The 72089-nt window shown below is 45.3% G+C and overlaps 1 long non-coding RNA gene across 1 annotated transcript; it reads right to left on the bottom strand.

Moving 5' to 3' along the window:
- Positions 1 to 23956: 23956 nt before the first annotated feature.
- LOC121141461 lies at positions 23957 to 64150 on the bottom strand. The gene is made up of 4 exons (XR_005878386.1): positions 64071 to 64150; positions 53673 to 53787; positions 29625 to 29738; positions 23957 to 27755 (listed from the first exon to the last, which is right to left on the bottom strand). It is a non-coding gene; the product is annotated as an uncharacterized LOC121141461 (long non-coding RNA).
- Positions 64151 to 72089: the final 7939 nt, after the last annotated feature.

Here is a 72089-nt window from a genome sequence, read left to right as displayed (position 1 = left end):
ATAAGAGAGTTTACCCATGACACTCACAGTACTAGCTGAGATTGACTCTCAAAAGGGCAAGTTAGAGCCCGGCTGTGAGCCAGCTCACCAGCATGCTGACCAGAGTCCCCACACTGGCTTCTCCATGTGCTTTGAGTTTTCTCACAGTGTGATGGCTTCAGGACAGCTGGACACACTTGGCAGCTCATGGCTCTGAGAGAAAGTGTCTCCAGAGGCTCAGATGGTGACTGCAAGGCATCCTCTGACAGTCGTGAAAGTCTTGTGACACCATTTCCAGCTTAGTCTACTGGTTAAGCAAGTCTCTCAGGCCAGCCCAGATGCAAGGGGAAGGACACCAACCACTGCCACCTCTCCCTGGACGAGCAGGGACAAAGTGTGGTTGTGGTAAGCCACTTTCATTAAGCACTGCCCTAGGCAAGAGCTGTTGAGCTTCCCCAGACCCAAACACAAAAAGAATCGTTTCTAATTGAAGTCTGACACCATCTGCCAAGAGGCATGGGAGATGGTGACAGTGGCTGCTGGAAGGCTGGCTATGGGGGACCTTGCTGAGGCCCACGCTTGAAGGGCATCAGAGTCAATGGATGTGGAGCTGGTTGGCCAAAAGGCTGGAGAGCGCTTGATGACTGACAGTTAAAGGACTGATGGAGATGTCTCAGTGGCTGCTGATGTTTCAGCCTGCGGGGGACCAGGCACAAGAGAGGATGTCAGAGGCTTGCACTGTGCCCTCTGCTGCCCTGTCCCACCTTGTGAGCAGTGCACGTCACTGGAAAACACCTGGCAGCGCAAACACCAGGCAGAAGGAGGTGAGTAGGGACAAGGAATGGCAAGGTGAACTGTTCAGCAAGTAGGAAGTATCTTTTGGATTTAAATTTACATAAAACAAGCCGGGCAGTGGTGGCGCACGCCTTTAATCCCAGCACTCGGGAGGCAGAGGCAGGCGGATCTCTGTGAGTTCGTGGCTGGGCTGGACCAACAGCCTCGAAAACGATACAGAGAAACCCTGTCTCATAAAAACCAAAAAAAAAAAAATTACATAAAACAAAGAAAAGCGTAAAGGTGCTGAGAGACAGAGAGACAGTCCTGTGACTGGAAAGAAAAGAGTACTTTTAAAAGGTCCTCATCCCATCCAAGATGTGAGAGAACATGGCGGCCAAGGATACTATGCATACAACCGAAAGAAAGTTGTAAAGTTACTTAACATATTGAGTCTCTCAAGCATGAACTTCACATATGACAACATTGTGTCACAAAACCAGAAGACTAGACAGCCCTTCCAGGGAAGCAGAAGTTGGCTTCAGTCTACATTTTTGATAAAGTAATGATTCTCTGGCATTGGGAACAAACAGTCTCCTTTAAGTAGGACACATGCCCTTTGTCTGGCAACAGAGCCCGCCTCTCCCTATTGGATGTGTCAATCATTTTAGTGCCTACTGAGACTACTGTAAGCATTTGAAGTTGGAATGCTTCTATTGAAGGGAACTGAAAGTCAAAAGTATTTTGATTCTTTTGAAATGGGGGGGGAACCATATGTAGGACTTGGAAAGGGGACCCAGATTTTGAGGAAAATATCATAGAATTACACAGCATTTCCTTGGAGATGTTCTGAAACTTCTCTCTGCCCTTCATCTGATGTAGAAACTAAGGTTCATCAAGGCCAATGGAAGAGACCAACGTCTAGATCCTTTAGATTGGAAGTGGCAGCAGAAGCAATGGTTCCAGGTTTTTTAGGTCTCTTTTTGAAGTCATTATCATTGTATATGCCATCAGCCTTCTTTCATTAATTCCTAAAGTTAAGCTTATGTGCATGTGCCATATGACTGCAGTGCCTGAGGAGGCCAGTAGGAGACATCAGATGCCCTAGAACTGGAGTTACAGGCAATGGTTAGAAGTCTGCTTTAGGTGCCGGGAACCGACCAGTCTGCTGCAAGAACAGCCGTTGCACTCGACCACCAAGCCAGCTCTCCAGTGTTAGAATTTCAAAAGCATAGTTTTAGGAGGAATGAGATAGAAGGACTCCTAAGGACAGGAAACAAGTCTGCCCTAGCTCAGAGTCTGACCCACAGCAGCAAATATGAACAATGGTGATGATGCAAAGCCCCAATTCACAGGAACCAGAGTAGATGCCAGAGCAGTTGGGCAGCAGACAGGGCACTTACTGAACTCTTGTCTAAGTGATTGAAGCAGCTGAACTTGTGTCCTCTGCTCTGGAACATCTAGCTCCTGCTATGCCCTGTAGCCAAGGTACGGAAGCCAAGCCTACATCTGCAGACACTAGCAAACCCGTGCAAGGTGAATTAGGAAGACAGTGGGAATGGACTCCTGCTTGTACCAAAGGCCCATAGTCACTGCCTTTGACCTCTGCTTCCAGCCAAGGCTGCAAAGGACTCCCAACCCAGCGGAGGAAACAAGATTAGTCAGGCAAGGGAAACAGTCTTTCCCATTTTACAAATTTCAAAACCTATGGCAACAGGAAGCCTTAAGAGACTCCCAAGATCCAGCTGCCAATTGAGGGCGGCGGAGGCCGGAGTCCAGTGGTGCACAGGCTCTGAGCTGGCTGCTGGAGAGGCAGGGGGCTCCGAGCTCCCTGAGCTTATAATTCTAGCTGCTCTCTCCTTCCGTAGTCACCCCAGCTCCAATCCATTCTCCACGCTAGAGCCTGAGTGACCTTAAGACACACATGTGGTCTTGTCACTCCCCTGCTTGAAACCTCTCAAAGGCTTCTCACTGCTGCAGGATAAAGGGCAGAATTCTTCCCAGACTGAGCCCTCTCCTCCCTGGGTTCAATCTATACAGGAGGCTCCGTGTCCCACAGCTTCCCGGGCCTTTGCACATGCCATAGCCCTTTTCTGGGATGCCTTCCTCTGCCACCAGTAAATGCCACTTCCCTAATTGCCACTGTCCTTCAGACCTCATTCTTGAGGATGGTGCAGATCAGGTCCCCTCTACTCCATGCTGTCTCAACTGTCTGCTTTTTCTTCATAGGACACACTAGACTCTGTAGTGGGTACTGTCATATATCGTTTAAATGGAACACATCATGAGAACTGCCTTGTTATGTGATTTTTTTCCCTATTGTGTGACCATCATAGAACGTACTTACACAAATTCAGGTTCAGCTGTGTACATAATCTTTTGGCATTGTGACACAAAGTTGCTGTATGCAAAATTTATACTCAAGAGCTATACAGTCAAAAAAAAAAGTTGTCGGGCTGGGAGGCGCCAGAGGTGTATCTCAGTTAGCAGAGTGTTTGCCTGGCATGTGAGAAGTACGGAGTCCCAGAAACCAGGCATAGTGGTACATTCCTGTAATTCCAGCACTTGGGAGGTAGAGGTAGGAGGATCAAAAGTTTAAGGTTGGAAGCAGAAAAGATGGCTCAGAAGTTAAGACTAGGTGTTACCTTTGCAGAGGACCAGGGTTCCATTCCCAGCACCCCCATGGTGACTAACAACAGTCCATAACTAGGGTTCCAGGAGATCCAACACCCTCAAGCAGGCTTCCATAGGCACTGCATGTGCGTGGTGCATAGACACACGTGCAGACAAAACACTCACACACAAAAAATAAAACTAAATAAATCCTTGAAAACATTCAAGGTCATCCTTGGCTACAAACAAAGGCTGAAGCCAGCCTGAGATGCTGGAAGAAGGAGGAGGAGGAGGAGGAGGAAGAAGAAGTAGAGAGGAGGTGGAGGGACATGATTGACTTACAAAATATTCTTATAAGGCTTTAAATAAATTTGTGATTTTGTGTTGAGCTTCACTGACAGCTATCCTGGAACACATGTGGCCCACAGGCTGCGTGTTGGACACACCTGTTAGGTCAGTCACTCCACATAGTCTCTTGATACTGTCGAGGGAAATAATATACATGAGATGGATGAGTCTGTTGCAGTGTGTGTGTGTGTGTGTGTGTGTGTGTGTGTGTGTGTGTGTGTGTGTGTGTTGCAGAGGCCGGCAAGAGCTTCAAATCTCCTCAGAGCTGGAGTCACAGGCAGTGTAAGGGACCTGAGGTGGGTGCTGGGAACTGAACTCAGGTCCTCTGCAAAAGCAGAACAAGCACTCTTAATTGCTCAACCATCTCCGCACTCCCAACTTTTTAAATACTTGTAGTACACTCTAAAATATTGATTGAGGAATTAGCATAGCAAATACATAAACCAGGCATGGAGTTATTTATGCCCATTAGCTAGCATCACATATTGTCTCTGTTTGCATGCTTGGCTAGCAGCATACTATATGTGCTTACATCAGCATCCCTAAAACACATGAGGGATGCTTAGCCTTAGCCATGACTATGATATCACTGGGAGATAGAAACATTTACCCTGCATCATAATCATATAGGACCATTGCCATATATGCGGTCTATTGTGAACTAAAACATTTCCAAGTAGCACGCAGCTGTATTTATAATTTAATTATGTTTTATTCATCTTGATATCCCTGGTCACTAATGAAGTTTGAAGCCCTTAGAGACATTCATTCTATATTCAGAGGACTAAATACACTGAAAAAATGAAGAAATAAATATTATTAGACCCCTTTCCTGGTCTAAGCCAGATTCCAGCTGGGCCTCTGAGCATACCAGGAGCTCAGAGCTCAGCTCCTGTTAAATAGTTATCCAAAGCAAATTGAAGAACATACTGAAATGTGTAACACAGGGCAGGGAGTAGATGACCCTAAGGTGACCCTATCAGTACTGGAGATAACCATGACTCCTGGGTTACTGAATCTGAAAGACCTGTCTGACAGAGTAGGCAGGGAAGAATAGCCACAGCCTGATAACCCTTCCAGAAAATGATGGGCCTCCTGGTCAATGGGAGATCCCTGCCTGGAGCTCACGCCCCATCAGAAGTTCAAAGCACTGAGTGATTTATGGAGAGAATTCAGACACAATTTGCAGGGGTGAGCGGAAGAATTCCTTTTCCCCACATCTGAAATCCTAAAAAAAAAAAAATTGGGAGAGATTACCTTATCTGCCACACAGCTAAAACCTAATCTTTCATGCCCAGGGAATAATAAAATTAAGCAATGACTAACTCATGCCTATTGCTTTACCATTTACAAACTGTGTTCATATCTATTATCTTCTTCAAATCCACATGACAGCTCATGGCCAGAATTCAATAATCATTTTACAGGGGACTGGCACTAGAAAGTCACTTGGTCTGGAAAAGTTGGACCTGGGACCCATGGCTGGCTTTTAGCTGTGGACCTTGGTGAAAGTACACTGGTTCCCCAAAAGTGGTGGGATGTTCCAATGGATTGCATATTTGCAGCCTCTCCCTAACTCCAGGGCTACATTATACCTCTCTTGATCAGGACAGAAGCTGAGTGTCCCACTTCCACAGTTAGTAACCTACTATGTATGTGTAAAGAGAAGCTTTTTCCTTGAGAGAAGCCTTCCCGCCCACCTGGTTCTAGAGCCGCATCAGTCCCAAATAAACACACAAGAGACTATATTAATTATAAAGCTGTTGGCCTTTGTTTGTTTCTTACTGGCTAGCTCTGACTTAAGTAATTGTTAGTCTAAGTATGTCTCTTACCAGAGAAGTTTCCGGGCTTCCTACCCCATGGCGGTTGCATCTCGACTCTCTTTGTGTTTCTCCTACCCAGAGTCCTCCTGGACTCCTAGTCCCTCCTATCTAGATTCCCTATTGGCCAGACAGTGCTTTATTGACGAACGCACAGGACCTCCCCAACATGTATGTATGCATGTATGTATGTATTTATGTATATTCTTTACCCAACATCTACTGTGAGAGGCCACACCCAGTAGATTCTTCCTTTCTTTGGCTGACACAAAGACTTTGGGTTTAATGCCAGTTTTTACCATTGTTTCTTTGTTGGTGGTGATGGTGATTTTAAATTATAATCCGAGGTCAGGAATGTTGCTAAATTGGTCCAAGGCTTGTCTACCATGCACAAAACTCTGAGTTTGATCCCCAGAAATGAATAAAAACCAGGCATAGTGGTACATCTGTAATCCCATCCCTCAGGAGGTAGAGGAAGCCAGAGTGTCTGAACCCTACGGCCATCCTAAACTCCATAGGAAATTAAGGCCAGCCTGTGCTACATGAGACCCTGCCTCAAAAATGTAAAAATTATAAGCTAAAAGGTGATTGAAGGTAGGAAATCAATGACAAGAGACAAAGCTCAGAGAAAGGAAAAGGTTCAGTCAGGATGCAAGGAACTGAAAAACCAAGAATTTTTTTTCACATGAACAAGGAACAAATTCAGTCCAAGCAACCAGTCCTGCTTAGTTTTCATTTTAGAAATTCCCCCCCGTTCTGCTTATTGGCCCTTGACCAGAAATGGTGTTAGTGGGCTCTCCTAGAAGTGACTACCAAGATCTAATTATGACAGACTCACAGCCATGCGTGGACAAGGTCCCCAACAGTCACCATGCAATGTCACCCACAGAGAGCCCTAAATGTCATGCCTACTTACAACCCCTACAAAAAAGAGGGGGAAAATGGGGCCCAGAGAGGGAAAATGACCCAATCTATGTCCAACCACTACGTCTAAGATCTTAAATGACCCCTAAAGGCCATATGCTGAAGGTTTTTCCTGGAAGGAGATGCTCTACCAGACAGAGCCTATTGGGAAGTCTTAAGGTCAAGGGAATCGTGGGACTCTGGCACCCTTCTTTCTCATACCTAGGGTATGAGGTGAGTGGCTTTGCCCCTTGTAGACTCCCCGATATGATGTTCTGCTTCACCATGGACCCAAAGCAATGGAATCCTCCAAAATTGTGAGCCAGAGTAACTAATTTTTCTTTCTAAATTGATGATCTTTAGTATTTGTTACAATAACACAAGCTGTGGAGGTACTTCAGCAGGGACTGGGGGCTGCTGGTAACTGATGTGTGGACCTGCGTGTCTCACACTTTCTAGGTTGGACAACCCCCTGAAATGCCACATTTCATGACTGGCTATCCAAGGGCCTGGTACTCTGTTGTTGTCCTTCTCTAGAAAAGCAAATACTGTAGATGAGCATGTGCTGGATGCTGGAGCCCAGAGGCAGATTTGGGCATGCCCAGTGCTGGTTCCCCTTCTAGCTGGCTGGAGATAGATACTCCTCAAAGTTCTGAGTCCCCCATAGAGGCAACTGTCACCCCGGGATGCCTAATACCCAAATCTCTGCCTCAGGCTGGATATCACTTTTGAGTTTCACACTGCAAAATCAACTGCCTTGAGAACTTCACATCAACTACAAGTCCAAAGTGGAAATCTAGCCACGGTGTGTTTGTTTGTTTATTTGTTTGTTTCTTGAGAAAGGGTCTCACATTGTAGCCTGAACTGACCTTGAACTCCCTACGGACTTAGAGCCTCAAATTCATGGTGATCCTCCTGCTTCAGTCTCCTGAGTGTTGGGTCCAGGCATGCACCTCCACATCTGGTTCTAACTCTCTTCCTAAACCTTCTAATCTGACTAGTTTTAGATTTTTTCTCTTTCTTGGTTAATGGCACTGCCAAGAACACATGCAAACTGTCCAAATATGTATATCTGGTCTACCCCCATTAGCACCATTCCTTCACAAAGTGAGTCTCCCTTCAATTTATTTGTTCACCCCATCCTACTATGTGACTACCACCTTTGTCATCTCTGGCCTTCACCTTTACCATGGCCTGATAGCCTGGTTCTTTACCTCCAACATTGCCAATGGGATTGCTACTTCCCAGCATACCCTACAAACAAACTTACAGGACTCAGCCACACACACACTTTACTATAAAACTATCACTGGTTGTCTTAGCATGGCACCAAAAGTCTCTTGCGATTCACAGCCCTAATCCACCTCCACTACAATTCATCATCATTTTCTACTCTACCTGACCTCATCAACAGCTACCCAAATTGCCAACCCTTTTATAGTTATGAGTTTTACCTACACAATTTGCTTTCCTGTATTGCCCATTGCCCATTGCCCAGTCCTAACCCTAACAACCTAAGCCAAGGAAGATCTTTAAAGGTCAATTTCACACAGTATCTCCTCAGCTGTTGGTCAGGCTGGAATTAAATTGACTTCATTCTTTTGTAACTCAGACTACAAAGTGAGACCCTGTTTCAAACAAACAAACAAATAAAAAAATAGTTAGACATCTGTGCTGATGACTGGTAATGGTGATAACGATAATGATATGTATCAATTGCCTGTCTGTGCTAAATACTGTCCAGTTACTTTATTTGCATCCTACTATTTAAACTTCATCGGGGATCCTGCATGTTATTCCTATCACTGTGGGATAGTTCACAGCAATTGGGTAACATATCCAAGGACTTCTAAGTATTAGCAAGATCAAGGCTCAAAATCAGTATTTGAAACCAATGTTCAGTCAGTCCATTGTTGCATACTGCATCCACCAGTATTTACCAAATTATACCAAAGAAATGTGCATCCTTGTATTAGAGTTCTCTAGAGAAACAGAGGAAATAGAAAACATGTCTGTCACAGTCCTACATGTCAGTCCTCTCTGGAAGCACACACACACACACACACACACACACACACACACACACACACACACACGGAGGTGTTTTACCCATCCAAGGTATCTTTTAACCCAGTCAGGTTGGCATCAACAGGCTGTGTCTCAAAGTCCTTTGAGAGTATCTGCTATGTTTGGTTCCAGTTTCCAACCATATATCCAGACTCATGTTTAACATATAGTAGGCATTCAATAAACACATGATGAAAGAGCAATTGAGTGACTAACTATGAAAGGGAGCTGTGTTTTTTCTCCTTACATCAAACCCAAATACCATTCCTTGGGTTGTTTAATGAACATTGGTTAATCCCAATTTCAACCTAAGGAGACCTTTTGAAGACACAGGTACCATGGAGCTGCTAAATACATAGTCTTTGAAGTCGGGACTAGCTTTGTTCTACCTCACCCCAGCTGTGTGACTGATAATATTAATGACAACCTAAGCTCTAAAGCCCTGAGTAAACACAAATCTGTTATTAATAATGTGTGCTTCTCTGAAGAGCACTCAAGCTGTCCCCACCCAGATGCAGGAAGCGAGAACTGTAACCCAGAGAGCATTGGAGCATCTCTCAGAAGGCCTGTGGTCATCACACAGGGAGGCTCTTCCGGGAGATACCCTTAAGAGGAGCAGGTCCCATGAAAAGCACAACCATCAGAAATTACACATACTTATAAGAAGAAAACTCACAGAGGAGTTGAAAGTCATTAGAGTCATTTGTTCCAGTCACTGATTTCATCGGAGGTGAAGAACCCAAGATCTAGACAAGGGTAGAAACAAACTGACTGGCATGAAAGCTGGAGCCAGGTTCCAGTGGCATTCAGGATTACTTTAATCCCAACAGTAAAATTGCTTATTTTTGTTGTTTTGTCGGAAGGGGTATAATATGACGTAGAGTCTTGCTATGCAGCCCAGGCTAACCTTGAACTCATGAGCCTCCTGCTTTGTCCACCTGTCCAACTTCTGGATGGCAGACATGTGTCACCATGCCTCCCTAAAATCACTTTTAAAAAAGTTTGAGATGGGGAAGAGGAGATAAGTTACTTGGTAAAGTGCTTGCTGTGCAAACACAAAGACCTAAGTTCGGTCCTCAGCAGCCATGTGAAAAGGCAGAGTGTAGTGATGCTTGTTTGTAACATAAGAACTGTAGAAGCAGAGAAAGAAGGGTTCCTGAAACTCACTGACCAGCCAACCTAGCTGAATAATCAAGTTCCAGGTCCTAGTGGGAGACCTTGTCTCCAAATAACAAGGTGGTATCCTGAAGAATAGGATCTGGAGTTGGCATCTGGCCTACACATACGTGTATCCACATGTGTAAGGACACTTGTATCATACACATATGAACACATAATACGTACAGTAAATAAATGGTTTGGTATAATTATCTCTTTTGTCCATTAGTGCAACATTTCTTCAAATAGGGTGCCCATAAAACCTCACTATCCTACGAATGCCAGAGAGATCCTTCTTTGGTGTTAGGCACCCCAAGAGAGACATGAAAGTCATCTATAGTATTGTACAACCCAATCTCCTTCATGCCAACAGGCTCAGCTGCCTCCTTGTCAGGACAGACTGTAAGCTGGCTCTCCAGGGCTTGCTGTCATTGCTTACTTAGACACTTTGAGATGTGGCCTTCCTATGGCTAAGAGATCAGCACCACATCTAAATCAGGTCAACACAGTAGGCACAATGAGCCCAGGTTTTGAATGAGAGAGGCAGTTAATTTGGACAACAGCCATAATCTTCATGAGTCCTTCCATCCTGACAATAGTAGGACTCATGCCATGCTATCTTGTCATCTACCAAGCCCTTAGGCCAAGGCAGGAGGTGCATACTGTCCATACATTTAAAATTCTTGCTTTCCTAGCTATGTTCACAGGCAAACTCAATAAAAGAACTGTCATTAGCTTGGCAGGTACCATGCATGAACCACCAAGCATACTTCAATTCACTCCTCATAAGGCAAGGAAGGGGTGCTACTCTCTGCAAGTGAAGACACTGAGGCACAGACCGAATGGAGCATAGTGAGAAGAGGGCAGATGTCAGATTCTCCTGGGTATTCTAGTTTCACAGTCAGGAACCTCATTGCCCTCTCATCCATGCAATAGGGGTTATGCTGTCTCCTCCACAGGGTTATCACATCAGCAAAGACAGGTAAGAAATGAAAGAGCCTGATGTAATGTCAGGGACATATGGATAGTAAATCAGTAGACTTCCTGTCACCTGGGGATCACTGAGAAAACAAACAATAAATAATGAGACAGGGCCAGGCTTTGGGGCTTATTCTAATCAAGTCCCTTCATGTAGTGGCAGCCATTGAAGACCATGTATGGAAATATTCATCCACCGTTGACAGTGTCCTTCTGATTGTTAAAATGCTAGGTCTTCCCCATTTCCCTAACTCGCATGCATTAGCATACAAATAGACACATACATACACACATACACACAATGTACAAACACTATTGCTTTAACTCCACTTTCTAGCATCTCTGCATTTGATATTTATAGCAACAACTAAAAGATAACATGGTTTCAGTCTCTTCACACACCCCATCTTTATAGTCAAGGTCAACTACCTCATTTAAAAGTATTTAAAAGTTTCCAAGTCACCCAAAATTATCCTTATAATAAAATCAGTTAGTTATCAGGTCACATACTATACCAAGTTACGAGGGACTAAAATTGTTCTAGGGAAGTTGATACAAAAATTGTCATTTGAAATTATATAGCATGCTTCTTCACTCTCTCCCAAATAAGAGCAGAAAATACTAACATTGACATCTAAAATTGGAAAGTATTGAGTGTAAACCACAGAGTTAACAAGAGGATAGAATTAAAACTCCCATCTCAACTCCTAGTAGTCTAATTCAACTTCCAACTACTAAGTATCAACTAAGACCCGTATTGCATCTGTAAGCATGCACATTATGTCTTTGTGAGCTCTTGGTCCATCTCAAGAGCTTTACCAATGGGAAGGAAGAATAACAATTAGTCCAGACTTAGCAAGAAAAAGAGACTAAGTATTGCCTTGTATGGGGAATGACATGGCTACAGATTGAGAGACCTGAAATAGCTTGATATGGACTGATAATGCCATGTGATTCAAGGCTACTGTAACAAAGATCATGAGCCTGGGAATGATAAGAAAATAAAAACTGTAGTATGAGTTAATGGCATACAATGGAGGGTGTTTTGGCCTGAGACCACTGGGAATCATTAGGGTGTTCATGTAGAGGGCCTTGATGTATAAAGCATTGGAAGATAGATGTGAATCCATGGGAAGCTCTGTAAGTCATATGAGGGATATATTGGAATTCATGAAATTCTTCAAGGTATGGTATTAAGATTGGAGGATATGTGTCTGATTGGTTTGAATAAAGCACTGTTGGCCAATAGGGAAGCAAGATAGGTGGGACTAGGAGTCTAGGAGGATTCTGGGAATTGTAGTGAGGGACCATGTGATCTTCCAGGCAACGAGCCCTCAGGAGTGCAGCCTCAAAAAGATAAGTTCTTATAAAATATACATTAGTAATTATGGGTTAATAATCAAATCAGAGTTAGCCGATAAGAAACCAAGCAAACGGTCAACAGCTTCATTGTTAATATAGTGTCTTGTGTGTTATTTGAGGGTTCAGACAGCTTGGCAGGGCCCAGGTGGCTGGCAGGGAAGACAATATGGTACAGGATCCCTCCAATAATGGGAGGATTGGAGACAAGGTAGAAATAAACAAGGGAGCTTCTCAAGAGTTTTCTGATTGTTGTGGGTGGTAAATGGAGGGGAATCTCATCAAGAAAAATCTGTGTTCTCTCTGTTAATAACATTGATTAACTTCAACATATTCCCACCCTGATACAAATCTATGTGCATATTCATCAGCCTGAGGCTTCCTGAAGACCTCATATTTGGGCAGAAATAACATCTATGGACCAATCAAAGGGCTACATCCAGTTTTGCCTCTAATAGGCAAGGTTCTTTCAGTATTGTCATTTAATTTTTGACCTTGGCTCCTCTTTTGAGATTGAGAGTGTCTGGGACTATTCTCCGGTGCCTTCTAGTACTAGCTATTTTTTTCAAATAATTTTTATGGAAGTAAAATTCATTAACTAATTCATTTGTTCATACAGAATTATCCACTGAGCACCTTCCCTGTGTCTAACCCTGGGAACCCAAAAGTGAAAAAGAGCCAACTCCAGCTCTCAAGGAAAAAGGATGGCATGTGAAGATACACATAAATAGCAGGCCACTGCAACATGAGCTGTGGGGTCAGCAGACATTCAAGAGGACTCTTTGTGCAGGTTGGCAATGGAGTGGATCAGTAATTATTTCATTAAGAATGATAAAGGTAGGTAGGTAAATAGATAGACGATAGTAGACAGATAGATAGATAGATAGATAGATAGATAGATAGATAGATAGATAGATGCATGCATACATGGATAGGTTAATTGATGTTGAAGGGTGAATAGTTAGTCTGGCAAAGAAGGGACAAGATATTCCAGGCTATCGTCACATGAGCAAAATTAAGAAAACAAGAGATAGGATGGGGAACTGAAAATTAAGAGCTGCATGTAGTATACAGTTTAAATGAAATTTTCCCATCTGGGATGATAATGCCTCCTACCCCAAAAGCCATAGACTTTCAAAAACAAACGAATGAACAAAAACCCACGAGAAACTCCCTTCCATTTTGGAGAAACTCCCTTTTGAGAAATCCAAGAGACACCACAAATATTATAGGCTGTGACTACTTCCCTTGGCTGCCTCCCGGGGGTGAGGATAAGTCCCTATTGCTGAAGACTCCATGCATTTAGGACATGCAACACAGAGACTCTGAGCTGGATCTGACCTAAAAAGCCTCCTCGCTGAGGACTAGCTTTCGCAGTACCAGAAGACACAATACAAGCTTCCAAGGGAGGGAAGCAAACAATAGTTCTATCCAGCTATGAACCACAACAATCAGCATGACACCAAAACCCTGAGGGTACAACAGAGGCACACATACTATGATGGTTACCACAGATCTTTAATTGGACTTAAGCCCTGCTCAACAAGAAGGAAACCATTCCTAGTATTGAAGCCTAGCCAACCACCCAGGGGCTAGTGAAGTTATGTATCTTGAAGGAGAATCTACAACCATCACTTTACTAAATTTCTAACTACATTCTAAATATGAATCCTTAAACCCCCAGGTAAGTGTACTTCTCACCATCCTCAGAGAAACTCTTTGCAATAGAGACCATTACAGAAAAACCAGAACTGACCAAAAGATAAAGAACAAGAAATCATGTGATGGCCAGTTCCCACTGGTACATCTATAGTTCCCAGTGGCACATCTATAGCACAAGTCTTATGCCTAAAGCTCAGGATCACTGAGGAAAAAGGGGCAGAAAGACTGTAAGGGCCCGAGGAATAGGGAATGTGATGTGAGATTGTGTGTCCTAGAAATATCAGAAAGGCTGCATCCATAAATTATTATCAGCATGGTTGTCTAACCAAGATCTTAGCAACCACACACTAATATGGAAAGTGGAAAGCTTGTGTTGTATTTATGCATTTAGAAATATTGTTTGTTATATATGTATATGTATGCACACACACACATACACATGTGACAACAATTAAAAAAAGAATCCACAAATTTGAGAGAGAGCAAAAGGGTATACATAAAAGGATTTGAAGGAAGGAAGGGGAAGGGAGAAAAATAATGTGATTATATTATCATTTCAAAGATTAAAAGTGACTATATAAAAAGCATGTGGGAGTGTGTTGTAAACATCACAGTAGGTGTTTTTTATTATTGCCATTGTGATCATATGGTGCAACCTGGCAGGGCACATTGTACGTTCTTAATGACCACATTGTTTGACTCTGTTGGGTTCAGCAATTCTATTCTTTGGTCTGTGATGTAGTCACAGAGAACTGTCTTCCCTCCTTATTTTTCTTTTTATTCCCCATGACTTTTCCTTTTGAAAAGAATATCAGAGTGTACAAAATTCAGTTGAATCATTCATACGTAACTCAACCAGTTACGTACAGCAAGAGTAAAAAAAAAAAAAAAAAAAAAAAGCCGGGCGTTGGTGGCGCACGCCTGTAATCCCAGCACTCGGGAGGCAGAGGCAGGCGGATCACTGTGAGTTCGAGACCAGCCTGGTCTACCGAGCGAGTTCCAGGACAGCCTCCAAAGCCATAGGGAAACCCTGTCTCGAAAAACAAAAAACAAAAAACAAAAAAAGGAGACATCATTACCCTCATCTCATTTTCTAGATAAAGATGATGAAGCAAAATGATTGACTAGCAGGGGAAAAAAACAACAATATGTAAGTTCCTTCTCTCTGGGCCCATTTACTCTTTTGCAGGCCCATGTAGACCTGTGACTACAGGTATCATGGGACCATATGCACCCTTCTCATGAACTCTAAGACCACTCTTTCCATGTCAGAAGTGCTTTCCATGGATTATCTTGTAACCCCAAGTCTCATTATTTGACCACCTAAACCACTATTTAAGCCATCTCAACCACTCTGAACAGAAGACAGGATTAGTCTATATTGGCAAGGTGGGTGTCTGTCCCACAGGAAGAAAAATCCTACCCGAAATGAGCTCATTGCCCAGGTTTAATCGAAGAAGTGCATTTTCTGGCCCTGATACTGTGAATGCTTTTTTCTTCCTGCCTCAGCCAATGCTAGCTTAAATTTTAGAAGCCAACTGATTTAAAGGCCTAATCCATTCGGTGGGGGTAAAAGGGAACAGAAGAGTAGAACTGGAGTCTTCCTTGGCTTCACCTTTCAACATCTCAGAGACAAACCTTTCCCATGGGTGTGTCTGGAAGGATTTATACCGTCTTTGAGTTGCAACGATGCTCGTCATCAGCCCTAGAACTGTTTACAAAGTTACATAGTTTCCCTGAGCAATTTCTTATCCAAAAAAAGAATGGAGTTGGAACTCATCTCCCCACCAGCATGGTGCTGCCCAACTGGTATTAGTTAGATAAACACCAGTTCACATAAATACAGCAGATGTTTGCACTTACATTTGACTAATAGTAGACTAATTATTGGATACATGGAGGAGTCTTGGGAACATTCCCTTACCCTTCCCTACTTTCTCATCTGTGTTCTTCATGGAGTGTTCTGCCGTGTTTGCAGAAGTTCTTGTGACATTCACAAGTCTAAGATGACCCAAGGTAAACTTAACACTATCAAAGGAAGCACACTCCCTATTTCTCACTCTCCCAAGTGTCCTACAGGGAGGGTATCTCCATCATTTCCGGTTAGAGATAAGGGAAACCAGAGCTAAAGAGGTTAAGTGTCTTTTGCAGATTCACAAGACAGTCTGGGCTGGAGCAAGGATTAGAAGCTAGGTTGGTATAACTCCAAATTCCATATTCTTTCCACTCTGGTATCTTATCCCATTGAGTCTGGAGATTATAATCCCAACCTCTAGAGCCAAGACACCTGTGTCCCACTCACTTACTGACTCCTGGAGTGTTACTAGGGGAGACTTAAGGATCTTCATGCTCCTTGGTTCCTTTGCTTGTGAGAAGGAAGCATCTATAGTGTTTGTTCATGCTTTATAAGGCTCTTTGCCTCACTCAGTTCTAATTCCTCCAACTCAAAAGTTACAAGAATTAAACCAGGCATGATAGCACATGCTTATAATCTCAGCACCCAAGAGGATCAAGCAAGAGAATTACAGCAAGATGGAGCCAACCTAGGCTACATAGAAGTTATCGGACTAGCCAAAGCTACATAGTAAGACCCTATCTCAAAGGGAAGGAGAGAGAGAGGAGGAGGCATCATTGGTGCCAGGGGTAGAACATAGTTGTGCTTCCAGCTGAGATCTAAGGTCCTTTTTTCTTTAGACTCTTGTCTCACCTCCTCTGGGGAGCTCTCCAAGGTCATTAGTATCAGATATTTTGAGTCTTTGATAGGCATGGGGACAAAGGTAATATTTATTTCTATTGTTGTTGAACCAACAGGGTCTCATGTATCCCAGGCTGGCTTTGAACTCACTGTGTAGTTAATGGTGTTAAACCACTGATCCTCTGGCCTCCACCTCCCCAGTTCTGGGATCACATGGATCTGCCACCCCTGTCCAGTTTCATTTCAACGTGGGCAATCAAATCAGGGTATCATCTATGCTCCGGCAAATACTCTGTCAGCTGAGCTACATTTTCAGCCCCGAATCAATGTATTTAAACCTTTTGCACCTTGGCTGCTACTGTGAGACCCAAAGTTCATCAGAACCCAATAACAACCATCAACCATCATTTCTTGAATACTACCACATGCCTGAAACTAGACACTTAACCCCACAAACAAGATTTATCATTTGTTTATAGAAGAGAAAACCAAGACTCATAGATGGTATTTTGCCAGATATCACACAGCTTTTTGCGTAGAGAATACTTGAAAAGTGTCTAGGGTGGAGCTTTAGAAGGGCAAGTGAGTATAGGAGGGATGAATGAATGAAGTGTGTTCACAAACCTGGCGATGAAATTGAGAGCCAAGCTTTTGGCTCTATGCCCTTCCCCCAAAGCATCTAGAATGAAACCCATTGCACAACAATGTCCAACTCAAACTTGGTGAAAGCTATGGCCAAGGCATCAGATAACGTTCCAGAGGTCTCTGTCCAATGGACACATCCTAAGCAATAATGGAAAGAGCACACCCAGGGCAGTTTTGAATCTTGCTATTTCCAAGTGTTGGGACCAAATGCTAACATTTCAGTGCGTTCCGCGTCTGCCAAGTGGCAGCTTGAAGTTTCATCTCTTTGGAGACATATGATCCTTTGATAATCTCGGGAGCAAGCATAGACATCCTTTTCAAGTTGAAACCTTACCATTAGTTTCTAGCACTCATGAAAACCACCTTCCCAGACACCAATTGCCCTTGACACCCACAATCTTCTTTTCCGTAAGCCATGTTATGGAAATCATTTGAATATCACAAAATGAAATCCTCGACGTTCAAAACCTCTTCTAGCACTCTTCAAACAACGGTTGCCTTTTCTGACTCTTGGCACCCCAAAGTGATGTTGATCAGACAAAGAGAAAGGCAAGGCTGTAAGTCTTAGTTCTTCCAACGGTCCCTCAGTGTTTACGAACAATCCTCCAGGTGAGGTCAGAGCCATTATCCCACTTTCTGGAAGCGGAAAGACAAGGCCCCTCCCCTCAAGGAGCCTATAATTCAACAAAGGTGACAGACACAAAGGCTACAACCGGCAGCCCAGAGAGTGAGTACAAAGTCTCAAGGTGAAGTGGGGAAGCACAATAGTCTCTGGAAGGTTGACCTCCCCTGGGGAAGGTGTCTGCAAAGGCTGGGACTCAGCCCTACAGTGGTTTCTTTTCCCTTTGCTAGGCAAATGCCAATCACTGAGCCCTCCCCAACTCTTTTATATGTTTTATTTTGAGAAAGGGGTCTCACTCAGTTACACAAGCTGGATTGGATCTCACTCTGGATCCCAAGCAAGCACTGAACTTGCAATCCTCCTGTTTCAACTTCCAGAGAAGCTAAGATGTGCCACTGGGCCTGACTTCAACCACAGCTTTGACTGTGGTTCAAATAAGCTGTTTCATGGTAACAGAATCTGTACCCAGATTCCGTAACCATGCATGTGAAGAGGCCCAGGGTCCCAGACTTTGCTCAGATTCTAGACCATTCACTTCATATTTTAAGCATCATTTATCAGCAGAAGAGAAACTCACAGTCCTGGTTCTTATTGGGATTATTGTAATTACTGTTGTCACCATGGCTCTTCTCACAAAGGTACTGTGGGACACTAACAGTGTCACGACCATCCAAAAGTTCTGTCAGCAGCAATAAATATATTGTTTGTCTGTTTTATTAATTTACATTGTGTGTATGTGTGTGCTCATGCGCACACACATATTATAACACACATGTGGAGAACAAAAAGAAATTTCCAGGAGCCAATTCTCTCTTTCCATCATGTGGGTCCCAGGGATTGAACTCAGGTCACCATTAGGCTCAGCACCAAGCACCTTCACCCTCTGAGCCATCTTGCTGGCCATGTACCTGTTTATTTGTGAGGGATGATATTATTGACGCTGTAGCTGCTATTGAAGATGTCTCCTGCATTACCAAAAACTTCCTGCGACTCTTTAACAAACCAAAACCCATCCCTGACATGTACCAGCCCCCAGAGGTTCTCCCAAACCCCCAAGGCAGGTTCCTAGAACTTACTGTGATTGGTGTGCCGGGCCAGATAACTCTCTGTAGGAAAAGAAGCTGGCTTACCTGCACCTTAGGGATGCCAGGCAACCTAGCTGACCTCGAACTCCTGGCTGCCAGTGATCATCCTTCAGCTCTCAGATCACAAAGTCTCTGGACACTGGCTGAAAAACAACAACATGATCTGTGACAATACATTCCTAGGGGTCATGTCACATCACAGAGGAGAAAAATACCTCAGACTCAGAGTAGGAAGGAACATGTCTGAGTTCACAAAAGGTCTGAGAGAAAAGAATCCCAGGGTCATTTTCTAGAATTGCAGGCCTCTCCACTATGGCCAGGTGCAGAGGGAAGGAGTCACAGACACCCAAGAACTGGGCGTGAGCCCCTCCAGGTCTCTACCTCCAATGAGTATGGTCCACTAGAGTACCAGGTGCTCCTCTCCGTCTGTCTTCTGCCCTCCTCCTCAGCCACTCTCTTTGTGTTGGGGTAAGGGTCACCCAGGGGATGCTCAGATAGAAATACGACAATCCTTGTAGGAAGAGTGGCACCATGACAGCCTTAGCCCTGCCCCGAATGTCAAATTTCAGAAAGATGTGTTTACTGCACTGTTGCTAAGAAACAACTGACTGGGGAGTGAGAGTAAGGGGCGGGGAAAGACCAAAGCCTCAATGGAGACTCCAGTGTTGTCCTGTAAGGAAAGGTCTTGCCAAGCTCTGTGCCACCTGGGAGAGACCTGGGGTGGGATGAGCCCGAGGAAGGTATTCTAGGTCACTCGCTGGCCCCTACCCCTCAGCTCTTCCACACCCCCTTGCACCCATCTGGGAAAGGCTCTTCAGATGTACCCAAATAACTCCCTCCCTCCCCCTTCCCCTCTTGGAGTTTTGGTTCCATTCGCCTCACTGTCCCCTGCTGCAGAAGGCCAGCATGCAGCCTGGTGCACAGGTTAGGGGCGTGTAACATTTTGTCTGAATAGGCTCCTATGTTCCCATAATTTATAGTGGTAAGTAATCTTATTTGCAAAGCAAGCCCTTACAGTTATAAAAAACAAGTTAATTGACTTGCATAAAAATCAAACATGTAAAAGTTTTCCATCTTAACACAAACAGGACACTGAGCCCATTTGTACAATAGCTATGATGCAGTGTGGTCCTCGTCTGGCTTACCTGGACCCGGCCTCTTTCATAACCCAAAATGGAATCTTAAACCCTGACAAGGCCACATACCAATGGGAGTTACTGAATTTAGAGTCAGTCACTCAACTAATTATACGACGTTTTATTTTTTTCCTTGTGTCAATAAACAAACTTGGGTCTGACTTCTGACACAGAGTCCTCGAAGCCAATTAAGAGGCGTTCCCAATATATTACAGAGTCTACAAACAAGGATGGCTTTTCTTGGAAGAGTGAACATCATGTTTCTTTTAATGAGTGTGAAAATATATGAGTTTCTTAATCGCTGGCAACTTGGACGGAGCTCTGTCTGGGACAGGGAAATCTCTAACTCCCAATGAGGGAGTGAGCATGGTCCAGGGTCTTGATGAGGATTTTAACAATGGCATCCTCCAGTAAAAATGCTCAGAAGAGAGAGCTGATGTCCAGCATCTGCTCCAGAGAACCTTTGTGGTGGCCGAGTTTTCTGCAGAAAGCAGTGAGACCCCCACCTTAGTGCAGTGAGGGAACATAACAAAGTGTGCCCACATCTGCGCACACGCGCACACACACACACACACACACACACACACACACACACCCCAAAGGGCTGTCAGCAGTAACATCCTATTCCTTTGTTTATTTGTTTACATTGTATGTGTACATATTTCTAAGGGGGGGTTCATAGTGTCAACCCTTTTCCCCATCCCCCACTAACCTGAAAGCCCAATTCACAGGGAAGAAGAGGAAGTGGAGTACTTATTAACCTCCCATTATGTGCTAATTGTCTTTGCTCCCTGTGCTTTATCTCCTCCAGTAAACTGCCTGCAAGATATAATTGTTCCTGGTGAGAATACAGATGGAAAGGGGTGTGATTTGGTCAAAGTCACACAGCAGACTAGCAGCAGAGCCAAGATCAAGGTTCGGTTCACTCAGTCCTGTTACTTACTGTAGGTACACTGGGCAGAGCAGATATGTACAAGCCCAAACTCTTCGAAGCTGAACACCTGGCATGATCTGATGCATCCACCCTTGGGAGAAAATGGCTCCACCTCACTGTCAATATCTTTTGAACCACTACTACGTGCTTTGTAACAAAGAGGGGCTGTGGATCCCAGTAGATGCAGCAGTGTCATAAAACTCAATGGACATGTTCTGGGAGAGGCGCTCACAGTAGATGGGCATTGAACCCAGCAGGACTATAAGGATGGAAGGGTGGAAGCCTGGGGGTTGGGAGGGATATACTTCCAGGAGTGAGCAGTCCTTATCACCCAGGAGGAGAAAGGGCATCCAGGTGATGGACCAGCAGTAGGTGTGAAAGCATCTGGCCCCAGACATACCGGAAGAACCAGCATGGAGGGACCCGCACTGAGCCAAGGCTTGAGACGTGATGGGTGAGGGGAGGTTTGGGGAGAGGAGGGCAGGTGGGACGATGCAGGCAGACACTGTTCTCTGGACCACACTGTTCTTGCTGAGTCAGACAGTTGACAGTAGCCAAGCCTCGGTGATGCAACATTGGTGTCACGGTATGGGGGAAGGGCGAGGCAGTCCAGCCCACTGCCTGGGTCCACCTGCTGAATCCCTGAGACTCCGGGTGAGACTTGGCTTCTCCGTGTTTCAGATTCTCTCCTGCAAAATTGTGTAGTAAAAGGCTGGGGAGAGATCTCAGTGGGTAGAGTGTTCACCTTGTAAAACCAAGGACTTGAGATAGATCCCCAGCTCCCTTGACTAAAAACAAACAAAACTCCGGGCATGATGGAGTACTTGTAATCCCAGTGCTGGGAAGCAGAGATGGGCAGATTATCTTTGGGGCTCATTGGCCAGCCAGACTAACTGAACCATAGAGTCTCTCATTCCTAGAGAGACCCTGAAGAATGACGCCTGAGGTTGTCCCCTGGCCTCCAAATGCACACACACACACACACACACACACACACACACACACACACACACACACACACACACACACACACACACACACACACACACACCATAACTTATTCATATAAAACTCTTAGAACCTGGCATGTGGAAAGAACCTAATAAGAATCCTCACTGGGAGTCCTCTGTCTGACCGGCTCTGTCATTTTGGACAAGTTTCTAAGCCTCTTGATAAGCATCAGTGTCTGGGCAGGTGGCACCCAGTAGGTGCTCACTAGGCAAAAAGATACTGACAGTGCTGTTGTTTCAACATCATTGTCACGGTCCCTGAAACGACAGCCTGCTCTCCTGGTGGAGTGAGAGCTACAGCCACTGGCTCCTGACCATAGCCTGTCCAGTCAAGCTAACATACCACCCAGCAGGACGGGAAGACAAATGGACCTGCCACCTACCCAGAACACGCGTGCACACCAGGGGCACGTAGCCCAACTCGTTAGCACAACAGGGCTCCCTTCTTCTCAGGCTGCTTCCAGGCGCGCCATGTGCTTTGCTCGGAGTGGAGGTCCCCGTTATTTATGTTTGGAAAATGCATTCAGGGCAGTTCCCAGAAGCACTTACAGAGCTCTTATTTAATTGCTACTTTATAAACTCACTGCCCCAAAGAGTGAGGGATTGATGGTCTGGCCTGGCACCTGGAGTGGCCTTGCTGCAAATGCCTTTCCGAGAATGGCTTGGGAGCCGGACTCCCAGGAGCCCTAGGCCCCCTGTACCCTGGCCCGTGTCCAGCTCCAGAGGGCCCTAGAGGACTCATCACCTTAATTCCCAGCTTTTGGATAGCAGCTGAGCAGCTGTTGTGTACACACACACACACACACACACACACACACACACACACACACACACACACGGCCCTTCATCAGCTCAAAGCCAGGGCACTTCCCATAGACCTGCAAAACCCTGGCTCTAAGGATGCCCCAAGCACCGCATATAAGCAAAAGGGATCCTGCTTAGGTCTTGCTGAGCCCACTTGCCTCAATGTCATGTGTCAAGACGAAGCAATCTTGGGTTTATACCTGCAGCCCACTCCCTACCTGGTGTCCACACCATGTATTTCACCTCCCCTGAGCTCTGATTTGTCCACTTAAAACATTTATCTTATGGCTCCCATTTCTCAGCAGCATGGAGAGAGTAAACTTGGTGATTACCACGCTACTCCACTGAGGAAGCAGAGGATCGATGTCATTAAATTCGCTAACCTCAAGGATGGAGGATGAATCGCCTTCAATGAAGTGCTCCTGAGTCAAGGTGAAACTTCCCACCCAGACGAAATTCAGACCTTGTTAATGACCATGTCCATTTACCTGGCAGGACATAGCTCCATACTCCAGAGCCTGTGGTTCCCCAAAGCACATTACAAGCCTTCCCCATCTGATCCTTGAGGGTCTGGCATGCAAGCTTCACTGTGTGGATGCAGAAGCAGAGGCTATCCGGGTAACACAACTAACAGGCTAAGAGTCAGTCTCTGGCTCCAAATCCCACTTGCTTTCCTTCACACCATGCTACACAGCTTGCCTGGCTTGCCCCAAGGCCCGAAACACTGTCCTCCAGGTTCACAGTCTTGTCCTTATGAAGCTATAGCTGAAGTTCTCTCTTTAAGGTGAAATAGAAGCTAGGGCTTAGCACACATTAGGCAAGCTCTGTCACTGAGCTACATACCAAACCCTCTTTTTACTTTTTCTTTTTGAGATAGAGTATCACTAAATTACCCAGGAAGACCTTGAACCTGCCATACCCTTCCAGACTGGGAGTGAGGGGGTTTATAAACTTGTGCTGTCAAGCTGAGCTAGGTTTAAAATTCTTAACATTATTCCATGAGATGTTGTAAAATTAGATGGACAAACATGATTGAGCCCCAGTAATAATTTCTGGAAATTTTATTAGAAAAAAGTTAAGAGTTATGGCTGGAGAAGTAGCTCAGCAGTTAAGAGCGCTTGCTGCTCTTCCAGAGGACCTGAGTTCAATTCCCAGCACCCACATCAAGCAGCTCACAATTGCCAGTACCTCAACTTCCAGTGAATCTGACACTTTTGGCCTCGGCTGGTACCTATGCTCAAGTACACTTACCTCCATTCATATATGCACACATAAAATAAAAAGTAAAAGTTAATTTGAGGGGTAAAGAACAGAAATGTCTCCAGACATAAACATACTAAGTATGTTTAAAATGTTTTATAGAAGCAACTCCTTGTTACAGCATCTCCACACTGTAGAAAAGCAGATAGCCTTGGTACCACATGGCCTTCTGAAGCTTAGCAGGGTACTAAAGGCTCTTCTGAGGAAGAGGGCTGGAAAGCATGAGGACCAGAGCTGTCGGTAATCCCAGGACTCAGGAGGCAGGGTCAGAGGTCCCCAGAGCAATCTGTCGAGCAGATTCCAGATTCGGTGACTCAGTACATATGTAAAGAGTGGTGGAGGGAGACACGTGAAACCAACCCCCGGTCTTGACACACACACACAAGCACATGCATACATCTGTGCACTCACCCACATACATACATGAAAACACTCATATGTATATATGTACACACATGCACCACCCACACATATATATAGCCAAAAAACAAAGTCACTCATTGCCTTCCTCCCCATCTCTAGACAGAGTTAGGTCCTGTCCATGTTCCCGACAGTTGTCTGTGATAACACTGAGTGCACTGCTAGAATTACTCTCTCCTCCCGTGATGCTGGCAACCCCCAAAGTTTTATCCACTTGGTCTCTTGGCTTCTAGTTTAGTGTCTTGGCATTTAATAGATGCACAGCAAAACCTCTGTGAATCAGGAGCTTAGGAGGAGACAGTTTTCATTCAGTGAGCTAGCATAGCTCTGGGTATACAGTAGGCATGCCATAAATGTTGAGACTGATGACGTTTTCACTCCAGGGTAGAGCCTTATTTGTTTAACTGGGACCTGCCACCTCTTCGAGTATTCCCGGCAATTCCCGGGACAGTCTGATTTTCCACTCACTTTAAACTCTCCCTGAACTCTGTGGCCTGCCGATCCCCCATAGTCTCCAGCCCTGCCAGGTCTGCTGGAATCTTTGTGTTTTTCTTTTATAAACTCCACTGATGGGTTTCATAAGGTCACACGGCATTTACCTTTCCTCTCCTCAGTTCATAGACTCGCTGGCATTGTTCACGAATTCATTCTTTCAAACACCCATCAGCTCATTGTTAACATGGGAGTTAGCTCTTGCGGTCCACCATAAGCTGAGTTCAAATCTTGGCAATCTCTGAGACCCTGGGCAGGTGATTTAACTTCTTTGTACCCTCAATTACTACATCTGCAAAGTGTGGGTTTAACAGTGCCCATGATACAAAACTACAGAGCAGATTGAGAGGAACTATTGATAGATTAAAAAAATAAACCAAGGGTTTCATGAATATTGATGCCTTGTCATCCAACAAACATCTCTAGTGCTCTTGAGGACCAGGCACTGTTGATGCTGAGGTGGGTAAGACAAGCTTTCTGCTCCCCACTGTTCTCAAATCAGTAGGGGAGAAGGGGAAAGAGGCATTTAATAGGACCAGAGCTATGCAAACGCCACAATGGAGACCTTTTCCAAGTGGCTACTAGGTACAAAAGGGAAGGAAGTTCCTGTTAATGAAGATATGTGAATATGTCTTGCTACAAATGGAAGATCCCTGGCCCAGAGAGTAGCAAGGACAAAGGGGACTGGTTAGGAGGAGCTAAGTGACATATTCAAGACACTCCAAAGTTTGTAGCAACTGGAGCACTGGGTATTTGAAGCGCATAGGTAAACAAGAGTGGGCAGGTGGCTGCTGACAGCTCCAGACTTGGACAGCATGTTGGCCCCTTCACTGACGGTAAGAGAAGGAGAGGTTTTCCAGAGCCTGTCATTCTTACATGCACATTTCAGAACCAGCTGGCGGCTACTGTACTCATCTGGACAAGATGTGACAAACTAAGATAGGGAAACAAGAGCAAATAAACTTAAAAGACATCTCAAGCAATGCAGAGACAGTCGGTGCACTTGGTCTACTATAGGCCCAGCCAAGAACTATTTCAGCCTGGGAAGCTCACACTCTACCACAGCTACTCTGCAGGTGCAGAGCAACCATGGTCATTTGCAGACAAACAGGCATGGTGATGAAAGGAGGCTGCAGGCAAGTTTGAGCCAGGGGCCAGGGCTGGCCAGCTCCTGATATGTAGGGTGAAGATCAATTGACACCTATCCAGTATTGACAGGGAAATCTCAGGAGGAGGAGCTCAAGAGGTCCCCAAGGCAGCACCCTGCCTGCTTGCCTACTAGACTACCACTGTCCCCCTCAAGTCTCTTCCTTCAAAAGCTTAGAGACTGAAGGCTGGAGTACAGCTCAATGGTAGAGCATTTATCTAGCATGTGCACGGCCCTGGGTTCCATGACCTAAAACCACAAAAGGAAAACAGAAAGAACCAGAACACCGGCAAACTCTATCATACTGGAGAAGCAGCTGTTCCTGTGTCCTGGAACACCCATGACCCAGCTCCGGTCTTTGGAGGGAACACGGAGCAATTATGAGATATTGACCCACGGTATAAGCTTACAGATGGCCTGGATCCAGTGTCCAACACTAGCTCCCTGCAGACCTGTAGAGAAAACCAGTGCAAGCGCCACCCAGCTGCACCACGCAACAAGGAAAGAGCTGACCCAAAGGCAGCCCGCATGCTGCAGCCAGAATGCTTGCACTTGTGCAGCAACAGCTTGCTAGCAGAGCAGCGTGTGCATCTAATTTGGGAAGATCACAAGTACCGAGAAAGCTGGCTATTTAAAGACATCCTGAGGCTCATTCTGGTGTAAAATTATCTACTATTTTATCCCTGTGCATTGCTAGTGGGAAGAAGAATTGGGGCAGAACTTTTGAAGGGTGCTCTGATTACGGCTCGCAAAACCTACCACACTCCTTTACCAGCACTGTCTCTTCTAGTACTCTACCCTTGAGCTGTAATTATGTGTCCTAGATTGTCTCCTTGGGTCCCCTCCCTAGCAACTGTCTAAAAAGGCAGGCTCCGCAGCAAGCACCTGCTGGGAAAGCAGAGGCAGGAAGATTCCCTAGAGTTTACTGGCCAGTCAGTTCCAGGTTCAGAGAGAGGCCTGTCTCAAAAAGTACAGTGGAAAGAGATGACTGGAGATAAAGGAAGGCATCCAATATTGGTCCCTGGCCTCCACATGCACACACATGGCAGGGGAGTGATATTTGAGATGGCTTTGTAGGAGCTGACACAAATGGTTCTGAATCATTGTGTTTTTTGAAAGTCATAGTTATAAGCAACTACATACAAGTTTGAAAGATAATCATATTAGTACACACACACATACCTAGAGCATGGTCAGATCTAGAGTAAGGCAAAGCCAGGTGCCCAGAGAGCACACACTTGAAGGAGATTGTCAATCTCAGGTTCGTGGAGGTGTCGGCTATGAACTACATACCGTAAGGGTAAAGGGTCTTTAAATCTTGCACCCATGATGTTTTGTTTGCCTTACCCTGGTCCCAGTGCTGATGCAGAGAAAAACATAACACACGGGTTACCTCTGAAGACACACACTGAGGAGGAACTAAGGGAAGCAAAGATCTGGCGTTTTCACGATACTGGGTAGCAATACCGTAATCACGTGACAGTTCTGACTTGGTCCAATAGAATTTGCTCTTTCTTCTGTCACCAGACTTCTTCCCAAGCAGATCACAGGTCACTTCCAATGCCCTTCCACTGCCCAGTGAAATAGCTGCTCCTAGGAGGTGGTCTTTTCCACTGAGAGAGTCGCAAGTAGAGTTACAGATACTGTGGGATGGCATTGTGAACGTTTTCAACAAATAATTTCACCTAATCTGTTTTCCAACCCTAGAACAAAAAGCCTGATGTCAGAGGAAGGAGTTGTTTGGGCTCTTGGTTTTGGAGGTACCAGTTTAGGATCAGCTGGCCCCATGCTTCAGGTCCTGTGGCGAGGAAGGCCACTGGGTCACAGAGCTTACAGCTCACAGCCTGGCAATGAAACAAACAAACAAACAAATAAACAAAAAAAGGGAAAAGCTGGTATCCCACAATCCCCATGGAAGGCACACCCCCAATGATCTAAGGGCCTCGAATCAGGCTCCACCTTAAAGGTTCTACAAACTCTTGACACCCTGGAGACTAAACCTTCAACAACACATGGGCCTTTTAGGGACATTCAGCCCCCAAAATACAGCCGGGACCAAAGTTTCTTTGTGCTGTTCTATTTCTAGTATGTGCCTCTTGAGTTCATGGCCACTAGAGTGAGCCTCTGTCTTCTGGCATTTCACCTAAATGGTAAAGAAAAGGAAAGACAGAAGTGTGGATGTCAACTGTTACCACACTTGTAAAAACCCTGTTCTAGAACATTCACCCAGTGACTTCCTAGAGCTGGCTTATGAAACCATGCTTAATTATCAAGAGACTGTAATACCACAAGACTCATTGCCACCTGAACACCATCAGGATTCCATTAGTGAAGGAAAAGATGTGTAAAGATTGCAGGGCAGGTAAGGAACTGGACTGGTCAATGTGCCTGAGTGCTTGCCCAGTTCACGGCCACTCAAGAACTGAAATAAAAGGTCAAATGACTTGTCCAGATTGCACAGCTGTCACGTAGTTAAGACGGCTTGCCATACAGGTGTGTCTGCTTCTGATGCCCTTCCAACAACTGGCAGGGAACTTCAGTCACGTACATGTCCATCTCCTGGTTGACCGTGCTTACATGCACGTGTGTACATGGGTTACAGAGAAAGACCAGCCACAGTGAATCAACCTCCTGTGCCCTCCGGAGGTGACATATCAAGTAATTGTACTACAAGCTTGAACTGAACCAAACTAACCCCCACCCCGACACACACATAACACACACACACACACACACACACACACACACACACACACACGCAAAGATGCACAATAATGAAAGGTCAAGTAAAAGGTCATAAGTGGGCTGGAACATTTTCTGGAGCAGAGATAGAAACTCTGACCTTGAGCTCCAGGCTTGCTCATATCCATTCTCTATGAATAAGCCCAGGATGCAAGCAAGTCATTTACAAAATATGATTGCCTCAAAGGCTTACTGGAAAGACTCGGGGAAACAATGCAAGAGTGATTGCCTAGCACAGACTAACTGTACCAGAAGTGAGTCTTTTCCTTCCTGAACCTTCCTGAGACTCTTATCAAAATGTCTTATACACCACTCCATTTCCCCATCAACGTGCATGGTCATCTCCGAGCAGTTCTGCCTTTACTTCCCATGGCTTACAGGTTGGTAGAAGCACTCGATACTACCGTTCAGCCAGACTAAGACTACAAGCAGAAGATGGCAGAATGGTTCAAGATTTCCTAAGAGATTCCAGATGCCAACTCTCAACAAGCAAGATCAACAAAAATTCTTTGACTTTTCTGATACTTTGACCTCATTACTATTTGAAGAGAGACTTCCACCAAGAGCCTCCTTTGAAAGCATTCTCACTTATGAAGTAAGTCCCACACAAACTTGCACACAGTAGGGCACATTTGAGAACAAGTACTTGGCATAGCTGGCACATGCTTTTGGGGTATGCTTTTCAGACCGATATGTATGCAGTGATGACTGGTCTAGCGACCAGCGAAAGTCCCAGCAAATATGGACTATCAAGGGCCCTTGGTCTCTGAAGGGGAGATTTATGACACATGAACAGAGAAATGCAGTTGTCTGTATTCCTTTACTAAGAAAGGAATGGGGGCAGCATATTGTAGCTAGAATGAGAAGGAAGTGGGGGGGTGGAGCAGGAGAGTAGCCTGGTTGCTCTAGCGATGATAGAGATGTTAGAGCATGTTGGGGTACAGCATGCAGCATCCATCCATCCCACTTACTTTTGCTGGTAGCACCCTGGTTATATGTCCATGCTCTCCTTAGAAACAATTGACAGTTGGTCCTCTCGGTGGCTGCCAAGGAAGGATGCAGCTGAGTGAGGGAGTCACGTGGCCCTGGTAAGAGAGGAAGATGCTATAGCAGCTTACAGGCCTGTGGTTCTCAACCTTCCTATGCTGCGACACTTTAATACCATTCCTCATACTATTATTTTTGTTGTTTCTTCATGACTGTAACTTTGCTACTGTTATGAATCATAATGCAAATACCTGTGTTTTCTGATGGTCTTAGGTGGCCCCTATAAAAGGGTCATTTGACCCCTCAAAGGGGTCAAGACCCACAAATTGAGAAACACTATTATATCCAGAAGGAACCTAATCCTTCCAGCATCTTACAAATGTAATGTTCTATCAGCGCCAGGGACTCATAGAGAAACATCAGTACCGAGCCCCCCAGTCTGTTCACTGAGGGACCCTGCCTCCTCCTAGCCATCCAGGGAGATTATAGTCAAAACAATCAGTCACAGTAATCGAATTCACTCTGTCAAGGGTAACTCTCCCCCTTAGAACTCCATGCAAGAACAGAGTAGCCAAGATTGAAGCTGGTAAGGTGTTCTTCCACTCCGCCTCACCTGAGTGAGGCCACTGAGCAGCCACTCAGTGGCCTCACCTCCCTACACTTTAGCCTGGCGTTATCTTTTCCAAACCCAGGTCACCAGCCTTTTCCCTTACCAGTATACCCTGTTGTGTTTTAACTTCATGTAGAAAATGGATTTATTTAGTTTGTCATTTTAAGGACTGAAAGTTCAAAATTGGGTCAAGTACATTGATTTGGTTTCTGGTTCAGGCCTTGAGGCAGAAGTAAGAAATTAGAGCATAGGGGACAGAGGGAAGGGTCACCTAGTGAGACAGGAAGCCAGAGAGCATAAGCTACCTTGCAGTTCTTTCGAACTTTCATATCTTAAAGGTGACTCATCAGTATCTCATGCTTGCAGCCAAAGGCTGATAACCACTGCCGTGCTGCTGTGTAGGAAGAGGTACTGATCACGTGTGCACGCGTGTGACGGCACATAGATCTCCTTCTGCTGTGTGTAGCATAAGATCCCTGGGATCCCCTTGTACTCTTGAAAGCTGACACTTTTTTTCACCCTGTCCCTCTCTGAGTCTCCCCTATCTCCAGCCATCCCTAAAGTCCACTGGGATCTGAGGCAGCTGTGAGCTCTGGCCCTTCCCTCCAAAGTGTCCTGGTAACTACGGAGAACCGTTGAACACAGGGGAGATAAGCGCCCAGGCTGAGAAGAACAGAGGACAGGAATACATTTCCAAGACCCAGGGACCTGCTGTATGTCAACAGAATTCCCACAAGAGACCTTGGGCTAGTCTGCCCTTACAGGGCGGGAGGAGATTCTTTGTCACTAGGGAGGAAGAAGGTCTTTGCTCTGGGCTGTCATGGTGGGAGGTCAGGAAGGAGTTCCCACCCATCTTTAAAAAGGCCACTCAGCCTCAGAGCAGCCAGGGGTGGCCCAGTCGGGGTGATATAAGGAGATGAGCAATATAGCTGGTATTTACTATTGAAAGCACATAAGGGCAAATATTTGGCCAAGCGTTTATTTGCTAGTGGGACTATTTAAATGGTTGAATGGAGCCCAAGTGTCAGCATGGAGAGCTTGATTAAAAACAAACAGGAGAAGCGTCTCTCTGCTCTTGTGAAGTTGGAAGGTTTTTGTTTCTTTGGCTCTGGAACCTCAGCAGGCTCTGCCTCTCAACTCCAGACAGCCAGGCAGGGAGCCTCCAGCGCAGCAAGCTCTTCCCACCCCCATAGCTGAAGAGGAGGGCTCTGGACACCCCTCTAGTGATAGCAAAGGCTCTGCAGACCCAGAGCATCTGGGCCCTCCCCTTCCCCCTCCATCTTCGCTTTCCTTTCCAAATGAGGACCAGTGCTAGAGAAGTGTTTCCCCTTCAGTTGCCCTGGACAGCTGGCTCAAGGGAGAGTGGGACCCCTCTTTGCCCAGCGGTCTCCAGAGGACACTTTTGTCCCTCAGAGGAAAGCTGTCTGACATCCCCTACTCTGAGCTGGGTTTCATGCCACACCCTCCCTTCCATTCTTCTATGGTCTGCCTTCCACAGGGCAGGGCCCTCGCTCCACTTTACAGGTAGGTAGACTGAGGCGCAAAGGTGCCATGGTTTCCCTGAAGCCATGCAGTTGGAAGATGGCAAAACAAAACTTGAGACTAGTACTCTCAGACTCTGAAAGTCCATACTGCCTTATTCCCTCTTCTTCCTGTATCCTGCGACCTTCTTCGGTGGCCACAAGGAGCCAAGGCTGAGATGACTGGGAAGGTAACTCTGGCTGTGGGGACCGAACCATATTCACAGCTCTTGGTTTTGGGGAATGCGGAGCCCATGGGAATGATTACTTCCCTAGAAATAGCAAACCCTCAAACTCCAGGACCCTAAGCAGCACATTCTGGTATCAGCCACTATTGTCAATGCTTCTCGGATTCCCCTGCTCAGGTAGGAGGACAAGAAGGAAGGAGAAGGCTTAGAACCCCACTCCAGAAATGTGACTTTTTGCCCCAGGACAATTGCATCCTTCTGTACTCCCACCTGTGCCCTGGAGGTCACAGACCTAGACGCGAATGCTGGGGACATGCAGCTGGGACAGCTAGATTTTCTCTTTGAACCTCAGTGGGGGAGAGACACACCTCCAAGCATCATGAGTACTATTAATGCAAAGGACATCTAGAAGATGGTGCTGACACCAAGCGGCAACCCCCCCTAAAAAGTACACACACACACACACACACACACACACACACACACACACACACACACACCCTGAATGGAGTATATGAATGCCCTGGATCCTTAAAAAGGGAAACGTCCACAGCTCCTGCCTCGGGCAGCTCCCTGCCCCCACAGCTCCTGCCTCTGGCAGCTCCCTGCCCCCACAGGACAGATTGAATAGTCAAAGCCAGTCCTTTACCCCTTGCGACTCTGCAAATTGCAAGCAAACAAGACTGCTCATGATAGGCGGCCCTGGAGTGTGGCCAGATTCCTGAGGGTGAGAAAAAATATCACACTAAATCTTCAGGAGACAGTCTCCAGAGAGAAGCAGGTCTTACCCAGGGACCCCTGCCTGGCCCCTGCTGGTCCAACCCAAATGCCCTGGTGGGAAGCCCCTTTGGAAATGGCAGACAGGCTGGGGACTAAACTGTCTCACAGCAGAGGCCTGTGGGTGCTGGGGACCTTCTCAGGCCTGAAAAACCTGGTTTCACACAACAATTTAGGATCAAATTCTCGTTGGGGCAAAGAATCTTTCCCAGTAGGGGGACTTTGGTAAAGCACATAGGTGTGGTCAGACGTTAGAAAACATGAAGTAAGTTTTGTTCCCAGCATTTCACAAGGGGTTAGTACCAGAAAGAAAATTCTAACCCAAGTGGTCTCTAACACTGCATGCCTGTGCCTCTGGCGGGCTATAATTCCCCTGCTCATTTCCTGACCACTTGAGCTTCCCACGGGGGACCTTACCAGACTTCCATCCCAGGCTTTCGGCTGAGACCTGGTCCTCAACGCTCTGGATGTGCTGTATCTCTAGCAGGGCACATTTAGAAGTGCAATTACCCTCATGTTTATATGCAGACTTGGTGGTTGGTGTTTATGATGAAGATAAGTTCTGAGAAATGTCTTGTCACTAGGCAATTCTGTCATGAGCAAACACCATAGAGTATACCCACACAAACTAAGATGGTAGTCATGTCACCAAGAGATATAATTTTTTTTCTTTTGGTTTTTCGAGACAGGGTTTCTCTGTATTGTTTTGGAGGCTGTCCTGGAACTCACTCTGTAGACCAGGCTGGCCTTGAAATCACAGAGATCCGCCTGCCTCTGCCTCCAGAGTGCTGGGATTAAAGGCGTGCGCCACCAATGCCCTGCTGAGATAGAATTTTCTATGGCCATTGTCATATATGCAGTGAATGATTGACTAAACTGTATTATATGGTATATGACTATATGCTTGTGTGTGGATTTATGCAAGTGCACATTTGTATGTGAGCATATTGCGATATGTAATAAGCATACATTATAATATATGCATGTGTACAAGGAATATACAAAAAAGCTATGTAGTTGCCTCACAGAAAAATGCCTAGGTCTCCATATATGTATTCATATACATGTGCATGTGTAAGACTGTTCTTGAATTCCATGAAAAGATAAGAAGCAACAAAGTTGCTGAAAGGAAGGAGAATGGGTGTAAAGGGAGAAGAGAAGAAAAGAGGAATTGAAATGTCAGAGGATCCAGAAGAAGAAAGATGGTTAAAAGTTTAACAAACATGGAGAAAGCAAAAGCAGAAATGCACCTCTCCCCAGTATAAATCATTGCATCGCTTCAAGGCCATTAGCTGGCCAGAAGTTCTACGAATGTTCCATGGGTCCGAGAAATGTAGATTTGGCCCACAGAAGCTCGCCAGAGCCAGTCTAATACAAGGGGAGGTGCGTCAGATCCAGCCCTAAGCAGGCTGGCATTTCCACCCTTTTCCCCAGGATACCCTCCAATCTCACATCTGGGTGTCCATATGTAGTCAGGTCCTCCCTGGAGCCTGGCCTGCAGCTGGTCCTCCCCAAGACCCTTGTGTCCCTAGAGAGGTGGACTGACAGCTTTCCCATTCCTGGTTTCCCATCTGTAGATTTGGCTAGTAAGTAAACTGTCTGCCTTGCTATGACAGGACACCACAGACTTTATATACACCAGAAATTTGTATCTCTCACAGTTCCAAGCCATGATAAGGTGAGGACAGCTTCCTGGTTCACAGAAAGCCACAGTTTTTGCCGTGGCCTCAGATCGTCTTCAGTAAGTGACTAGAATCTCTTCTATAAGGGCACTAATCCCTTTCATAAGCACTCCACCCGAATAACCAAGTCACCTGCCAAAGATGCCATCTCCTAACCTAACAGCAGGTTAGGGTTCTACATGTGATGGTGGGGAATTTATAAACAGTCTATAGCAGCATTTTCCAACCTGTGGGTGGAGACCCCATTCACCTAAGACCATTGGAAACACAAATATTTACATTGTGACTCATAGCCATAGAAAGCTTACAGTTATGAAGTAACAACAAAATGATTTTATGGTTGGGGTCGCCACCGGCATGAGGATGTATTAAAGGGTTGCAGCATTAGGGAGGTTGAGAACCACTGGTCTAGAGCCAAATCACCATCATCAGTATTTGTGAGAATCAAATGGATGTACAGATACCATTGTTCTCAATGTCACGAAGCCAAAACCTCTTCCTCAGGCTCACTTGACCCTGGCTGTTACGAAGCAAAGTTCCTGAAGCACCAATCTAAACATGACTGGAGACTGCTTGTTTCCAAGGGAAACCCAAGGTGAGATGTCCTGATTGGGGATTGGCCATGGGGGAGGAGGAAAGTACTCTCAAGCCGATGACAACACTGCATGCTCTCATGCTCGCATCATGTATTTGGTGGTATCATTGCAAACAGGGGCACAAGAAAATACTCCACTCACCTCCTCAAACTTTTTGCTTCTTTCAAAATAAATAAATACATAAATACACAAATAAGAGCTGTCAGAGCCTCAAAGATGGAGGCTTTTGCTGACCACAGCACTTGGCTTCACACAACATAGATGCTTAACAAATATCTTGAAAGTAATTCAACAGTAAGATTATGTCACGTCCCCTCACACCTGTGGGTCTCCCAGTTGGAGTGGAAAGACCCGGCCCTTCTGCTACCATCAGAAGCTGTAGGCAACATACTATTTGAGTCAAAAGAAACAGAAATATGGAGGCAATCACAGAACCCCACTCCCAAAGTCCCCATGTCACATGGTTCATATCTAAGTTTATTTCCTTGTCTTTCAAAAAAAAATATGACCCCTGCTTCCCTGAGTTGCTAGACGGATGGAAGTCAGATCTTGGCAGTTGGTTCAGGAATGGCTCAATATTTACTTTCTTCAGTGCCCTATTTCTGGTAACAAAACAGAGTCCAACACCTCTGATCCGAAACTTGGTCTTCTCTAGTTTGTAAGAAAAAGAGCTCCCAGGTACCATGGAGAAGGACGCTTCCTTCTACCAGAAAGAGTCCCTCTGTGTGTTTTTTTTTAAGAGTTTGTCTGTGTGTAACCGTCTTGGCTGTCCTGGAACTTGCTTTTCAGACCAGGCTGTCCTTGAACTCACAGAGATCTTCCTGCCTCTGCCTGCCTTTGCCTCCTGAGTGCCAGGATTAAAGGTGTGCACCACCACCACCACCACCACCACCACCACCACCCACCACCACCACCCTTCCCCACCACCCCCTACCTGGGTGGGGGTTTTGTTTTTAATTTTCAATCACTTATTTATTTACCTGCAGTGGAGTGGGCACACCCATGCCACCATTCATGGCAACTTGCAAGAACTGGTTCTCTACTTCCATCAGCTGAGTTCCCAGGATTGGAACTCAAGTTGTCAGGCTTAGTGGTGGACATCTTTGCCAGCCCCGCTCTGGGAATTCTGCAGGCAGGCTTTGGGAGTTGATGTTTTTAAGCCAATGGCATCATCATCAAGTAGACATGGTATTATAAGATTCTCTTCACGTGAGTGTTACCTCATTTGACCCTTGTCCCAGTTCACAGAGTAGGTGCTCACAGCCTCAGTTCACGCCGAGGAGAGCTCTTCAACTTTTCCCAAGGTTGTGCAACTCTTAGAGAGAGAAAGCCTGTTGAGAGCAACCTGCCCCGCCATCTGCCTGGGCCCTGCCACAATTGCAGTCCCCAAATAACATACAAGACGCTACATTACTTATGAAGCTCTTGGCCTTGCTTGTTTCTTACTGGCTAGCTCTGACTTAAGTATTCATTCCATAATTGTTAATCTAAGTATTTCTCTTACCAGAGAAAAGGGTCGGACTTCTTATCCCTATGGCAGCTACATGATGACTCCCTGTGTTTCTCCTTCCCAGAATCCTGCTTGACTCCTAGTCCCACCTGTCTTACTTCCCTATTGGCCAACAGTGCTTTATTCAACAACCAATAAGAGACAGATTTACAGAATGGCATCTCCCATCAGAAGCCAGATGTTCTCTACAACTAACTGTGGGTCTTTCTGACGCTTAAGCGTCTTCTCCTTCCTTTTCTCCCCGTGGCCTCTATCCATACATATCCACAGCTTCATTCCCAGCATCCACTGCGGTGGGAAAACTGAGGAAATAAGAGCAGGGGTGGAGGTGGGAAAAAGGAAAGAGATGAATGGAGACTCCAGTTAGAACTGCTCAACCCCATTTTTCCCTGTCCATCACATCATAAGAGCTTCAAGGCTGCTACAAAACCCTAAAGAGTAAGGGAGATTCAGCTTAAGTTAATATCCATGTTCAAACAGTAACTGAAATGAAGCGATTGCTAAGTTATTTCTACCCTGTGAGAAAGAGAAGGAAAAAATACCAGAGAGGGCCTTGAATCTAGGCCTTGAACTCAGAAGAGGACAAGGCGCTGCCAGATGCCACCCCGGGGAGCCTTAACACAATCAAATCTTTCCCCCTTCCTGCCCAGCTTGTTCCTTTTCTTGCTGAGCTTCCAGCTAGCTGCTTCCCTCCAGCCACAATGAATGGGTACCAAAGTGATCCGGGCTGTTTTGACACTAAGCATCAATGCCACAGTCCGGGGTTTTCATTGACAAATCAATTATTCTAGCTCATTACAAGACTGGAGTGAGTTTTTCCCATCAGAATGGAAACTTTCATTCATTCTGCCTTTCATTCATCCAGGCAGGAGAGACAAAGAGAGGAAGGAGGGAGGGAGCTAGGCTCAAGTTACTAGAGAGCACTGCCATGCTTTCCCCTGGGACAGCCCCAGAGAGGTGAGGTGTCACAGACCTGAGGATGCCTTTCCCAAGAGGAAAGCCTGGGTTTCCTCAGAGCAGCCTGACTGGTCTTCTTCATGGACTTCAGCTCTGAGCCACAGACAGGTGTCCACCCCCACCCCCACAACAGTTTCATACGGCAGGGAGTGTTAAACAGGTCTCCTTTCTGGGAGTTCTGAACAAGCCATGGGCCACAGTTAAGGGATGAAGCTACCACACGGACTGCCTTCTTCAGTGAGCAAGCTACCCCCAGTATGATGTACAGTCCCTCAGAGCTACTATGCATTGGAGGCTCAATGTAAACACACGGTGTCTCTCCCCAAGTACCTTTCACTGAGGACCAAGGCAGGACACACAATCCAATGCTAAAGAGCCACTGGTTCCAGTTACAACCCTGGAGATGAGTCCTGAGAGACAGTAACTGGGACCTGAGTCAAAGAAACTACTCTTTCTACTACTCCTGATGGCTGCATTAAAAAAAATTTTTTTAAAGACAGCATGAATCTCATGAAGGAGACCAACCTAGGAACAAGTCGTAATAAACACCATGCAAGATTCTAAGCTGTGTATGCTTACGCCCTAGCCCTGCTCCTGCGCCATATGTCTCTGACTCTATCTTCCAGGCTTCCTTTAATGCACTACCTCTCTTTTACACAGCAATTTTATCTCCTTATAGGAGAGAGGGGAAGGGAGATTGGAAACCCCAACAAGTCACCTTCAAATGTGCAAATGCTGACTTCATCCTCACAAAAGCTTGTGGACCATGACCATGAGCCTCGTGTTTAAGAGAAGCCGATTCAAGTGCAGAGAACATAAGTGACCAGCCTAAAAGCAAGCAGGACATAGTCAGGGGCTAACACAAATGCCTAAACTCTCTTCCCCCTTTCTTTCTTTGGCCTTTAGCTTTCTAAATTCCTTCTGCCTCAACATTCTGGGTCCTGGGATTATAGGTGTGAGCCACCAAGCTCGGTTAAGTGTCCTGCATGGCAGAGCTTCCCCTGGCCTTCTAATCTGTAACATCTCAAGGTCTCAAGTCCTTCCAGAGTCCAAAAGTAGAGCCCTAGAACCAGCCACAGTTTCCACCTTCTCCTTTTTCCCAAAGATGAAGGACAGGTGCAGGCTTAGTGCCCATCACGCCCTCCTTTCCAGTACAAGGCAAGCCAGTCATAAGAAGGCACATCAAGACCTTGGAGCCTTCATTCTGCAGCCTGCACGTATGAGAACTGAGTGTCCGCATGTGTTTCAGATTTGCATTCACCATGCCTGCTCTTTGAAAAGTTATTCCAAGTCCAGGGAGCTGCAGGAGTCTTGACTGCTCCCCACCCCATCCTCCCATCTCTCTGTCTCCTTGCCTCTCTGACAGCTTTTCTCTTTGAATTGGAGAACTAGACCCTGCCAAGTTAAAAAAAAAAAAAAGTAACTCAAATCTCAAAGGGCTTCAACAGCCCCAGAGATGCCAGGACTCCTGCTGGGCGCAGCTCTCAGCAGGCCAGAAACAGGGCTGTGGCTTTGGCTGGAGGGGTGATGATGCATACAGGAGTTCCTGTGCACCTTTCATGCTTGTCCGTCCTCTTCCCAGGTGAGGAAGTGAGGCCCTGGAAGCTCAGACAGCCTGGGGCATGCTGTGTGCCAGTCATCTCTGCCTCTCACCCCATCCTCAGAGCAGCCCGGAGAAATAGGCAGGAGACAGGCACCCAAAAGATTTCCTTGTCACACTAAGAATTGAAGTCAGAATGCATTCACAACCAGGTGACGGCAAAGCCATTTTTTCCTTTACAGAATTTTATAACTATCTTTTTGATATCCTCATTACATCATTTCCCCTTTTCCTCCCTCCAACACCTTCCATGCAACACCACCACCCCTCGTCAAATTCGTGGCCTCATTTTCTTTAATGGTTGTTACATACACAGAGATAAACATTCCTAAATACATAAATACAACCTGCTCAGACCATTCTATGTCACCTGCATCTCACGGATGACCACTTGGTATTCGATAACCAATTGGAGGGCTCTTCCCTGGGGAAGACCTTTTCTCTCCCTCTCAACACTCCCTAGGTGCTAGTTTCAGACTTTGTGAGTTTTCCCTCTACCGTGTTAGTATGTATGCACATGTCCAGTGGTGTCAGATCTTGGGTAGGTGGCCATGTTGATAATAATTCATGAATGCAGTCTCTCTGATATTTCTAGGTGACACGATCTCACAGAACACTTCCTGTTCCTCTGCCTCTTACAGTCTTTCTGCCCCTTCTTTCTCTATGACCCCTGAGCCTTAGGTGCAGGAATTGTGTTGCGGATGTATTGGTTGGGACAGGTCCTCACACAATCTCTTGTTCTCTGCAATTTGATCAGTTGTGATTTTCTGCAACAGTCTCTGTTTGTTGCAAAGTAAAGTTTCTTTAGTGATGGGTAAGAACTATACTCATCTGTGGGTATGATGATTCATATTTAGAATGCTTTTAGAAATTGCACCAGTTTAGTGAGGTGATGGTTGTAGATTTCCCTCCAAGATCCATGACTTCACTAGCCCTGGGTAGTTGGCTAGATTTCATTACAAGGAAGATTTCCCTCTTGTTGCCTGAAGTCTAAGTAGAGAGCTGTTGGTTACCACCATGTATGTGGTGCCAACGTTGCACCCTTAGGGCTATGGTACTAGGCTGGTCATTGCTGTTGCCCCTTGGTATCCTAGATAAATAGGACTGTCACTTGCTTCCCTCCCTTGGAATTTTTCATGGTGCCTTCTGGAACTATGAGAGTTTATCATCAGGAAGGAGGTGACAAAGCCATTTTATCTACCCTGCCTGCAGTGGGACTTGTAGAGGGAGAAGGTGAGCATATAGAGAGACGCTGGCAGAGAGGTAGGAACACACATTTAAAGATACCCAGAGTTTCTCCTCAATAATATGACCTGACAAGCTGAGTCGTTGTCCACAGACCTGTGGTAAAGAAGCTAGTAATTTGACCAGGTGGGATGATTGGAAAATGGCTTCCACAAGGGTCTTTTCCTTGTTAGGCTGAGTCAGGGCAGGAAGTCCTTCTGACAGTGATCCAAATTCACCAGGTGTCATCCTAAGGATGTGTCTATGTAGAGTGTAGTTTTTTCCTTGCCAGTCACCTGGGCTCTGCCGTGTTGTCTGAACCCCCAAATAACTCACAGGACACTATATTAATTATAAAGCTGTTGGCTGTTTGCTTGGTTTCTTACTGGCTCTCTCTGACTTGAGTATTTAACCCACAATTGTTAATCTAAGTATTTCTCTTACAGGAGAAAGGGTCCGGACTTCTTATTCCTCTGGTGGCTACGTGGTGTCTCCCTGTGTCTCTCTTTCCCAGAATCCTCCTTGACTACTAGTTCAACCTATTTTGCTTCCCTATTGGCCAACAGTGCTTTATTCAAACCAATCAGACACATTTTTACAGAATGACATCTCTCAATATGTCTACCCAACTGCTTATTGTCCCCACCTGCCTTTGTATTGTGAGATTTGGCACCTCCCTCACCCTTCCCTATCCACCCTTAAGAGTCGTGCCCTTTCAGAGGTCAAGGACTCCTAAGAGAATCTGAAAGCTACCTCACACCCCAAAGACACACAAACTCAAAAGTTATAAATACACAGATATCATACACTGGAGCACATCTGACCAAGCTGGCTGTTTTGTATCCCCTACTTAGGGGTGTGTCAGCTTTCAGACACAGCTTCCACCCCAACGTTGCGTCTCTTCATCACTGTGAAAGAATGAAACAGTAAGCCAAATGCTGGCTTCCAACCAAGGCACATACACTTAGTATGGTGGCTTCTAATGATCCAGGGTTGATGAATCCATGCCCGTTCATGATTCCGTCCCATTGAGTATGAGCTATACCTAATGGCTTTCTTCTGATGAGCCTTGAGGCTCTCAGGTGGCAGTTGAACTTTAGGATGATGGTCATCCAGCCATAGCCCTCACATGAGAGCCCCGGAGGACTGTAAGTCTGAGGACTCCACTAAGATACTCCAGAGCTCTGATCTACAGAGACTGTGAGCTAATAAATACCTTTTGCTTTGACCACAAAGTTCAGGGATAACTTTTTATACCAGCAGAGAACTGGCACTAGTACAAATCTGATATCTTACTGAACCTATATATCTGCTCTTTCCCATGATTCTAAAGGAAGAATTGGGTGCCATCTATTCTGAACTCTTCTATAGTCTCAATCCATGCCTACTAGGAAAATGTATTATTATAATTTTCTTGTGTAAATATCCTGATACCATTTTTGTTATATTATGATAGTATGATAACATAATTATCTATGAATAGAATAAACAATAAGAATTGAATTGACCAAAGCAAGTAACAGGGCCAATTCCAAAGCTGAAGGAGCCAGGAAAATTACCCTTCCCTTTTAGTGGGTAGAGCTTAGAAGTCACATGAGGAAAGGTAAAGTCACATGAAGGAGACAGAGGCAAAAAGGAATCTATTCTATGGGACTGTCTCGATTCAAAAAGACCAGACATATGCTTAACACTTGACTTAATAGGTACTGAAAGGGCATGATCTACTGTTGACACTGGGTGATGGGGGCTACAGGAAAATCTTACTCCTTCATGTTTTTCTGTCAACAAACATCTCATGTAACAAAAACGATGTTACTAAACATGCAGGAAGGGGCCCTGGGCTGAGAAGGGCAGAGGGGGTCTTTCTGGGTGACAGATTCAGGCAAGAACCCAGAGCCAGAACTGGAGAGTAAGATGTTCTTCATTTGGGGAAAGAACACAAGAAGACCATCTCAGAACCAGACGAAGACAGAAGCAGCTGCCAATCAAGGAGCAGTAGATCAGAAGAGGACAATGTGTGCAATGGTGAGGGCAGAGCAGAGAAGAAAGCAGGATTATTGGAGGGGTCTAGAACATTTGCAAAAAAGAGACTTCAGGGAGCAGATGAACCCCTTCATTTTGTTAAGTTGAGCTAAATGAAATTACATTGGGGGAGACAACAAGAAGATTCAATAGGTAAAGTTGCTTGCAGCACAGACCTAGTAAGTTGAGTTCAATTCCCAGAACCCAGGCAAATGTGGAGGGATTCAACTGGCACTACAAAGTTGTCCTCTGACCTCCATGTAGACACACACACACACACACACACACACACACACACACACACACACACACACACTACATTAGGGCACTTTTGTATGGTTCACCCTAATGCCAGAGAGGAAACTAGAGCCCAAGAGCAGCTTTTGCACAGAGAGAAGGCTAGTGCCAAAGCCAGGACACGCCTAGTACCACTCAGAGAACAGACAGGAGGATGAGTGAGTGTTACATAGTCAGGCTTCTCTCATCAATAGTTTATATAAGGACAGGCTGTCAGGGAGCAATCTCAGGGCTTCAAAAATGCCAACCTTCGTGGCATGCACACACCACAGACCTCCTGGTAAAGGAAGCTCTTGATCTCCGGCCTCATCATGGTGAACTAATGCAGGCACATCTGACTTGGTTTTTAAAGATCTCTCTCTCTCTCTGACAGTTTTGAGAGGAGCAGCTCTCAGAAGTCCCTTGCGGGCAGAGAGCATCTCATTCTTCTCTGGTGTGTCTGCAAGTCATAGCACATTTCTAGGTACGTGGTCGTGGTGCCATTGTGCTTGCCAAACTCAGTGACAGCTGTCTCTTCATGTCTGCCCTCTTCGGCTATGGGGCTTCAGCCAAGAGTCATCTCCACGTCTCCTGCTCTTCCTGGCCCAGAAGAAGTCTTCTTCATTTTGTTCTCCAACTTATTTTTAGTTAAGAAAGCTTGAGTGGCAGGAGGAGCCAGAGAGGAGACAGGATAGCCCTGGAGGGTCCTGAATTTCGGGGGCAGCCCCACTGAGCTACTTGCTAGATTGCATTTAGAAAACACTAGTTTTCCAAAGAAAACAAAGAGCAAATCCATCCCTATCCAGGGGGTGGGGAGGGGGATTGGGGAGCAAGCATTAGCCTCCTAAGAGGGTTCACAAGTTTATACTTAGTCTCTCTCTCTCTCTCCCTCTCTCTCTGACACTGGCACCCATGCACCCACACACCCCTTTCGTATCAAGCACCAGGTTGAGCAGGTCCAGAAGGAATGGTACCATTGTTCCCTGTTTATGCCTATTTTTCAAAAGATTGCCCCAGAAAGTGCCTTCTCTACCCTTCCCCTACCTGAAAATGAGATTAGAACTTGCCCTTGATTCTGTCCCAGACCCAGTCCAGCTCAGCGTGCGCACAGCAGAGCCATTCAACACGTACTAATCATCGCTTCCTATCTTCCCATGAGATTATAAGACTCTGGGCTCTGGCTCCTGGTACAGCCTGACTGTGTTAGGTCCCAACATGCTCCAGCCACTGTGAAATACCCTGAAAAAAAGATCCTGGAAGAAAATCTCTCCTTAGGGAGCTATAGCCTCAAACCATAATTTCTCCAAAGTCACTGGCAGAGATGGAGGAGGGGTCACAGTGAGTGGACAAGGAAGTCACCTTCCTAGGTCCTGTCCTCTGTGTACTGTGGGAGCCAATTCCAGCAGGCTGCTCATGGAGGATCTAGCAGTTTCTTCCTCATCCATGCAGGCCCCATCAATGCCCTATTCCCTTGTGAGTCTCAGTTGCAAAGTGTTCAAGCCCCTCCTGAGAAGGCACTTCTCAATATCACTTCCTGACCCCCCCTGAAGAAGTGGCAACCCTCCTCCAAGCTCCCACCAATGAAGCTTCCAGTCTGAGAAGGATACTCATCGGTCCCTCTGCTCCCAGCACTGTCTCTACCAGAGTCCTCCTGAATGTGGCCTACAGAACGGAAGGCTCCAGACAGAAGCTGTCTCTCTGGTTCTTTCCAGCTGTCAGCTAAGAATAACCATACCCAAAATAGCACTATAGGAATGGTTTAGGTGTGGCTCCATCCAGAGGCAGGTGGGTCGACTAGATGGCCTATGGAGGCTCCTCCCTCTCCTTGAGGATACTGTATTGATACAGCAAAAAGTATTCACTGCTAACACCTATTATGTGTCATGCACTATGCTAGGTTCTGTAGGATTATAGAGTTTTGGACCTAGGAGTAAACCAAAGACCACCTCTATACCCAACCCAACTCCTGCCACAGGCTATGTCAGAAAGCTCTGCTTCTAGGCCATGTGTTGTCTGGACCTCTGACCCCGTTTAGAACACTGCTGTAAACATATGTGTCTCTTGAATAGCTTCCCCACTGGATTTTGAGTTCTGGAGATAAGTGACATTTTTTTAAGCTCTAGAGCTTGGTGTGTTGCCTGGGCCTCTACAGATGCAAGTGGGTAGATAACTAGGTGACAGGTAGGGAAATGGAGGGTGAGTAGATTGAAGGTAGGTGTGCAGATGGTAGGTAGATAAGTAGAGGGTAGGTGGGTAGATAAGTAGATGAGTGTAGGTGGGTAGATGGTAGGTGGGTAGGCAGATGATAAGTGAGTAGACTATAGATAGGTAGATGGTAGTAGTTGAGTAGCTTATGGATGGGTAGGTAGATAGATGGATGATGGGTGGGTGGATCAACAAGATGAATTCAAGTATGTTACTTTAAGAAGATATTGACTTGGGGGTTTTCATTCCTTTATTTGGATCCATTTGATTTGAGTCCATTTTATCAATTTGAGCCATGTTAAGATTAAATATAAAACATTTAAAGTGGATTCATTCTTTACAGTACTGGGGGTTGAACCCAAGGCTTTGTACACGTAAGATAGATGTTTTACCCCTGTGCTACATCCTTAGCCCTTTTATTGCCTTTTTTACAATGTTGAGATAAGGTCTTGTCTAAGTTGTACAGACTTGAACTCAGTCTACAGCCCAGGCAGACCTTGAATTTGCCATACCCCTGCCCTCAGCCTACAGACTAGCTGGAATTACTGAATTCACCAGGTCTGGCTGAAAGGAAACATTTAAAGAGGATAAGCATGCCAAATATAGGGTTCATTTGCAGAAACCACAGCATTAACTGACTCCTCCTTTGCTTTGAAGTCCAAACTAGCCCTCAGAATTCATCTAGACATAGTTCTTGGGACATTTGTAGCCAGCCACTAGACATTTTAAGCGTGTTGAAGAGTATTTGCTCTCCATGAACCAGATGGAGTTCTAATAGACCACTGAGGTCAAATGATAGGTGTCACACACGACTCAGTCTTAAACAGCCTATCCTATTGAAAGTACACTAAGCAGTCCTTTAGAATATATGAGCATCCTCACTCAAACACTGGCTAATAGGCTCCTTCTATATACTTATTATTGAATTGCTTATGTGTCTCCCTAAGAAACCTCCATACTTCCAGTGAATCCCAGCATTTCTAAAGCCATCTCTAAACAGGATCAAATTCCAACTGGGGTCCTTTTCTCACACAGAAGTCACATGGCTGACCATCATCCATGCCTTAGCATCTCAGCTTCTTCAAAGGACATGGCAGGCACTCCATGAAATCCAAGACAGCTTTAGTGAAGTCCTGCCAATGTGCTACTTCCCCCTACTAAACCTTGGCCTTCATTCTGTCTTTCTCTTGAGTCCTCCCTCTGCATCTCCACCCAGTTTCAGTCCACCCACTCTTGTGACAACATGGAAAAAGGCTTCCAATTCATGATTCATGTTTTTAAAAAGCAAATGCCATAATGTATGTTTAATATGACAACATACAATATTAATAACAATAGCTAGGAAAAGCCATACCCAAGCCAGCAAGTAATGTAGCAAAATGGCAACCCAATTAGACTCGGTGACGTGCAAATGGACCTGCCAATTCTTCTGTCCTCTAAATAGTTGCTAGTATAGTTTTGTCATGTTTATAGCAATATTGCACAGATCGGCCCACATGAACAGGATGAAGCTGAAGTTGCTTATAAAGCCTACCTCTCTATCACACTCCGGTGCAAATGTATCCACTCTGAGATGCCATCCCTATTTATATCACATCCTGTCCCCAGAGATACAAGATCTTCCCCAGCATAGCCCACAGCCCTTCAGGAACATCTATTAGGAGAGTTACAGAGTTTATCTTGAATCACAGACAATTTTAAACAAGCCTGTTTCCAGTTGTCTGACAAGACATTATTCTTGACTTGATAAATGAAAAAAAAATGGTTATGTGCTCAGCATGCGCCAAAGTTATAAAAATAATATCACATAGTGAAACAAGCTAGCATTCTCACTATTACTTCCTGACCCCTCTCAGTTATGTCCCCCACCCCAAGAATTTCAAATCCCAGGCAGTTACTTGGCAAGTATTTATATGACCAAAATGGAAGGACCTTCAGGGTGGAACTGCCTGAATCCTCTAACACACATTAGCCTTTAAAACAAATCAAACCAACCACTTGGGTAATTCATTTGTAGGGAATCTGAAAACCAGGTCTTGCCTGCAAGCTGTCTGCTCCTCTGTGGGAGGCTAGCACTCTGTCTTGAGCAAAGAATTAGGTGTGCCGAGGCTCCCGACTATAAGAGATTGGGTCTTCACTCCCAACCAAGGCTATGCAGGATCACAATTCACACTTGTGTAGGTACAGCATAATTGGTGGAGGGTTATTTGTTTCAACTTGCAAAATGGAGTTCTTAAATGTTTGAGCCAGTGCTCGAGATGTTTTCAAAGTGCCTGCATGCTCATCTTAAACACCCACGTTATTAAGGGATTTCATTTGACATTTAACAATTTTGTATATTAATATTCTCCTCTTTCCCCTAAATGGCCTAATCCATCTAAATCCACAGCATCAAAAGTCATTACAACAAGAAGAACAAGATGTTGCCAGAGCTGCTGTGGCCCAGCATTGAGTTTTCGTGAGCTGAGTTGATTCAGGCAGATTTATATTCTGTTGTTTCCTGAACTCAGAACAAAAGAATCTCACAGGTTCAAGACTTTGAAGGCATTTGTGGGAGCCATCTCATGTCACCACTTTGCAAAAGATGGGGTTTCTGCCATCTGTTTCACCAGTGGTGGCTTCAGAGGAACAAGCCTCTTCTTCCCCTTTCTCCCCCTTATTCCTCTCCTCTCTGTCTCTCTCTCTCTCTCTCTCTGTCTCTCTCTCTGTCTCTGTCTGTCTCTGCCTGTCTCTTCCTCCCTCCCTCCCTCCCTCCCTCCCTCCTTCCCTCCCTCCCTCCCTCCCTCCCTCCCTCCCTCCCTCCCTCCCTCTCTCTCTCTCTCTCTCTCTCTCTCTCTCTCTCTCTCTCTCTCTCTCTCCCTCCCTCATACAGGAACTATGAACTATGCAACTATGGGAGGATGGGTCCTTTTTCCTATTTATAATCTGACTTTTCTTTGTGCAAAGTACATACAGGGAGACAGACAGGTGGCTCAGCAGTTAAGAGCACTGACTGCTCTTGTAGAAGAGGGTGATGTGATTCAATTCCCAACACCCACAAGGTAGCTCACAAGTGTAACTCCAGTTCCAGGGAATCCAACGCCCTCTTCTGGCTTCTATAGGCATTGCGTGTACATGGTGCACATACATGCCGGTAAAGCACCCATACATATAAAATAAAAATGAATAAAATCTCAAGAAATATTAAGACACTCAAAAAAGAGAAGTTGGCATAGTTAATATTCGTTTTAAAAAAGAAAGTACAGGCAGTCTTTTACTCTGTGAACATGACTTTGCTCTTTTTGCTAGCAAGTGCCATAAAGGATGAGTCTAGAGTAGTGCTTTTTAATCAATTTTAAGACACACTGTTGAGAGTCTGATGAAAGCTATGTACTGTCTACCTTCCCAAATAAGTCAGATGTCCATACATGCAAAAATATTGCTTGCAAAGATAGGTAGTTCCCTTGATGAACTTGCTCATCTGTGGGTTACCCCAAGGATCATAAACCCAATCTATGAGTTCCTAATCTAAACAGCTCTTTGTTTTATCTGATGACTAATAAAGTAGGTAACCCCCCCAAAAAAGAGTTTGTAATGTGAAGCCAGATTACCAAGAATATATTTTGACTTGAGGGTCTTGATTCCCACCCACTTATGTTGGGAAACTGTACTATGAGAAATCAAGTTCTATTTGTTGTTTTCAAAACTAATTTGTTGATCTGAATTCCTTTGTTTAACCATATGTGTGGACAGATCACAGACTGGGCTCAAAGGGTGAGGCTGTGTTCCAGAGACATCCATGTCTAGACATCTGAAGGGGCGTGCAGAGGATTTTGTGAGTCACCCCACGTTCTTCACAAGAGCCCTGGGGTACACATCAGCATCTCAGGACACTTTCAGTAGATCTATTGTTTCTGTAGGCAGAGCAAACCACAAAAGAATCAAGCACACAGAATATTGTAAGCAATGACTGAACAGATGGCAATGCTGCAGGAAGTGAGACATGTCGTCGTCGTCACCGTCATCATCATCATTGTTGTCACTGTTGTTTAAACAGTTTTCAATGAAAAGATCCCGGTGATTAAACATGCTGATCTTGACATGGGTTTCTTAACCTTCTGACTTCCCATGGAAAGGTACAAGAACCAATTGCTTTATCAGGTATTAATATTAATTTTTTCAGAAAAAAATGTGAATGGCATCAGGTCTTTGGAATGAACCTAGCCAGACTCCAGGCTTTTCACAAACTGGAGAAACCCATTAGGAGTCCATCTATTCATGGCCTTGTGCCTCTACTCCAAGCTGCTACTCAGTCTTGCTCGATACATCCAAGACTTCTTCCCAGTGGGCTCTCAGCCAGTGTGGTCATGGCCAGAATGACAAGTTGGGCACAGGGACAGAATAGGCTTCTCGTAGCATCTTTAGCATTCATCTGGGATTAGATTTTGCCTACACAGGCCTCTAATGTTGGTTATGGGTCATAGTTACTTCCTCTGTTAGCAAAGACTTCGGGATCCTATTCCATTTGCTCACACAGACTTGTATGTGACGTAGGAAAGGCAACCCTTCAACTGAGCTGATCTGTTCCTTGAACACAGTTCCTAGCAAGAAGAAGGACCAGGTTTTAAACCCTCACTTTGCCCCAGAATGGGATGAGTAGACAGCCTTAGAAACCCAAAAGTTCCTCATCCTTCTTTTTCTGGTTTTTGCTTGTTTGTTGTGTATGTTTGTGTAGTGGGGGTATGTATGTGTGCATACATATACAGATGTGTGGAAAGGAAGAAAGAGAATGCAGATGCACACATACTCTCATGTGTGTATGAATGTGGAGGCTGCAGGTCAACACTGAGCATCTTCCTCAATATCTCTCCATCTGATTTCTTTCTTATTTTTTTTAGAGGAGTTCTCTCACTGAACCTGACTCATCTGGAATAACTGGCTTCCTCTATCAGTCCCCATAATACTGGAGTTACAGGCATGTGCTTTTTATGGGGGTTCTGGGGAATCCAAAAACTCAGGTCTTTGTGGTTTCATGTCAAGCACTTTACCAACTGATCTATCTCCCCAGTCCCTGGTCCAACTCCTTAGAGTGGCTACAAACCAATGAGGGCAGAAGCCTACAACTCCAACAGTGAAGAGGTCAAAGGACCTTAGTCTGGGATTAAATCATGCCAACATGGGCCTCCAGGGTTCATGACACAGATTGCAACCATTCATTTTGTTAACAAGGGCTTAGGGAGCCCATCCCATTGGTCAACTGCAGGAAACCCACTGCTTGGGATTTCATTTGCTTCTTACAAAATCACAGCAAGATATTCATGGTTACCCCATTTTACAGGAGAAAAAAAAACCCCTGACACTCAGAAAGATGGACTCATACAGGCAATGAGTAACAGGACAACAGGACAAGGATGCAAATCTCTTTGCATTTGCCTCCATGGTCCACAGCAGCCCCACCAATGCTGTTAACCCTGGTTGGAGATGAGCAGCCTCTGTTATGTCTGTAAGTCATGCTATACCCCAGGCTCCCCAAGATTCTGATTTCACTGGTCTGGATAGAACCAGGCATTTTCCCCTAGGATTCTAGTATCCAGCCAGAGTTCAAGAACCACAGTGTTGGATGAATCATGCATCCCAGTCCAATTCAACCCACTTCCGTCCCACTACCGGAAAGCACAGAGGGTCAGCCAGAGGAGGAAATCTGATATAGTATAGATGAGACTCCTACTTGAAAGATGCAACTCCACCTCTGGACCTTGTTGAACTTTTCCAGTGTCCCTGTTTTATTATTCAATGATACTTATTGTTCCAATGAATATTGGTAAGTACCAACGTAGGGCAAATGGGGTATTGAGAAGGGGACTGGAAGGGTAGAGAAGCCCAGAGACAATGGAGCAGACATAAACTACAAAAGCAGTTGTTAAGAGAAGCTTTTTCTTTGCTAGCCGCTTTGGTTTATCCCCCGCCAGCCGCCTGGGCTCTGCTGCATTGTAGTCCCCAAATAAACACACAAGACGCTGTATTAATTATGAAGCTGTTGGCCTTGCTTGTCTCTTACTGGCTAGCTCTGCTTTAAGTAATTACCCCATAATTGTTAATCTAAGTATGTCTCTTACCGGAGAATAGTTCTGGGCTCCTACCCCCATGGCGGTTACATGTTGACTCTCTTGTGTTTCTCCTACCCAGAATCCTCCTGGATTCCTAGCCCCTCCTATCTAGGTTTTCTATTGGCCAGACAGTACTTTATTGACAAATGCACAGGCAAATAACAGGACTTCCCCAACAAGCAGTGATACTAATGATTGCTAGCCTGTCTAAAGAACTGGTTGCACTCCTGGCCCTGCTCTGTACACATTGTGAATATTAGCTCAACTACCCTGTGAGACAGGAGTATCTGCCTCCCTTATTCTGCAAACGAGGAAACTGAGGTTCAGTGAGGTGAGATGCCTTGCTATGTCACCCATAGAGCATCCTGACCTCATAACACATGTCATTAACATTGTCCTCTTGGCAGGGCCCCTTGACTGTCTGAGTTGTCTCCCCTACCTGCCCTCCCTGAGAGCCCCACTCTCCAGCCTCCTGAGCTTGGCTCTCCTGCAATCAGCAGTTCAGTGCCACGAAGGCATATGAGCAGTGTGGAGTGAAGCAAAGAGCCCTCGCTGAGAGCCATGGAGTCTGGGCTTTCACTCCAGGACTGTGCTAAATGTAAAACCTGGTCGGGTTGCTTTCTCCCCTCCCCGCTTACCCTTCCTTCTTTCATGGTAGAGGTTTGATTTTGATTTACGGATAAAGGCCCTGAAAAGTCCAGTGCCTACACCCAATTCACTTAAACTAATCCCACTGTGGTAGACGACTTTGCTTCACTGCTCCTGGTTCTTTGTCCCTCCCTGTACCCATGCACTTCACCATGATTTCACAGCTTCTGTCTGGAGACAAAGTACGTTTCCCCACTTTCCAAACATTGACGTTGGCCATATGATTTGGTTGCCCTTACTAGAGATGACGTAAGAAAAGGTTTAAGGGGGGTTGGTGAGATGGCTCAGTTGGTAAAGGCCCTACCCATGAGCACCTAAGTTCAGATCCCCTGTGGAGCCTGTGTAAGCAAGACTGGTGTCACACTATGTATCTGCAACCCAGCACTCAGGAGGCGGAGGAGCACGGAGACAGACAGCCTCAGAGCTCGCTAGTCAGACAGGCTAACCAATAGTGAACTCCAGAGTCAGTAAGAGATTCCATCTCAAAAGGTAAGGTGGAGACAAATAAAAGAAGACACTCTGGCCTCCATGTGCACATGTATATATGTGCACCTGAACACACATGTGCATGCACACACACAATCCATTCACACACATACACATAAAGTTTGAAATGAAGGTGTCCATCAGCTTGGAGGGTTCCATCCCTGTAAACCCACTATACATTGAAAATATTTTGTCATAAATATATTCAATACACAGAAATATATCCAATACACATGATCCTGAACATCACAGCTCTGCCTGACCAGTCTTAAACAGGCTGAGAATACACATTAACCCATAGTTAGGCAAGGCCATCTAACACAAAGACTATATTATAATTCATGGTTGTATATGTTATTTGGACATATAGACTCACTAAGAATATTTAAACCCAAAAGACACCACCAACAGTACATAGTATAACATCTACCTTTTTCCCTAATGATCACAAGGAGTGATGTCTAGCAATCAGTGTCCTACATCACATGAAAGCTACTTACCGCTAGCCCAAGAAAAGATCAAAATTTTAGGCTGGGGAGATGGCTCAGTTGTAAGTCCTTGCTGTGAAAGCATAAAGACTTCAGTTTGAGTCCCCAGCAGCATCCATTTAAAAAGTCAGACATGGGGCGATCCTAGCACTGGGAAGCCACACAAGAGGATCCCTGGGGCTCACTAGCCAGACAAAATTGCCCAGACACTAAGTTCTAAGTTTAGTCAAGAAATAAGGAGGAAAGCTAGCAGACTGCACCAGTGGGAAAAAGGCATTTGCTATGACAACCTGGGTTCCAATCCCTAAAACCCATGTAAAAGCTGGGCCCGGTGGCATATGCCTGCCATCCTACATTCTCATGGCAAGATGGGGGCCGAGACAGGAAAGTCCCTTGGAGAGTGCTGGGACAGCCTGCCTGGAGTTAGCCGACAATGACAAACAGCAAGAGAGACCCTGCCTGGAATAAGGTGGAAGGTAAAGACTAGCACCCAAGGTTATCCTCTGATCTGCGCATGTGAGCCATGGCAAACACATACCCTCACACCCAAATGTATACACACGCACATAACAACAAGTAACTTTAGTTTTGTCTCCCTTGGATTTTTATTTACTTTTTTGGCGTTTCTATTGCCATGCAGCTTTTTTCTACAATAATATTTTATTGTTTGACACTCTCACATTTTCATGTAATGTTTGTTGATCTTATCAATCCATGACTATATCCCTCCAACTCCTCTTTGTTCTCCTCACCCCGTCTCTCACACAGACAGACAGACACACACACACACACACACACACTAATGCACACCCACATACACCTGCACACAAATTCATACAACGTAAAATGAAAATGAAAAGATCAAGAGCTGGAGGGATGGCTGCTTTTCCAGAGGACCTGGGCTCAATGTCCAGCACCCATGTGGCAGCTCACAACCATCTGTACCTCAATTCCAGTACCTTCTTTTAGCCTCTGCCATGCATGAACATGGTATGCAGACATGGATGCAAATGAAATACTCTTCCATAAATCTTCTAAAAGTTTAAAGTATCACAATTTGAAGCACTGTTTCTAATGAATGGGAATTTATTTCTAAGGCATGTCTTTATAAGATAAAATTTCTTTAAAAAAAAAGCCTTACCAGTGGAGGGACATACCTTATGCAACTAAGCTTGTCCACTCTTGGTCCTTCCAGCTCCAGGAAGCCTTCAAGAGCTTTCTGATCTCAGAAGAATAAAAGTCACCCTAGCTGATACACAGAGCCATAATCACCTTAAAAATAATAATAAATATTACTACTATTAACTGAGTGTAGGGATGGTTTGTTATACAGCATTAAGGCAGCTATAGCTGACTGATGAAACTACCTACTCATCTTTCATTTAACATCTATTAAAAGTTCAGTTGGACTAGTGTTCTAAGGGATACGTTTTGTTTTGTTTTTTGAGACAGGGTCTCTCTGCATACCCCTGACATTCCTAGAACTCACTCTGTAGATCAGGCTGGCTTCAAACTCACAGAGGTCCTCCTGCTTCTGCCTCCTCCGTGCTGGGACTAAAGGCATGTACCACCAAGACCCGGCTTCTAAGGAACACATTTTTTAAAAGGGCTTCTTAGAAACATCTAAGGCAAGTCCCTGCCCCCAGTGGACTGCGATGTCCCTCACTGTTGGAGGTGCAGCCTGTGTTGAGTGTGCATCGCGGTGGTTCTTCTCCCTGTACAGCTATAAGGTCCGTGGAGACAGGGGCTTCCCACTTCACCTCATTACCCCCAGGGCTGAGCACAGAGCTCAGTATACCTTTGCTGCTCCAGAACTTCTGGATAAATAAAATGAAAGCAATCAAAGCTCTCTGGGCTTAAGAATGTGGGCTCCGTGGTCTCTACATATCCCTCCGTCTTCAGTATCTCCCAGTTAAACGCTCAGCTTCCCTCCTTTCAGGAAGCTATCCACGTAGAACAGGAAGCCCTGAGTCCCTATATGGACCCCAGACTTCACGTCCTCTCTACATCCAGCTACCGTGTTCTGTGCCCTCTCCAGGTGCTGCTGTTGTGGAGGTGACAAGACTGCAGCTCAGAGTGCTTCTGTCTGCCTGTGTTGAGGTTCCGGGTTCCGGGTTCCAGGTTCAGGGTTCAGGGTTACAGAGCAGGACTGACAACTCAGGCCTCACACTCTGGGCCTGAGGCTCCAGGCACTGCGGCTGTCACCTCCTGAGTCCAAAGCACACACTGTGCAGCCTTCAGTGGAAACCCAGAGAATTCATCCATCCCAGCCCCAAACTTCCATCAACTAGGCAGAGTCCTTTCCCTCCCAGGCACCACCAAAGGCAAATTTGGGGCTTTCCTAGAGGGGCCCGACTCTCCAACAGCATCCTTTCACACCCTCTAGTGGTTAGAGGGGAGCCCAGCATCCTGGAGGAGCGAAGAGACTCCCCTGGGCCTATAAAGTGTGCCTGCTCCACTAAGCGCAGTCCTCTGGGAAAGCAATTTGGCAATAAGTATCAAAAGCCATAAACACAATCCTACCCTTTAACCCAGTAATTCCACTCCTGGGACTCTATTCAAAGGTGATAATCCAAAACTAGGGGAAAGTCTGAGTGCACGGTGATATCCATGGCCTCCTTGTTTACAGTGTCGAGCACTGGTAAATATCTTAAGTGACCAAAACCAAGAACATAGAAAAGCACAGTGCGTGCATTCAGGTAGTGTGACACCACTTAAAATGATGAGATGTGCCACAAGAAACAGAGGGGCTATGGATGCTGAAATCAGAGTGACCAAGACAATCGCCATCGTTTGATTATTGTTGACAAGCCACAGTAAAAGAGGGGCCAGAACATCCACCTTTCAAATAGAAAGAATTAGGTAAGAAAGCATGCCCTATGCACGTAACAAAATATGGTATGTTATTATGCAATGAGATATTATTATCAAAGCCGGGCAGTAGTGGTGCACACCTTTAATCCCAGCAATTTGGACGCAGAGGCAGATGGATCTCTGTGAGTTCGAGGCCAGCCTGATCTACAAAAGTGGGTTCCAGAACAGCCAGAGCTGTTACACAGAGAAACCCTGTCTCAAAAAAAATATATATATATATATGTGTGTGTGTGTGTGTGTGTGTGTGTGTGTGTTTTAGACTCAAGTCTAAAATTGTGTTTCTATGGGAAAGTACATCTGAAACCGTAATAAGAAGAGCAGGACACAAAATGATAGGTTCATTAAGCTTGTCAAAAATGAAAAAACAGTACTTGGGATGAGCTTTGGGAAGATGTATCAAAATATTGGTTTTTTTTCTTTGCAAACGTTTCTTGAGTGGGATGTGCTCAGAATGAAGTGTGTATCAGAGCTGCTGAGATTAAAGCTGGCCTGCCCTGGAGCCTTTGGCCCCCAGGTGAGGCGGCTAGGCAAGCCCAGTGGGCAACATAGTCTCTTGGGTTTCTTGAGTGGACTCCCGAACACTAATACATTTCCCTACTGACAAGAGAGTTGCTGATGCACTGGGGGTGTCTAATGGCATGACACCTCCCTACCTATGCCGTCTGATGAGTGTGTGGAAAGGGGGGGACAGAAGAGGCTAAGAGTAAGGATACATGGGCATCAGCTAAGCCCCGCAACCAGTACAAGCCAAAGGTACCACAGTCCTCCTGGATAGGAAGTATTAGAAGCTAAATCAGCATCATAGACCACTGAGGTGAGGCCATTGCTGTTTATCTAAGTATATTCAAAAATTTCGGAGAGAATCCTAAGTGTCAACCAAGATCTGCTGCTGTTTAACAAGGTTTTCCCCTGGTTGTCTTACAAGCCTCTTTGGTTCTCGCTCAAACATGATACACGTCATCAGTGTTCCCGCAGCCTCAAGCTGGAACACACCAGGATGGAGACAGCAGGAGGGACGCAGCTCTCCTCTGTCCCGCAACTTCATCATGAGGGAAATCCCTGACACCAGACCCAACCCACATCCTGTGTTAGGTTGAGAGATTACAGCCATGGAAACTCAAAAGTTGCCCAACTTTCTTCTATGCCCATTTAGCTTCTGGATTCATAGACCCTATGAGAGGTATCTAAATAACCTAACTGGGGGAGAGGTACCTGGATAACCCAGATATTGTTGTGAATAATCTCTCATTCTCTGGAGGACTCATTCATTACCCCCAAGTCATTTCTGTCCACACTGGAGCAGTTCTCGTTGCTGCAAAACAAATCTTCCCCAGACTTAGAAAAGAAGGAAGGAGGGGGAGGAAAGGAGGGAGGGAGGGGAGGAGAGGATGAAAGGAGGTTGGGGGAAGAGGGATGAAGGAATAAAGAGGGAGAAAGGGAGAGAGAAATAAAGAAGGAAGGAGGGGAGAAAGAACGAGGGAAAGGGGGCGTGAAGGAGAGGGGAGGGATGAATGGATAAAGAAGAAGAAGAGAGAACCAAGGAAGAAAGTGAAGGAGGGAAGAAGGGAGTAGAAAAGAGTCATTATAAAATTTGACCTATGCAAACTATGGCTAGCACTTAGGTTGACAACCTGATAGGGTCTAGATCCCCCCAGGAGACAGGCCTCTGGGTATGCCTGTTAGGGATTATATGCATTAGGTTAACATCCCCACCATGGAACTATGAAACAGAATAAATCCTCTCTCTTTAAGGTGCTATCATCAGGCTATCCTATCACAGCAACAGGAAAAGAAACTAAGACACGTACACCAGTGTTTGCACACATCTACATATAACTTCACTGAAGCTATAAAATGTAGGGCTGTAAACTTTCTAATGGGAACAGTGCCCTGCAGGACTGAGGCCTTAGCTAGGAAGATCTGGACAGAGCTGACCTGAAGGCTGAGATCCTGAATCATCTGAAGGTATGTGTGGTAGGTGATATTGTATGCAGGCAGTCATCAAGACCACTCCAGTCTTTCTCCACGATTGCCTGGGCTTCTCTCCATCACAGCGACTCAGTCCCAGGAGAAAGCCTTTGAGAGCCAGTCCTCGAGAGTCACAGGTAGTCACTGCTTCTGCTGCAGGCACCACCCTCCCACTTCATGCTTTGTCTTAAGACATGGCTGTCTTGAGGCCACCACTCACTGTGAAAAGTAAACCACTCCTTCCCCCTTTCTTTTTCCCTTCTGCAATTCCATCCTCAAGGGATTCTAAAACCTGCTCCGAGGGAATCAAGCCAGAAGTCTACATGCCGGTAGTACTTCTAGCTGGTCCTGAGACGTGTCCACACACCAAGCTCTGACGCCCTCCCTCTCCCACCAGACTCTTTCCCTGTGCTCACTGCAGTCTAAAAGGCTCCCAGCAGCCCTTTTCACCTTCCCTCTTTCAGCCAAGAGGCTTTGATCCAAGGACTCATTATCAATTCCAAAATGGCCATTCACATAGCCATCTTCATCAAGACCAAATAAAATAAACCAAAGGTCTCTAGTAGGTGAACCTGAAGAGTCTCCTCTTGTACACTAGATGTTCATAAGCTGATTAATATTCAGGCCTGTACAAAGGTGGCAGAAGAAAAATATCTCCGAAGGTTTGCTGACAATAAAACCTTAAGGATGGCTTTAGGACAAACCACCTTAGAGTACCAAGTTGGAAAGACGTTGTTTGATGCATACAAGTAGGACAGACCTATTGTAAGAAAACCCAGTTGGCAATAATCCAAGCTTTTAACAACAAACATTAAAAAAAATTCAGGGGTGACTTCCTTGCTTTCTATTAAACATGCTTCTTTTATTAATGGGACTTCCTTGAAGGATTTAAGTGTTGGCTTATAGATTGGCAGCAACTAAGAGACAGAAAAATATAAAGCAAAGGGTTGGGCTCACAGCCAGTCCAGGATGAATCACAAACCAAGACAAACTTCTGCAGCTAAGCACCAGCATTATGGAAAAGGGATTTGCTCCGTGCAACACACTTTAAATGACAAGCCAGGAGCCCATTCACTGCACAAAGTCAAGAATCCCTACGATGCAGACCCAAGACCGCATTCCAGGCCTGCCGAGTAAGGTGAACAAATGCACAGAGTCAACAAGACATGGATGGCGTGCCTACGGGATGAGAAGGAGACAGACATGCCTGGAGAAGAGGGTGTGTGTCAGGAAGCAGAAGCAAATTAAGCTGGCCAGGTAGGGTGGGGCCATGAGAGCAGGCTTTGAAAGCCAAGCCTGCTTTCTCTGCAATCAGAAAGGAGTTTTAAGAAGATTAATTTGGTAGAGGCATTTGAGGACAGGATAGAGACAAGGACAGCAGCTAGAAGACTTCCACAGCTGTGACACCACAGGACAGAGCAGAAAGAACTAAGGCTCCATGTCATACATTTCCTCTCTGGAAGAAACTTATCGTCCATTCATTGTACATAGACTATGTGCCCAGGTTTTCCCATCTTTGGAACAATGCTACTTCTACACTTGGTTTGACTGTTTTACTATAATGGGATTTTTGAGAATTTCATACATGCATACAATGTATTTTAATAATATTCATTTCCCAGATACACACTCATTTCCCAGCCCGTCCCAATATCAGTATTGTTAGGGTAGGAAGTCAGAGAGGATGAATCTAAGGTCATTCAAGGAATAATTGAAAATTAATAGGACTAAGTAATTATCTAACCCAATGGAATCTTTCTTCTCCTTTTTTTAAAAAAATAACTCACTGAGTACAAGTTATGCTGCCCCTACACTCATGAATGTTGGGTCATTTACTGGAGCATGACCTACCTACCAAGGCCATAGTCCTAAAGAAAACTGACTCTCCCTCCCCTAGAAGCCATCAACTGTCAATAGCTCCTCGGATGGCTGTGAAGGCTCATGAACACCTATCCACTCTATACTAGAATATTTTTACTGGCTTGATCTTGTGCCAGCCTTGTGCAGGGAACCATGGATGCTATGAGCTCGTGAGTACAGTGGTCCTGTCAAGTCTAGAAGACACTGTTTTGATCTGGTCTTCCCCCACCCTCTGGCTCCTAGAATCTCTCTGCCACTCTTACAAGATGGTACCTGAGACTTTCATGGAGGGGCTACATTTGATATCTATAGAACCAGGTTCTTAAACTGCAAACACCTTTCCAACTCTTTCCTTCTCCTAAAAGTCTGTATTGTTAGGGTAGGAAGTCAGAGAGGATGAATCTAAGGTCATTCAAGGAATAATTGAAAATTAATAGGACTAAGTAATTATCTAACCCAATGGGACCTTAAGCATCTAAGAGCAGAGTCATCATTCAGACTTAGACCCTAAAGAATCCATATTTTAATGGCATACTCGATGATCCCATCTTCATACTTTTCCAGGTGCTTCTCTGTACCTTCAGACTCTGTAGTAAATCCTTTGGAAACCCAACAACACTTTGTTTTAGTGAAGTAATATTATTTCAGAAGAAATATCCCCAATTCAGATAGAGAAAGAGATGGTTGATTCATTCCATTAATGGTTCTTAGAGTTGTATGCAAGCAAACAGGTAAGACTCCAAAACAAATACACTGCAACTAGATACTTAGGAGAGTTTCTTCCATTTTTTCCATCTCAGCAACAATTAACTCTAGGAAAAATTCTGTTCTTTGTTGTTATTTGATTGAGCCTTTTCTTATTCCATATTAACCAGTATTTCTGCTTTAATTTACTTTTAAATCTTTTCAAAGGTATAACTTGTAGATGTTGGAGACAAAAGAAGGAAAGAACAAATGCAAATGTATTTGAGCCCTTTCAGCAACTGTAAAGGAACTAAAAAAATTCCAAAAGGGCTGGGGAAATGGCTCCATAGTGAAGAGTGAATGCTACTCTTACAAAGACCTGGATTTAACACCCAGCACCTACATGGATCCTAATAACCATTTTCAGCTCCAGTTCCAGAGGATTTAAGATTCTCTTTCAGCCTCTGCAGACACCAGACACACATGTGGTACACATATAAATATGCAGGCAAAACACTCACATATACAAAATAAAGATAAGGTGCACAAGCATTTAATCTCAGCACTTGGGAGGCAGAGGCAAGGGGATCTCTGTGGATTCCAAGCCAGCCTCGTTTGTATAGCTAACTCCAGGACAGTCAGGATTACATAGAAAAACTCTGTCTCAAAAAACCAAAATGATGATGATGATGACAAAAATAAAGAAAATTTCCAAAGAGAAATTGCAAAGAAAGAAAAACATGAAGATTTTGAGCAAAGTCAGTAGCTCAGCTGGCTGCCAGTAAGACCCTCTGCAAAGTGACAGCTTTGCTCCACTCGACAGGCCTGAGCTGCAGACAGAAGTTAACAAGAAAGTCCCTGCTCTCAAGTGACCCTGGGGCAGTAGAGCAGCCTCCAGGTCTAGCTGCTCTAATAAAAGATAGTATTAACTTAAGGGTCTGTGGTGGTTTGAATGAGAATGGCCCCTATGGGCTCATGTAGTTGAGCACTTGGGCCCCAGCTGTCAGAACTATTTGGAAAGGATTAAGAGGTGTGGCCTTGTTGGAAGGGGCATGTCACTAGGGGAGGGCTTTGAGGTTTCAAAAGCCCATACCATTCCTAGTTAGCCCTCTGCTTCAAGGTTGTGTCTCAAGATGCTCTCCCAACCAATCCTCCATCACCATGCCTGCCTTCCTGCCTGCCTGCTGCCATGCTCTCTGCCATGAAGGTTATTCACTTTAACCCTCTGAAGTTATAAGTCCCAAACAAACACTTTCTTTTGTAAGTTACTTTAGTCACTGTGTCTTATCATAACAAAAGTAACTAAGACAACGTCTAATCCATATTTGTCATCACCTGTGGTGCCAGAAACAGTAAATTCCTCACTATGCAGCTATTGGCTTTTTTGCCTTTCCCAGATGCCTATGCAGATAGATTGAAGCCATGTGGCAATCTATGGCCAGTGAAATACAGGAGGAAGTAACATGACACAGGCTGTTTCCAAATCTGGTGCTCTGGAGCCCTGTGTGGTCCTCAGCTTTCTCTCCATGGGTTTCAGGAACACAGACGTGAACGACAATAAAAAGAACAATAAGACCCAGGGTCATCACCTGAAGAAATGAGCTGAGGAGAGTTGCTGGACTCCCATGAGGATGCTACAAAATGAATACAAGTGGAGGGAAGGCATTAATCTCTGAGGCTTGGGTTTTCATTTGTTACAACTGGGATGTTTCTAAACTAGCATTCTCACCTAAAATCTGGAATAATTGTAGTACGGGTGTAGTGGTTAACAGCAATGGCAATACGCTGTAGCGTATAGCGTAGAGTTCAGGGTTTTCATGGTGACACCAACCTGGGTGAGGTTAATGGAAGGATTAGAGGCGGGGCATTCATTTACATGCATATACAGTTACCTAGCTTTGCTCTGGGGTTTTGATAAGCACTCTCTTGGGACACAAAGAAGCCAAACTACAGATTCTTTTACCTCCCTCTTTTTTGATGTTCAGATATTTCTATTATTGACTATTCGTGATTTCAACACATATTCAGCCAACTTAACTTTCATTGCTGTATAGTTCTCCACAGTACAAAGGAACCCTAATGTATACAATCATTTCTCTATTAGTGGGCACATAAATTGTTTGAAGCTGTTATTAACATGTTTGAAATGCCACTCAAGGATTGGATACCTGCATGGGGACTTCCAGGGTCAAAGGGTAAGCATATGTTTAGATTAAATAAGCATGACCAAACTACCGGCCAAGAGTTACACTAACTTACATCTGTATCAACATTCTGTAAGCTCTCTGATTTCTTCTCCTTTTTCTGATAAGAAATGTGGAAAACTTGCAGACTGAAACACTTGTTTCACTGCAGAAGAAGAAGAGCTGGTCCTTAGAACCAACCTCTTTCAGTACTGACATAGGGGCTTCTCAGGTCCTTTCATGATCAGTGACCCCTGCATCTCTGAGCATCATAATGCCCAGGCCAGACCACCCAGAAGTGTTGACATAGAATCACAGTGGTACCCAGGGGGAACATAGGAAGATGAAGGAGGTGATCACTGGGAGAAGATGAGGGTGCATCTAAAACACTTTGTAATCAGGATAAAAAATTGAATGCAATGTTTTGACTTTTTAAGTCAAAAATCAATGCAAAAACTAACAAATAAAAAGAGACAAAATTGATCTTACTGACTTTTCCACCCTGGCTTACATAGGATAGGATATCCTGGATATCCAGGATAGCCCAGAGAAGCGATCATTCTAAGCAGTTCTAGGAGATGTTTAGAAATGCATGCACCTTAAAGTTCCTGCCAGGGTGTTGGGGAGATGGCCCTGTGCTTAAGAGCACCGGCTGCTCTTGTAGAAGGCCCAGGTCTAGTTCCCTGAACCCACTTGGCAGGCAGAGCATGAACTGGGGAGGGGTGGGAATCAATAACTTTATCTTTGCCCCCACCCACTCCTTCCTGTCCCCCTCACTACCCAGGAACAGAAAATTAATGTTCCCACAAAATGTCATTCGTCCCACGTGCCAGAAGAGTTAGCATTAACATGCCCTCTAGTGGATTTTTATAAACAAGAAGCACACACCTGTGGAATCAGGACCACAGCAAACAATGATCAATTATCTTCAACTATGTCCGCAGTCCCTGATGCCAAAACAATGCCATTCAAGGAAGCCTGTCACCAACTTTAGCTGCCACATGACAGCAAAGTTGAAGAGCACCACTTCCGGGTCCTGACTGGTGGCCTTGGTGTCTGGGGCCAGTCATTGCCATTAGCAGGAATGTCACCTAGGAACCCGGATACTGTGGCCTAAACCAGTATGAGCCCCTCCACACTCTCTGCTCCTAGCCTTCTCTGTCTAGAAAATCTCCACCCTTCAGTAGCTGTACTGTACAGTTTGTAGAATGGTCTGCGGTATCCTCATCTTGGCTTTAAAAGAAGTGCGTTTACTAACAATATAGCAAAGCCAAAGTAAAAGGGCAAACAACAAGAGAACGAAACATCATTAAGTCGGGTGCTCAAAACAACTAGCAGGAGTTGATGAGGGCAGTTCTGCTGAGGCAGCCAGCTGGAGTTTCCAACAGTGACAGTCCCAGACAGAACAGTGTCCCCTCTGCCAGTGAAAGAAGAAATAGCAACCCAGCAGACACCCGCTGGGGAAGTCAAGGCCGCCAGCCAGAGTTGCTAACAGCTTTCTCTCCGCGGATAGGCTTCTCACGGCCCCTCATCCACTTGCAGGCCCTTTCATGTCATGGGTGAAACAACCGTTGGAAACGGTTACCCTCTAGCTGTTCTCAAGGACACGGTGTTTTCATTTTCAGACTGTTTGGCCATTCCCACTCTTCCCTATCACAGAGGCAAGGAGCCAGGCCACCCCCAAACACGGGGTCTTGGAGGACATTTGATTTAAACACGCTTAAGTCTGAGGTTGGTGTGGGGGCATCCCTGCCTCCAGAGCCAGCGCCTCAGCAATCCCAAACAGCGCATGACAGTCTCCCAAGGCGATGGATACACAGCAGCTCCAGCCGCGCTGCCCAGTGCTGGCTTCTGCATCTGTGGAAGGCTCCCTGTGCTGTCTCCCACAGGTGTCAAACCCTCCACATTACTGATGTTCTGAGCCGTGTAGCTCTTTGTGGTAAGGGGCCACCTGGAGGCAGAGTAGCATCCCCATACTCAACTCACCGTTTGTTTTTGATGTTTTACTGTTTTTATTTCATTTGGTGGTGGGCACATAGAGTTGTCCTTTTTTATCATTCTCTGTCTCATCCTTGAAACAGTTTCTCTCACTGAACCTAGAACCCCAGCAAGTCCCTCCTCTCCCTCCCCCCCCACTTCCTATGGTGGTGTGGTTATAGGGAAGTATAGGACTCTGCCTGGCTTTTTATGTGACAACTGAGGATTCAAACTTGGGATCTTCATGATTATACAAGAAGCAGGCTTTCCCATTTAGCCATATTCTCAGCCCCAAACTCCTCTATTCACAACCACCAAAGCTGTCTCTAGACATGGGCAAATGTCCCCTCCCCTAGGGTAAAGGAAACAATGTCACCCTAAGATGGGATCCACAGCCCTCTCTGTCAAAGTCACTGGAGACAAGAAGCAGGACTACAGAGCAGAAAGTCCTCATTTGTGTGACTTGGTGACTCACCAGTCCTGTCTTTGGGCTAGGAGGCTCGTAGGCTTCAGCATTCTGTTACAGAGCACCCTGTCCCGGTGGCATTGAGTTCACAGGCTGCTGATTCCCTCCCTGGAAGGATGAGGCATAGGCTGTGTGGGGGGGTGTGGGGTCAAGGGTGTACAAGAGCAGAGAGAGGGGGGCTGCAAAGGGAGGGGAGAAAAGGAAGGGGATTGACTACTGAGTTCCATGTGACATCAAGACATGGCCTCGCTCCCATTCCTGTCATCCTGTTAGAGTTCCTGTGCACAACAAAAGCCTGGAGACTTCTATGCTTGCCAGGCACATACTTACACAGGTTACCTGTGAGGAAGCCATGGTAGCTTGGGGAGGTAAATGGTTTGCCAAGCCTCCATGGCCAAAGCCTCAAGTGCCCCGTGACTCTCAGAAGTGGGAAACCAGGACATTAAACAACCCTCTGGACAAGTGTTACCACAGGTACAAAGTTAGTGAAGACCTTGAACTAAATACAAATTTTGCTTCTTAGCTGACTTCCTGGCACTGAGTCAGGGTGGCCTAATTCAATATTTCTCTATTACAGTCGCTTAGTAAATGCTTTGTGGTCATTTTCTCCCCCAATAAACCTTGTCATCTCAAATGGCGGGAGTATTCTCATTTCCCAATTCTTCCATGGGGCCTGACAGACTAGCCTGGAGGCCAAGGGACATATGGGAGCCCATATTGTCCTTCTCATAGCCAACTGCACCTAGCTGGGGTCCCCACAGGCAACATAGCACAGAAGACAGACTTCCTGGACTGTGCACCAAGAGACCACACTACAGTCTGTTGAGCAACCTCAGCAAGTTGTTACCCTCACTGGCCCTCAGATACCCCATCTGACCAAGGAAATTCCAGCCTCCGGCCTCCGGCCTGACCTGAGATGACAAAATGAGTACACTCCCTGACCCCAAACTTCTGAACAGGTCTCCCAGAGAAGGCTGCATTGCCAGTTCCCCAAAGCTGATCTACTGCAAGTTGGTTTTGATGAGTAACTGTCTTCCTCCATGATCTTAGACGGGCACAGGACAGGCTCTCCCTCTCTGCAGCCACTATGCTGGAGAAAACACTCCCGGTGATGATTCCTTACCCAACCTGTCTTCCCCTATAAAAAACAAAAACTCAACTTCCAAAGAAAAAGAGAGACTTGATTGTGAGTTTTCAAATGTGCAAGCCTCTGTCTTGGCTTTTGTATTCAAATGCCTCTTCTGCCCTAGAAAGACGAGCATGGTGGCAGGAGGCACCAGAGCAAAGGGGGAAGTTGCAGAGGACAGGCTTCAAGGGAGACTGGCCAAAGATGTGCTGGCCAAGAGGTGCAAAGACAATCCTAAGTTCCAGACTGAGAGACAGAAGCTGCCGGACTCTCTCCTGTACATATTGGTAACACAGTCATTGATGGTGGGAAAGCAGAGATCAGCCCAGGCCCAGTGAGGAGCCACAAGCAAAGCCAGAAAGGCTCTTAGTCCATTGAAGCTGCTATAACAAAATGCCATGGACTGGTGGCTTATCAGCCACAAAAAAATGTACTTTTTACAGTTCTTGAAGCTGAGGAATTTAAAATAAAGGCACCAGTAAACCTGGAGTCCAGTGAGAGTCCTCTCCTCTTTGGAGACCATGTTCTCACTGTATTCCGTGTGGTAGAAGGGGCTCCAGGTATGTCTGGGGCCTCTTTAATAAAAGCATAAATGCAGTCATTAGGGATCTGGTCAGTGTCCTCAGCTACCAAACAAAGACAACCATCTTTGTACTAGAGAGTCCACTCTGAATGAAGTCTTAGCATACAGGAGACTGAGGTCATATAATCACAAGTTCAAGGCCAGCCTGGACTACATGGTGAGTGGGATACCAGCCTGGGCTAAAATAGTGAGATACATTTGTGTGTGTGTGTGTGTGTGTGTGTCTGTATGTGTCTGTGTCTGTGTGTGTCTATGCACAGACTAGGAGATTCCTCCCAGATCTAATCTGTAAATAATTGTCATGTGCCACTTAAAGTATACACCCATGTGTATAGCACATATTAATTTAATTTTTTTCCTCTTTCACGCTATTTTGATTCTGAAGAACCAAATATCTTGTGTTGGTTACTTTTCTCAGTTCTGTGACAAAAGAGACTTGAGGGTTTCTTTAGTTCAGTCTGAGGGTGTGGTACATGGTGGTGGGGAAGCTGTAGCATGAACGAGGCGGCTGGTCACATTACATCTATTGTAGCCCAGAGAGATGCCAACGGAAACTTGGTTGGGACTTCCTCTGAACCACAGTGAACAGAGGTTATAGAATGGGCATTATTTTTAATTTCCCACACTCACTCTATCGCAACAGAATTATTATTCTAGTGCCCAACCCTGCAAGCCACTCCTTCTAGCTAGCTCCCCTAGCCCTGCCCTTATTCCAACCTTGTTTGCCAGACCTATCTTGTTATTTTTTATTAAAGATTAACTTGTATTTTAAATTTATGTGTGCACATGAGTGCAGTACCCATGGAGGTCAGAAGAGGGTGTTAGATCCCCCCAGAGCTAGAGCTATAGACAGTTGTGAGCTACCTGATCTGGGTATTGGGAACTGAACTCAAGTCCCCCTCAAGAGAAATGTGTGCTGTCAACAACTGAACCATCTCTACAGCCTCAGATCCAACTTCTTAAAAACTAAGTCAAATGTCACCCTCACCAATTGTCCTGGAAGAACTTGATCTTAACCCAACACAAACTCTTAGGAACTTGTCCTTTCCCAGGGCTCTGTATCATAGGGCCAAACAGTAGGTGGCTTCAACAGCAGAAATGAATTTTCTTGAAGTTCTAAAGGCTACCCAGTTCTAATGGCCAACATCTAGACATCTAGATGTCTAGCTGTCTCCTGGGGCTCTCTCTCCTTGATTTGAAAATGACTGTTTTGTGTGTCCTTGTGTAGTCTCTCCATGTGTGTCTGTGTCCTAATCACGTCTTTTCCATATTTATTTATTGTCTATATTTCTGTGTGTGCATGTGTATGCACATGTGCACATATACCCTGTACACATGTGGAAGTCAGAGGACAACCTGTAGGAGCCCATTCTCTCATTCCATCATGTGGGTCCCAGGGACTGAACAAGTTTGTCAGGCTTAGTGGCAAGCCCCTTAACTTGCTGAGCCACCTCATTGACCCAAACCAACCTCTTCTTATAAAGACATTAGTCCTATTAGATCGAAGCCCAAGATAGAACTTTATTTTGCCTTGCTTGGTACTTTAAAGCCTCTGTCTCCTAACAGTAACATTCTAAGGTCCTGGAGGTGAGGACCTCAGCTCATAAGCCTGCAGAGGGGGGGGGGTCACAGGAAATCTGCCACTGTAAAGAAAACCCAGGGAAGTATTTGTTCCTAGAACATAGTACTTAGCTTTCTGGGTCTGCCATGAAAGCACTGTAGAGTTCTGTGCTTATTTTTAAATGCATGGATGAATGAATCTCTTGGGACTTACATCCATTTACATCCTATGGTTTTATATTGGTTGTACATGAGTGTCATTCCACCTTCTGGAACCCAGAGTCTGGAAGATGCTCTCATGTACAGCTTTGTCCACTGAATCTTGGGCTCTATAATTAGGCCTTGGTTAGCTAAACTAGGACACACTGTCATACAAAAACATTTTTAACTCTATATCTGTAGGCAGAAGTTTCTATGTCCTGCACTGTCCTGCAGCTGCTTTCAAATAATCACACAGAGGCGTATATTAATTATAAATATTTGGCCAGTAGCTCAGGCTTGTTACTAACTAGCTCTTACAACTTAACCCATTTCTATTAATCCATGTATCATCCCAGGCTCATGGCTTTTACCTCTATCCCCATTTCGTATATCCAACTCATTCTCCATCTGGATGGTGACTCTTCCCTCTCATTCCACCTTCCTTCTTCCCAGAATTCTCTGTGTCTCTGGCTGCCCCACGTATACTTTCAGCCTGGCTACTGATCAATCAGTTCTTTTTTAGTCGATGAGAGCAATACATATTTATAGTGTGCAGAAAGCTTATTCCACAGCATAGCTAGCAGCTTGTATCCTCTAAGCTACCCATTCCATCACTCCAAGCCTAGGCAGCCTGTGTATGATCCTAGCCTGACCACACCAATCTCTCATGGTTCTTCAGTGCCTGGCTAAGACTGTGGTGTGAAACCCTTTGGGAACTCTAAAGAACTCCTACAAATGGTGGATGTCACTCTTTCAGCTATTTTGTAACACACTACTTTCAGTTACTATGGCTTCATAATAAATCACCCTCAGAGTTTACTGTCTTCACTTGATCTTAGCCAAAAAGCTGGGGAGCAATAAAATATAGTCGCCTTTTGCAACATTCATTGTGGGCTAAGTGTGCCTCTTGGTGCATCTCGGTGTTTAACATGTACAAGCTTCAGTTCACTCAGTGAATGCATGTGCACACACAAACACACACACACACACAGACCCATCATGCAATTTATTTTGCTCACCAATGTGCAATGAGGGGAGAGACCTGTCTCTGCACCACTTGGTGTCTCCTAGAGAAACTCTAAGGCAAGGATCTGGGTAAGTAGGAAGTCTGATTACAGGTCTACCATATACGGCCCCTCAGTGTGCCTCAGGCTTCCACCTAACACAGTGACAGGGCTCCAAGACCAATCACAACAAAAGGAGAGAGCTAGGGACAGCAAGGCCATCTTTTAGCACCTGTTGACAGCACGGCTTGGTTACATTCTATTACTGAAGCAGTTGCAAAGGGTAGGGTAGGCAGTCTCTGATATTTAAAAGTTCTAAAAGAATATGTGAACCCCAAAATAAGACTATCCAGCAGTACCCAGCACATTTGTCGGGTGAGCGAAGCTTTTTGTACTTCCTGCCAGCATAGTGCAAGGTTCCCTCTACAAGACTCCCTTGCCCAGCCTCATGCTGTCCCGAGTCATAACCTTCATCTCTGAGCCAGTCTATCATGGTCCTGCCTTTTGCAAGAAAGGAGTTGGGTTTAAACACTGGTTTAGGTGTAGACCCCTCTTAGATTGTAGGAAGCAAATTCTCTTTTACCTTCCTGGTATCTGTAAAGTGTACCCTGGGAACTCAGAGGAGTCCAATCTGGGGGTGCGAAATTGGTGAGTCATTCAGGTTTTTTTGCCTCACAGCCCGAGGGGTCACCAGGCTATGCAGAAGTGAGGTCCTTATTCCCTACCTCATCTATTCCTCCCTGCACTGGCCTGCCCTTCACCTCTGCTTAACTGTTAGTGATGAGCATCCACCAGCCCACCCACCTTCTGGCCTGAATCACTCATTCCTGGAGCCAGCATCCTGAGCCCACAACTTTTCACTCTGATTGTTTCCAAAGACCAGTAGAAGGACATAAGCAGTTGTGCAGAGTCACTTAATTGTCAAATTCTCAATAAAACGGGTTTCACTGCAAGAAGCATCCAAAGAGCATTGACCTTCCTCCATACTGTCTTCTACACACCCATTCTGATTCATCTGTTTGTTCTCTGACTCTTAAGCTGTATAATCCTTAATTATATCCTGTGGCAATGATGAAATGTCAGCCTCTTTAGTTTTTATTATGGTGTTGCTGGTCCAGGGGGCTCCAGCTGACGCCACAGAACTCTACAGAAAACTAACTACAGAATTCACTCACTAGTCTGTGCTGCCATCACAAACACTCTCCCACACACGCACATGTGTGCATGCGCATGTGTATGCACACACACAGGCACGTGAATACACACCCCCATGCATACATGAAAACACCCACTTGCACACACACACACAAGCACCCCCACACACTCTCCCATGTATACACACACTAACATATTTGCCCACATATGCACACACTAAGACACACATACACACTGAGTTCTCATCACTTAGAAAAAAATCTAAATTTCTTATCCCAAGAGATGACCAGCTCTGAATTCTGAGCTGCCTAAGAATCCAACTTCATCACTTCACAATCCTCATTCCATATAAAGACAGAGCAAACATTATCTGGCTCCTTCAATGCCCCATGTTCTCTCTTATCACAGCCCTGTCTCTTAATACTCCCTTTACCCAGAGTAGCAGTTCTCAGCCTGTAGGTTGCAACCCCTTTGGGTGTTGAACAACCCTTTCACAGGGGTCACCTAAGACCATCTTCATATCAGATGTTTATATCAGATGATTCATAACAGTAGCAAAATTACCATTATGAAGCAGCCACAAAATAATTTCATGGTTGGGGGTCACCACAACATGAGGAACTATGCTAAATGGTTGCAGCTTTAGGGAGGTTGAGAATCACTGCCATAGGGCATCCTTCCCTTCCCTCTTGAACCTTCAGCTGATAACCTGAAAGGTAGTTTCCAGGGAAGTCTCCCCCAACTCCCAGATGATGCAAGCCGACTCTGTTTCACACTTTCTTCATACTCCATACTTCTCTCTCTTAACTCTCAGCTTGAGGTGCTATAACTACTTGGTCAATGGCTGGCTGTCTTCTCCCCCATCCCCACCTCTTCAAACTCAGCATTGGTGGAACCCTGTGTACATCAGACTGTCTCGTGGTATCGAAGGCTCAGCATCAAACTCAGCACAAAGACCCTGCCCAACACAAAAACTTCTCACATACCCAGATCCTTGCCTTGGGGGGAGGAGGAGACTGTCTTTCCTGAACAGGCTCAGGGGCTGACTATTGTGTTTTGTTCATTTTTTCCCTCTAAACTCAGCTGGAATCTGCTCCTCCTGAGAGATATCGAGAGGGTGGGGATATCATCCAATCATACCATTTAGAGGTGAGCCTTTCAGAAGTGAATAGGACTAGCTAAGACCATCACACACACTCACATACCCCCGTTGATTGAATACCGGAAGCTCAAGAAAAGAGAGGCTAGAAAATATACATGTACTCTGTCTTTTATCATGTGATATCTTTCACCAACTCTCTCGCCAACAAGAGAGATATCACTAGATGTGGCAATTCAGGCTTGCATCTCCAGAGCCATAGGCTAAGACAAATCTCTTTTCTTTTTAATGTACAGAGTCAGTAGTAGTCTACAGCAGCCTTAGCAACAGAAAATAGATTAAGATAATGTCTTACTCTGTGCTACTATAACAAAATAGCTAAGACTTGGTAATTTATAAAGAATGGGGTTTTGTTTCTCACAGTTTGGGAAGATAGGAAACCCAAGATCAGGGTGCTGGCCCATTTGGTAACTGGTAAGGGTGTGATTGCCATTTTCCTGATATCCTTTTGAAGGCCATATCCTACAGGGGAGAGGAGCCCTGCTCCTTACATGACAGTAGAATATACAAGCAAGGAAGGAATTAGAGAGAAAGGGGACTGAACTCATCATCCTTCCATGAAGAATTCTCTTCTACAATGATGATATTAGTCTATTGATGGCAGTTGATCCCTCACTCCCCAGTCACTGTCACATTGGCAATGGTTTCCAATGCATGCTTTGGAGGACACATTCTCACACAGCACTGGCGTTTCCCTCCCACTTGAATACCACCAACACACTTAAACAACGCCCAACACCGTCACAGGTTCCACCATAGGGAAGCAATAAACAA

The sequence above is a fragment of the Mesocricetus auratus genome, unplaced genomic scaffold (assembly GCF_017639785.1).
Source record: "Mesocricetus auratus isolate SY011 unplaced genomic scaffold, BCM_Maur_2.0 Super-Scaffold_100007, whole genome shotgun sequence".
Classification (NCBI taxonomy): domain Eukaryota; kingdom Metazoa; phylum Chordata; class Mammalia; order Rodentia; family Cricetidae; genus Mesocricetus; species Mesocricetus auratus.
Note: the sequence above shows the minus strand (reverse complement) of the source record. Positions and strands in the feature narration are given on the sequence as shown.